Source organism: Lolium perenne, chromosome 6 (assembly GCF_019359855.2).
Source record: "Lolium perenne isolate Kyuss_39 chromosome 6, Kyuss_2.0, whole genome shotgun sequence".
NCBI lineage: Eukaryota > Viridiplantae > Streptophyta > Magnoliopsida > Poales > Poaceae > Lolium > Lolium perenne.
The window spans coordinates 269,810,752-269,882,840 of record NC_067249.2 but is presented as its reverse complement, the minus strand read 5'-3'; the positions used below and the strand labels follow the sequence as shown (position 1 = coordinate 269,882,840).

General features: G+C 44.6%; 3 protein-coding genes and 1 pseudogene across 3 annotated transcripts; all 4 read left to right on the top strand.

Moving 5' to 3' along the window:
- The first annotated feature begins 37,787 nt into the window (after positions 1 to 37,787).
- Positions 37,788 to 38,656, top strand: LOC127326702 (pathogenesis-related protein 1-like). The gene is made up of 2 exons (XM_051353497.2): positions 37,788 to 38,076; positions 38,164 to 38,656. Exons 1-2 carry the CDS (start codon positions 37,890 to 37,892, stop codon positions 38,433 to 38,435), a joined length of 459 nt encoding a protein of 152 aa, XP_051209457.1. The 5' UTR covers positions 37,788 to 37,889; the 3' UTR covers positions 38,436 to 38,656.
- A 7,328-nt stretch (positions 38,657 to 45,984) lies between these two features.
- Positions 45,985 to 46,485, top strand: LOC127326706 (pathogenesis-related protein 1-like). Its single transcript, XM_071822589.1, has 2 exons — positions 45,985 to 46,095; positions 46,183 to 46,485. The coding sequence occupies exons 1-2, from the start codon at positions 45,985 to 45,987 to the stop codon at positions 46,483 to 46,485; spliced, it is 414 nt and encodes a 137-aa protein (XP_071678690.1).
- Positions 46,486 to 46,763: 278 nt separating this feature from the next.
- On the top strand, positions 46,764 to 50,315 carry LOC139832749 (uncharacterized; annotated as a pseudogene).
- Positions 50,316 to 63,107: 12,792 nt separating this feature from the next.
- Positions 63,108 to 63,728, top strand: LOC139832748 (uncharacterized). The gene has a single exon (XM_071822588.1). It carries the CDS (start codon positions 63,108 to 63,110, stop codon positions 63,726 to 63,728), a length of 621 nt encoding a protein of 206 aa, XP_071678689.1.
- The last annotated feature ends 8,361 nt before the right edge of the window (positions 63,729 to 72,089 follow it).

Below are 72,089 nucleotides of genomic sequence, written 5' to 3'. Positions count from 1 at the left end.
AATTAATGTTTATTCACATATAATAACGCATATACACACACGTGTTGGTATAAACTATGCCCACATAGGCTGCGCCTAGGCCGCTTAAGCATCGCCTAGGCACTAGGCGAATGGCAATCGCCTCGCTTACGCCTAGCGCTTTTTCCAACCTTGGGGGGTACCCAGCCTGAAAGCCTGATGTTTTTCTTATCCCAAAGAATGATGTCACCCAGTACGTCTCCGAGTGTATCTCGACCTTCACCTCCCGGGATTTCAAGCTGCAATGACTCAAACATCGGTACAATTGAATCCACCCCGACACGAGCATAGCCAGCTGGAATCTCATTGCCACGCCATAGTGCGGGCTCACCTTCAGGTCCTAATGCAGGTAAAATATAGCCGACCGCCACCTTAAGAGATAGGTTCCTGAACACCTCATGGAGATCACAAGGGGTCTGCTCCTTGATTCCATCCGCGGGGTAGCCAGGACCACCATCTATCGTCCGTGTACATTCAGGCGGGGCCTCCGAGTCGGCCACGCTGCTTCCTCGCCGATGAGATATGCCGGCGGTATTATCTGGCTCACGCTGTCCTTTAAGTTCGTTAATCTCCCGCTGCTGCTGCTCAATCTCCCGCTGCTGCTGGTCAAGTCGGTGTTGGAACTCATTTAACCGGTCATTCTGCACCTCCTGCTGGCGTTGTTTTGCTCTCGCTCGGCTTCTATAAGTCCCCGTGTCGCTCAGAAACCCAATCTCCCACGAATAACTAGGGCCGATGCCTCTTGTTTGTCCTTCCTTTTCAGGATTACCGAGGACAAGCGTCAGCAAGTCCTTCTCTCTGTCGGGAACAAACTTTAATTTTCCCGATTTAATATATGCCGTCACTTGAAGCCATTTTTCCCTGGGTACCTTAACCTTGCTGTCACTTTGAACAAGGTTCCCTTCCCGCATGTCATACTCACAGCCATGTGCAAGGAACCAATTTCGAGCCCTCAAGTCCCAGTTTTCTCGGATGGGTTCTGGAGTGATCCCATTCCGCTGCATCTCAGCCTCTTGTTCATCCCACTTAGGCATGGCTTTTTGGTAGCCCCCTCGCCCCGTATGATGGTGATATTCCTTTTCACTTGCATTCTTCTTATTTTTCTTCAACAATGCCTCAGCATCCTCTGAGGTCTTGTACTTCACAAATGCATCCCAGTTATGCTCCTGCTTCGATATATAGCCTTTTAATTTTGGAGGCTTGTTCTCCTCCTTATAAGTAGCCCATAACCGCTTCTTCCATGCCCGGAATAGTTCCCCCATCTTCTGAAGAGCCCACTTCTTCACTAGCGCCTTCTGCTTGTCCATCTCAATCTGCGATTCTAATTCTGGCAAGGTGAAATGTGTCATGAGGTCGTCAAAAAGCTTGCCTTTGAAACTATCGGCAACATCACTTTTGGGCACCTTCTTGCACTTGTTCCATTCTCTAACAATGATCGGGATGCGATGCCTAACCATAACTCCGCACTGATTTTTAAATACCGTTGCGGCAGTTGCGGGTTCCACCAGTTGGCCTTTAGGTGATATCCGTGTAATTGTGAAGTGGTCATTTTTTCCAAACTTCTTTGCCGGGCCTCGTTTGTCCAACTTATCTTGGGAGGCCTAAGAGAATAAAAATTAATTAATTTATACAGATGTACATATAGAATTCCATTAATGGATCTAGTAATGTACCTCGCCATCACCAGAGCACTCGGCTTCTCCATCACCGGAGCCGTCGGCTTCTCCATCACAGGAGCCGTCGGGTTTTCCATCAACGAAGAATTCGGCTTCTCCATCACCGGAGCCGTCGGCTTCTCGGCCGCCTTCTAGATCGGCTGCGCGGATGATGTCCTCGACTATGTCTTCCTATTCGAAGTCTCGATGGAATAATGGATCCATTGTTTCTGCAAAATATTAAATCGATAAGTACATGTTCTAACCCTAACCAAACCCTAACCCTAACCAAACCGGTTGCGTCAGTGTCGGTGTGTACTCGGTTGCGTCCGCGCACGGATGGGGTAGGCTCAAGGAGGGGAAGGCGGCATGGAGCAGGGAGAAGAGGGCGCAGCGTGAGGGAGAGAAGAGGGGAGTTGCGGCGTTGGGTGTTCGCGAGAGGGAGAGGGAGCACGGGACGAGGGCGACTGCGCGGGTTTTGCGGGGGGCGGGGGGGGGGGGGTGAGGAGTTGCAGGTCGTGCCTCTAATGCTTTTTACAAGATTTTCTCTTTTTTACATAGACCACAAAAAAAATTAAACTAACTAAAACTAAATACTAAAATTTTTAAACTAATTAAATACTAAAATTTTTAAACTAACTAAAATCCTAACTAAATACTAACAAAAATCCTAACTAAATACTTACTAAATACTAAATAAATACTAACTAAATACTAACTAAAATTTTAAACTAACTAAATCCTAACTAAAAACTAACTAAAAACCTAACTAAAATACTAACTAAAAACAAACAACCTAAAAAACCTAACTAAAAAACCAAACTAATTAAAAACCTAACTAAAATAGTAACTAAAGCGGCCGGGGGCACCGGCGCCGGTGAGCTACCTGCTGCGGCCGAGGCGGCGGCTGCCCGAGGCGGCGGCGGCCCGCGGCAGAGAGGGCGGTCGCGGCCCACGGCAGAAGTTGGCTGCGGCCCAAGGTGGTGGCGCCCCGAGGCAGCGGCGTAGAGAGGAGGGCGCGAGGCAGAGGGCGGCGGCGGCGGCGGAGAATTTCAGCAGCCTGGTGGCGCAGCGCTAGGGTTTGGCCTCCAGGTCGTCGCGGGTCGTGGCTCGCCCCGCTACGCGCGGGGCCTTTTATAGGCTGAACCCTTTTGTCGCGGGTGGTGGCACAACCCGCGACATAAGGGGGGGCCTGATCCGTGGCCTTTCCATCCAACGGCTCTGGCCATTTTAATCCAACGGCCTGGAGCCGTTGGATGAAAAGGCCACGGATCAGCCCCATGCCAGGTGTCGCCGCCGCTTCCACGTGCCTCGCCCCGCTGCCGCCACCGTGCGACGTGTAGCCGCCGATTCCACGTGCCATGCCCCGCCGCCGCCGCTTCCATGTGCCATGCCCTGCCGCTTCCACGTGCCACGTGTCGCCAAACTTGCCGCGTCGCTTCACGCGCGCGCTATAAAGCATCGCGCGCGCGCAACCAAACAGCGCTGCCGCCTCCGCTCATTCGTCTCCGGGATGCCGCCGCGCCGCCGTGGGTCGTCCGGTTTCCGTGGCGTCCGAGCGCGTCCGAATGGTAGGTTCTACGCCGAGATGCGCGCCGGTGGCTTCCGCCTCACCCTCGGCACGTACAACACGCCGGAGCTGGCGGCGCGCGCTTACGATGTGGCCGCGTGGCGATTTCAGCGGCCACGGTGCGACATGAACTTCCCGGACGTCGAATCGCTAGAGGAGGCGGAGTTCCTCGCGCCTGCACCGTGCCTCGTCGAAGACGAGGACCGTCGCCACCACCGCCAGGTGCAGCGCCGGATCGCCATCACCGAGCTCGATGAGGAGTTGATGCGCCAGTGGAGGGCGCAGTGCCCCAGCGATGTCGACAACACCGATGCGTTCTTCGCTGACCTCAGGGCACAGCGCAGGTCCGACAAGCGCCACCGCCGGGCCGTTGCCGAGTTCGAGCTCGACAACCTGAATACAACTTGGGCCGACAACGACCCTCGATGGGACGACATTTGGACCGAGACAACCTCCGACGACGAGTAGACTAGACTAGTCGTTTATCTATTTTAATTGTATTTTCAATGTTTTTTAGACTATGTTCGATCTTCTATGTTCTACAAAAATGTGTAACCTTTTCTGTCGGTGGGATAAGGACGCATGTGTAACGCAGGACTAAAGATGTCGCTCAGGTTTTCTATGTGAAGGACATAAGTAGAAAACCGAGGAAAAAGGAAAGATAAGAAAACAAGTACATCATGTGATGATCCAAAGGCCTAGGAGTACATCTTGGAATGTTGGAGTGATTTAGTCATACTCCTGCCTAGGCCTATAATATGCATACTCGTAGTCTTCGTAGTCGCCGCCGTTGTACTGGTAGTCGTCGCCTTCTAAGTTGCCGCCGTCATCGTCGCTGCCGGTGCTGTCGTCGGGCGGCGCTCATGGCTCGAACCTCGACTGGTACTGAGGGTAGCACAGGCGGGGGATATCACCGTCCGTGATTGATGGGTTCGTTGCATGGAAAATAAAAAATTTCTACCGCGAATAAGAACAAATCCAATATCCAATCTAGGAGAAGGCAAGATCTAATCTATGAAGATCGAAGCAACGAGAAGAGCATGAGACTAACCCTCGAAGATTCCAAAGCTTACGAGATTAGATCTCGTTGTTGATGTAGTCGATCGTCTGTGCTGCAATCCGGCAGCACTTCCGCACTCGGTCGTGCGTACGGTGTCGATGAAGCCCGTCCTCTCCCCGTTCCAGCGGGCAGCGGAGGTGTGGTAGATCTCCTCGGAATCCCAGCAGCACGACGGCGTGGTGGTGGTGGAGGAGAATTCCTGCAGGGCTTCGCCTAAGCCGGAGCAGAATTGTGGTGGAGGAGAGAGGGGGGCAGCCAGGGTTTGGGAAAAGGGTATGGTGGCCGGCCACCCCCTCCCCTCTTTATATAGGTGGAGGGGTCGGCCTAGGGTTTCCCCTAGGGCCCACCCTCCCCTTGGCCGGCGCATGAAGGGGGGAGAACTTCTCCCCCAAGCATTTCCCTTTTTCTCTAAATTAAACTCTTTTAATTTTAGAGATAGATTCTATCACTAGATTTAAACCATTTAAATTAGAGATAGATCTTATCTCTAGGGGTGGGCCGGCCTGGGCCTACATGTCATAGTGGGCAGGACCCACCATGCCCTCTAGTACATTCTAGAACCTTCTAGAAGTTCCGGTCAAAACACCAGAACTTTCTTGAACCCCAGAAAGTGACTTCCCATATATGAATCTTATTCTCCGGACCATTCCGGACCTCCTCGTGATGTCCTGGATCCCATCCGAGACTCCGAACAAACTTCGGACTCCATCTCATATTCTGAATCTAGTTATGCGACATCGAACCTTAAGCGCGTCACCCTACGGTTCCGCAGCTAACAAGTCCAACCCCTTCGCCAAAAAGAGTGCCGGGGGATACCACACCTTCCTCGGAACTCCGACGGTCAGGGCCAACAAATCAGCCCTCCGGATCCTGAACGCCATGCTTCTGGCTGTGCCACAGTACGTCAAGTGGTTGGAAAACCCGTGCACCTTCGACAGGACGGATCACCCTACTGTCATCCCCAAAGAGTGCTATGCTTTGGTTGTGAGTCCCCGCATCGACGGGTTTGACTTCTCCAAGTGCCTCATGGACGGTGGAGCTAGCCTGAATATCATGTACCTGGAGACTCTGGAGAAGATGAACCTTACGAAGGAACAGCTCAAGCACAGCACCACTAAATTTCATGGTGTGGTTCCGGGTAAAAAGGCAAACTCTCTTGGCAGCATCAAACTTCCCGTGGCCTTCGGCGATGTTAACAATTTCCGCGAAGAGATGATCACGTTTGAGGTTGTGCCCTTCAAGAGCTCCTACCATGTCATTTTCGGCAGGCCCACCTACCACAAGTTCCACGCAAGGGCGTGCTACATCTACAATAAGCTCAAGATTCCGGGTCCTAACGGTATGATCACCGTATCCGGAGATTACAAGAAAGCTCGAGAATGCGAGGTGGGAGAAGCCGCCTTTGCAGAATCTGTAATATCTGAAGAGGAGCTGCAAGGCTACAGGGCCGAGGTGGATCCGAATGAGATGCATACCACCAAGAAGCAGGTTTCCGAACAGAAGACTTCGTTCAAGCCCGCGATAGACACCAAGAAGGTCGATCTCAAGGTAGTTGACAGTTCCAAGCAAGTGTCTGCCCGAGCTGGCTGATACGTCCAAAACGTATCTACTTTCCCGAACACTTCTGCTATTGTTTTGCCTCTAATTTGTGTATTTTGGATACAACTAACACGGATTAAGGCTGTTTTCAGCAGAATTGCCCTGGTGTCTTATTTTTGTGCAGAAAATCAACTTTCAGGAAAATCCCCGGAAATAATTGCAATGGGCCTATTTTCACAGAAGACCTACGGAGCCAGAAGACGAGACGGGAGGGGGGCCACGAGGGGCGCACACCACATGGCGGCGCGGTGGGCCCCTGGGCCACGCCGCCCTATGGTGGCGTCGCCTCGGCCAGCCCCCGACACTCCCCTTTGGACTACTTAAAGCCCTTGACCTAAAAACGCACGGGGGGTTCGACCAATTTTCCAGAAGACATCCAGAACTCCGCCGCCATCGCGAAACTCTGTCTCGGGATCAGAAACTCCGTTCTGGCACCCTGCCGGGATGGGGAATTGGAGGAGATCATCGCCATCATCGCCACCGACGCCTCTCCATCAACCATCCATGTTTCCCCCATCCATGTGTGAGTAATTCCCCCACTGTAGGCTGAAGGGGATGGTAGGGATTGGATGAGATTGTTCATGTAATAGCATAAGATTGTTAGGGCATAGTGCCTAGTATCCGTTGTTGGTACTTTTATGATATTGTTGCAACTTGTTATGCTTAATGCTTGTCACTAGGGCCCGAGTGCCATGATTTCAGATCTAAACATGTTATTGATTCATGATGATATTCATTGTTTTATGATCTTACCTGCAAGTTGTATACACATATTGCTGTCCGGAACCCGAGGCCCCAAAGTGACAGAAATTGGGACAACCGGAGGGGAAGGCTGTGATAAGAGGATCACATGTGTTCATGGAGTGTTAATGCTTTGCTCCGGTGCTCTATTAAAAGGAGTACCTTAATTACCAGTAGATTCCCTAGAGGCCCGGCTGCCACCGGCTGGTAGGACAATAGATGTTGTGCAAGTTTCTCATAGCGAGCACGTACGACTATATATGGAACACATGCCTATGGTTATTTAGTACTTGGATACTGTTTTATTACTATCTGCAAATGCCCTACCTTGATTGTTACATGAGTTCTCTTATCCATGCAGCGCCCGTTCATTCATCCCTGTGCCTACAGTATCTTAATCCTGCTGTTTACTATAATCACTACTGCTGTCTTTATTACACTGCTGCTTATATTTCACTCACTCTTGCTATAAAACTGTTGCTATCGATAAACTCTTGCGAGCAAGTCTGTTTCAGTGTGCAGCTGAATTGACAACTCATTTGTTAAGGCTTACAAATATTCTTTGGCTCCCCTTGTGTCGAATCAATAAATTGGGTTTTACTTCCCTCGAAGACTGTTGCGATCCCCTATACTTGTGGGTCATCAAGACTATTTTCTGGCGCCGTTGCCGGGGAGCATAGCTTTATTTGCAAGTTCACCTGAATTGATATTGTTCGCTGGAAATCCTCCATCATGGGTAAACCTCGCGATGCTAAAGTTGCCATATTACCATCCACTACAAGAAAAGGTACAACTCTGAGTACCTCTGCTGCTCTTGATTCACCATCTGTGATAAGTCAACTTGTTTCACCACCACAAGCTTCACATGCTGGTACTTCTGCTGAATCTGAAAATTCATCTTATAATTTTAATGATGCTTCTACTGTGCTTGATGATAATGGTTCATTAGGTCCTTTTCTAGATGCTACAATTGCTAGGTCTAGACAAATTGAAAATACTGAAATTCCTAATGAAAATACTGTTACACCTGTTAATTCACCTGAGTCTGTTGAACACTCTAGTGATGATTTTGATGAAGATTATGTGGAACTTGATGATGATTTTATTGATAAATGTAATGCTACTACTAGTGTAAGTAACATTAAAAAGCTTCTTGCACAACGTGCTGTTAGATATAAACTGTCTCCTGATCCTAAATTTGCCACATCTCCTATAAACATTAAGGATACGGATTATGATTTTTCTCTTGATTTATCTCATATATCTATTGTTGAGAAAACACCTTTTTGTGGTACTGAAAAAAAAAGTGCTGTAGAGTACATGAATGAGCTTTCTACTTTGAGTAGCTTGTTTTCTGATGATATCAAGAAGCGTACTTATTTTGTTGCTAAAATTTTTCCTTTCTCATTAAAGGATGATGCTAAAACTTGGTATAATAGTTTGCCTCCTGATTCTATTGATAGTCCAAGTGGTTTGCTTGATGTTTTCTTTCGGAAGTATTTTCCTGCTATTGCTCAACATATTGCTTTGCAGAAAATTTATAGTTTTGACCAGGAAGATGGAGAGAAATTGCCTGAAGCTTGGGCAAGGTTTTGCTCTCTTCTTAGAGCTCGGCCTGGACATGATTTGGAAAAGCATGACTTACTTGATATATTTTATAGTGGACTAACCATTGAGTCTAGGGCATACCTGGATAGTTGTGCTGGTTGTGTTTTCAGGAAAAGAACTCCAGACGAAGCTGAAGAATTAATGGCTAGAATAAGCCAAAATCATGATGATTGGACTACACCTGAACCAACCCCAACACCAATAGTGAAGAAGAGGGGTATGATTAAATTAAGTGATGAAGATATGAGAGAAGCCAAGAAATCTCTTAAAGAGAAAGGTATTAAATCCGAAGATGTGAAGAATTTACCTCCCATAGAAGATTTATGTAAGATAACTCCCCCTTTATCCACAATTGAGGTACATTCTCTTCAACGCTTTGATAAAGAAGATATTCCTTACTCAAAACCTCCTGATCAATGTTTAGATGAATTTGATAATTATGTTGTTAAGCAAGATAACTTTAATATGAGAGTAGAGAATCATTTAATGGAAAATTCTCAAGCTATTAGTAAATTGCATGATATTGTGGAGAGAACCTCCAATGATGTTAAGGTGCTTGTTAAACATTTTCATATGGTTCAAACTCAAATTGATCAACTCACTAAAGTGCAAATGACTTGTTAAGAAATACTTCTAAAGAAAAACATGCTTATGAAGTAACAACTAGAGGTGGTGTTTCTACTCAGGATCCTCTATATCCTGAGGGGCATCCCAAAAGAGTTGAATAAGATTCTCAACGAACTAAAGAAATTAGTGCTCCTTCTAAGAAAAAGAAGAAGAAACATAAAACTGTTGTAGAATCCTCTGAGCCTATTAATGATCCTAATAGTATTTCTATTTCTGATGCTGAAACTGAAAGTGGTAATGAACATGATAAAGATAATGATAAGAATGATGCTTCTGATAAAGAAGAGGTTGAAGATGAACCTGAAAAGCATGCTAAAAATAAAAAGTATACTAAAGAAGATTTTATTGCTAAGAAACATGGTAATGAAAGAGAACCTTGGGTTCAAAAGCAAATGCCTTTTCCTGTTAAGAAACTAAAATCAAAGGAGGAAGAACACTATAATAAATTTTGTGATTGGATGAAACCTTTGTTCCTGCAAATCCCTTTGACTGATGCTATTAAATTGCCTCCTTATTCAAAGTATATGAAAGATATTGTCTCTAACAAAAGGAAAATTCCTAATGAGGAGATTTCCACTATGCTTGCTAATTACTCTTTCAATGGCAAGGTTCCAAAGAAGCTGGGAGACCCAGGTATACCGACTATCCCTTGTTCCATCAAGAATAATTATGTTAGAACTGCTCTATGTGATTTGGGAGCAGGAGTTAGTGTTATGCCTTTTTCTCTTTACAAGACTTTATTTAGATAAGTTGATACCAACTGATATATCTTTGCAAATGGCTGATAAATCTACTGCTGTTCCTGTTGGTATAGGTGTGGATGTTCCTGTTCAAGTTACTAATAATTGCTTAATATTAACTGATTTTGTTGTGTTGGAAATGCCTGAAGATGATAATATGTCTATTATTCTTGGAAGACCTTTTCTTAACACTGCAGGGGCTGTTATTGATTGCAATAAAGGAAAAGTTACTTTTAATGTTGATGACAAGGAGCATACTGTTTATTTTCCCAAGAGGATTGATAAAGTATATGGAGTTAATACAATTTTTAATTTGAGAACTATCAAAGTGGGAGTTATTGATTGTCCTATATATGAGCCTATACAAGGATATCAAAGCATTATGATTGGATCCATATCAATACAATATAAGGTAACATGATTTATTTCTTCTTATGTCATGTAAAATTTATTTGGTGGCAAGACTTGATCAACCTTGTTAACAAGTATATTTTATATGCATAGAAGAGCTAAACAACATTTCTTTCTTTCTCCCCACTTGTTTGCTTACTGTAGTACTACTTGTTTTGCAAGATGCTTTAGTTGTTTAGAAGTTTGAAGATCTTTTTCTGCCCTGTAATAGTTACTTTAACACCCAGAAATGTGCATTTTTCGAAGTTTTCAAAAATTTACAAAAATTATACCGCTGGTCCTATTTTTCAAAATGCAACCTGGGAGTGCCTGGGGCTGACCAGTGGGGCACCCCAGGGCTGCACCCCACCTGGCGGCGCGGCCAGCAAGGGGGGCACGCCACCCTGTGGTGAGGGCCCCTCCTGGCCCCACTTAGTCATCCCTTCCACTCATTCCACTCTCTCTCCCGAAAAAATTCGAACCAGTTCGTTCTCACTCGTGTTTTTGCTTGAGAGCTCAGGATTTCTCGATCTCCTTACTCAGCCCAGATTTCTGTCTGAAATTTGGCACATTTGTTCTCCGGTATGTGACTCCTCCGATTATCCAAATGGAATTTTGTTTGGTTGAGTATATCTTGAGTATTTTGCTGCTGTAGGTGACATGTTAAGTGAGTTTGCATACTTGTTCTAAGTTGTAAAAATTAGTTTTGATGCATGTTTAGTACTCTACCAAGTTCCTATAGTAGTTTCCCTCATTTATATGTCTCAAAATCAACTTTTATAATGATTGTTGAAAAATTTCAGAAAAGAAAAATGCATAACCACACCTTTGGAGAAGTGTTCGAGAGGGATACGACAAGAGCGGCAAGGCCCTCAAGGGAAGCCACTCGAGTTAGGCGATCCTATGATGAGGATGTCATTGCACCTAGCTTTGAAGCTGAAGAGGATAATGGGGTTCCTAATGCTTCATCCTTTCCATGCTTTGACTTTTTGCGTAATGCAGGGCTACTTGATGACTTCTTGTTTCTCATCAATAGAGTGGGCTTATCTACCTATATGGAAGATGAGAGTGATCAATTTTACAGGCTAACTAAAATCTTTGTTGAAAGCTTTAAATTCAGCAACTCAGCCTTCTCACCATCAGTTAAATTTAGGATTTATGACATGCCTATTACTATGAAGTTGAAGGATTTCTATGCTACATTGGATATTACTCCTATAGGTACAGCGAAGAAGATCGAGAACCGCCCCAAAGCTTTGACGGAACTCTATCGAGAAGTTACCAACGATGATAGCCGCACCATTCAGCGCGGCAAGATAAGGAACATTCAACTCCCTGCCATTAGATATTTCGCTTACTATCTTGCTACTAGCATTCTTGGTAGGGAGAACACTAGCAACATTTCTAGTTATCATCTTGCTTTCCTGGTTGCTGCACTTACTGGAAGTACACCTTATCATCTTGGTGCTCTTATTGCTCGTCGCTTAGCTAGTAAGGGACCTATTTATGGAGGAATTATTGCCTCACGTATTGCTACATATCTAGATCTTTCTATTGATCCTAGCGATGAGAAATTAGCTCCCATTAAGCTTGATATTGCTGCTATGAAGAGTCACCAATTTGTCACAACTGACTCTAGTTTAGAAAATATTGTCTATAGAATGTTGTTTATTGACGGGGATGAGAGGGAAATCCCTTTGCCGCAGGCCAATTTGTTCAGTGTTCGCAGGAGACCGTGGTCGCGCTCCAAGGAGGAGGTGGATGAGCAACTGAGGATATGTGGTTTCCACCAGCAGCACGACTCTGAGGACGCCGAGCCCTCCGACGGGTACACCGTCACGTATCCTGGTGAATCTTCCAGCATGTACCAAGGATAGGATCCTTCTTCATCTTACTACGGAGGTGCCACCTCATGGGCACCGTGGGGTTGATTTCCACTTAGGCCAAAAGCCTAAGCTTGGGGGGAGGTATGCCGGCATCACTCATTCATTGCATATTACAATTGCCGGTCATTTGTATATACTTGTTTCGCTTCTTTTGGTTGTTTCTCTTTCGGTTATTTTTATTTCAGTAGGCTCTTATTTTAGTTTTTGAAGGTTGTTACTACTGTAGTAACCTTTACTTTTACCTTTTTATTTCATTTGTGTGCCGATAGTTGCCTCTAATATGAGGAAGATGATATTTGGGGAAGTGCTATCTAAAAAATAGATTCTGGACTGATACTAAAAAAAATTCTTAAAAATAGCCAGAACGTTATTTTGAGCAGCCAATTTTTGTACATGTTCCCCAGGTTATCATCTAACTTTCATTAGTTGAGCACTTTTCGCGATGAACAGCGGAAGATTTTCGTAAAAAATGATTACTGTACCGCTGTCAAGTTTGACGGATTTCTGCCACTTTGTGTTTATGTGACTCTTTTAGTTTTCATTCTCTTGTTTTTGCTTTGTTTCTTTCCTAAAACACAAAAACACCAAAAATATTTATTGTCCTTCTTTGGTTTTGTAAAGTTCACTATGGAGTTCAGCGGTCTTCGGTGGTTGGAGCTTGGTTTTCATTCCATCTTATTCAAGCCACACAAGTGAAAGGCAATAATGACGATCTACGACAACTCGACTGTGGTGAGAGGCTGGTATGAACTCTATTTGTTTTCATTTTTGTACATATACTCATCCATGTGAGCATGCTTAGTTGGTTCATGTGAGGTATATGTCATTTAATGAAAGTCTAGTAGTTCATGATCTCTCATGTTTAGTTCCAATTTATTAATATGAGTAGCATGTCATGAATATTTGCTTGCATTGTTTTATTCATAGATAGGTATGACATTGTGGTATCCTCCTCTGAATAATTCATTTGAATCGACTTGGCACATGCTCACGCATGCATATGACTGAAACAAGGTCAATTAAGCCTCGGTGATTTACTTTGCTTCAGAGTTCTTGTATCACTTTTATGCCTCCGTTAATTTTATTTTGTCGCAAGCATGATTATGACAGTTGTTGCTCTCTTGATTGTCGCTTCCCAGTCTATTGCTAGCCTTCACTTGTACTGAGCGGGAATGCTGCTCGTGCTTCCAAATCCCTGAAAACCAAGTTATTCCAAAGTGTCCACCATAAATACCTATGCATGGCATTTCAAACCATTCCAAGTAAATTTTCATGTGCTACCTTTAAAACCTTCAAAGTACTTCTCAATTTGTGTCAATGTTTTATAGCTCATGAGGAAGTATGTGGTGTTTTATCTTTCAACCTTGTCATTTACTCCTGATAGACTTTCACCAATGGATTAGTGGCACAACCGCTTATCCAATAATTTTGCAAAAAGAGCTGGCAACAGGGTGCCCAGCCCCAATTAATTAACTTTCATTAATAATTCTCTTCACATGTTTTGCCCTAATTTATCAGTAAGCAACTTAATTTGCAAATAGACACTCCTCCATAGTATGTGAATGTTGGAAGGCACCCGAGGATTCGGTTAGCCATGGCTTGTGTAAGCAAAGGTTCGGGGGAGTGTCATCCATAATGAAACTAAAATACATGTGTAAACAAAAGAGAAGAGGGATGATTTACCTTGCTGGTAGAGATAACGTCCTTCATGGGAGCCGCTCTTGAAAGTCTGGTTGACGAGGTAGTTAGAGTGCCCACTACCATTCGTTGACAACAACAAACACCTCTCAAAACAATTTTACTCCTGTTTTTAAAATAAAAAGCTCTAGCACATGTTAATCCCTGCTTCCCTCTGCGAAGGGTCAATCTTTTACTTTTATGATTGAGTCACCATCCTTTCCTTGAGCACCTTCTTGAGAGCATAATTGTCATTCTTAGTGTAATATGCTTGTCCCAGAATATGGTTAACTGTGGTATAACTTTGATGCTTTTATCTTTGATAATCTTTACTTCTAGTCTTTCCATGAAATTCAGAGGTGCCTGGGCATTTATGTTTTGCTGTACAAATACGGGCAAGCGAGATACCACTTTATCATATCTTTTTATGAACATTGCAATCATGCTGATAGATATGATTCATGATGCTTATTATTAGTTTGTTGGTATCTTTTTCATGATTGACATAACTATTAGATGACTTTATTTGCATTTATCTTATTATGAATTGCCTAAGTACTCGTCCATATAATGAGAATATTTACATCATATGAGCAAATGTGTTCGTGAAAGTTCTTTTATCGCAATCAGTTGTTAACTGAATTGCTAGAGGACAAGCAATAAGCTAAGCTTGGGGGGAGTTGATACGTCCAAAACGTATCTACTTTCCCGAACACTTTTGCTATTATTTTGCCTCTAATTTGTGTATTTTGGATACAACTAACACGGATTAACGCTGTTTTCAGCAGAATTGCCCTGGTGTCTTATTTTTGTGCAGAAAATCAACTTTCAGGAAAATCCCCGGAAATAATTGCAATGGGCCTATTTTCACAGAAGACCTACGGAGCCAGAAGACGAGACGGAGGGGGGCCACGAGGGGCGCACACCACATGGCGGCACGGTGGGCCCCTGGGCCGCGCCGCCCTATGGTGGCGTCGCCTCGGCCAGCCCCCGACGCTCCCCTTTGGACTACTTAAAGCCCTTGACCTAAAAACGCACGGGGGGTTCGACCAATTTTCCAGAAGACATCCAGAACTCCGCCGCCATCGCGAAACTCCATCTCGGGATCAGAAACTCCGTTCTGGCACGCTGCCAGGACGGGGAATTGGAGGAGATCATCGCCATCATCGCCACCGACGCCTCTCCATCAACCATCCATGTTTCCCCCATCCATGTGTGAGTAATTCCCCCGCTGTAGGCTGAAGGGGATGGTAGGGATTGGATGAGATTGTTCATGTAATAGCATAAGATTGTTAGGGCATAGTGCCTAGTATCCGTTGTTGGTACTTTTATGATATTGTTGCAACTTGTTATGCTTAATGCCTGTCACTAGGGCCCGAGTGCCATGATTTCAGATCTCAACATGTTATTGATTCATGATGATATTCATTGTTTTATGATCTTACCTGCAAGTTGTATACACATATTGCTGTCCGGAACCCGAGGCCCCAAAGTGACAGAAATTGGGACAACCGGAGGGGAAGGCTGTGATATGAGGATCACATGTGTTCACGGAGTGTTAATGCTTTGCTCCGGTGCTCTATTAAAAGGAGTACCTTAATTACCAGTAGATTCCCTAGAGGCCCGGCTGCCACCGGCTGGTAGGACAATAGATGTTGTGCAAGTTTCTCATTGCGAGCACGTACGACTATATACGGAACACATGCCTATGGTTATTTAGTACTTGGATACTGTTTTATTACTATCTGCAAATGCCCTGCCTTGATTGTTACATGAGTTCTCTTATCCATGCAGCGCCCGTTCATCCATCCCTGTGCCTACAGTATCTTAATCCTGCTGTTTACTATAATCACTACTGCTGTCTTTATTACACTGCTGCTTATATTTCACTACTGCTACTGCTATAAAACTGTTGCTACTGATAAACTCTTGCGAGCAAGTGATACGTCCAATTTGCATCACTATTTTATATCATAATTTGCTGTTATTCATTGATATATTTCATATTGGGACACAATACTTATGTTATTTCATCTATTTTGCATGTTTCATCATTATTGGAGGATCGAACACCGGAGCCAGGATTCTGCTGGAAAAAGCACCGTCAGAACGCAATATTTCGGAAGATCAACTCTGGAAGGAAATTATACCAAAAATCCTATTTTTCAAGATGACGAAGGAAGCCAGAAGGAGGAGCCAGGAGCAGCCAGGGTGGGCCCACACCCTAGGGCGGCGCGGCCCAGGCCCTGGCCGCGCCGGCCTATGGTGCAGGGGCCCACGACCCTTTTCGCCTCCTTTTCTTCGCCAAACCCTTCGTCCCGAAGACCTAAGCCACAGAGGGTACCTCGCGAAGAGTTACTGACCGCCTCTGCGGGGGAGAACACCGAGAGAGAAAGAGCTCTCCGGCGGGCAGGAATCCGCCGGGGAAATTCCCTCCGGGAGGGGGAAATCGACGCCATCGACACCGTCATCGAGCTGGACATCATCGCCATCACCATCATCATCATCTCCACCATCATCACCGCCGTCATCACCGCTGGACACCGCCACCGCCGTAGCAATTTGGGTTTGATCTTGATTGTTTGATAGGGGAAACTCTCCCGGTATCGATTCCTACTTGTTGTTGATGCTATTGAGTGAAACCATTGAACCAAGTTTATGTTCAGATTGTTATTCATCATCATATCACCTCTGATCATGTTCCGTATGATGTCTTGTGAGTAGTTCGTTTAGTTCTTGAGGACATGGGTGAAGTCTAAATGTTAGTAGTGAACTATGGTTGAGTAATATTCAATGGTGTGATATTTAAGTTGTGGTGTTATTCTTCTAGTGGTGTCATGTGAACGTCGACTACATGACACTTCACCATTTATGGGCCTAGGGGAATGCATCTTGTACTCGTTTGCCAATTGCGGGGTTGCCGGAGTGACAGAAACCTAAACCCCCGTTGGTATATCGATGCAGGAGGGATCGCGAGGATCTCGAGTTTAAGGCTGTGGTTAGATTTAATTCTTAATTACTTTCTTGTAGTTGCGGATGCTTGCAAGGGGTATAATCACAAGTATGTATTAGTCCTAGGAAGGGCGGTACATTAGCATAGGTTCACCCACACAACACTTATCACAACAATGAAGATTATTTAGCCGTATGTAGCGAAAGCACTAGACTAAAATCCCGTGTGTCCTCGAGAACGTTTGGTCATTATAAGTAAACAAACCGGCTTGTCCTTTGTGCTAAAAAGGATTGGGCCACTCGCTGCAATTATTACTCTCGCACTTTACATACTCGTACTTTATTCAACTGTTACATCAAACCCCTGAATACTTGTGCTGTGAGCATTTACGGTGAATCCTTCATCGAAACTGCTTGTCAACACCTTGCTCCTCGTTGGGATCGACATTCTTACTTATCGAAGATACTACGATACACCCCTATACTTGTGGGTCATCAAGACTATTTTCTGGCGCCATTGCCGGGGAGTGAAGCGCTATTGGTAAGTGGAATTGGTAAGGAAAACCTTTCTTTGTTGTGCTGATTTTATTTCTGCTTTGCTATAAGTCATTATGGAGAGATCTTCTCTTCAATTTCTATTTGGGAAATCTACTACTACTGCAACGGTAGTGGATGAGGCGCCAGGTGAGGAAGTGATACCATATAAAATACCTATGAAAATTATTGAACGTGTTATGGATAACCGCTATGAAGGGGATGGAACTGTCCATCCTGGTGATCATTTACTGTTTTTGCATGAATTATGCGGGTTATTCAAATGTGCAGGTATTGCTATGGATGAAGTGAGGAAGAAACTATTCTCTTTGTCGCTGTCCGGTAAGGCGGCGCATTGGTATAAATTACTGGATAATGGGGATTCTCTTGAATGGAATGATATTGTGCCCGGTTTTATTCTAAGTTCTATCCTCCAAGTGAAATTCATAAGGATCGGAATCGCATATATAATTTTTGGCCTCATGATGGAGAGAGTATTGCCCAAGCTTGGGGGAGATTGAAGTCTTTAATGCTCAAATGCCCCATTCATGAGCTTCCTGGTAATGTTATTATTGATAATTTCTATGCAAGACTTTCTTTTCAAGACAAGACCTTGCTTTGGATACTTCTTGTTCTGGATCATTTACACGCAACAAAGAAGAGTTTAAAAGGGACCTTCTTGATCGGATCCAAGAAAATACTGAAGGATGGGAGAACGACAAGGATAGAGAATCAGGTATAATTTATGATTATAAATGCATTGAAGCTTTTATGGATACTGATAAATTTCGTAATATGAGTGCTATATATGGTCTTGACTCTCAAGTTGCTGTAAATCTTTATAAAGCTTTTGCCTCTCATTATGAATTGCCAAAGAAGAATTTTGATAAGTATCATGAACCGTATAAAGATAAAATTGATTCATCTATTAATAAATGCGTTGTAGTTGAAGCTCATTGATCGTGTTATTCCTGAAGCTTATATTGAAAAAACTCCTTTCCCTGCTAAAATGAAAGAGTACTCTGTTATAAATAGTGCGGTTCATAAAAGTGAAAAGAAACCTGTAGAACCTGAAGAACAAATAAAAGTTGAACCTGCTGTTGCAATAGTTAAAGATCTTGTGACTGAAAATGTGGAGGATGGTCATATTATTTTCTGTGAAGATGCTTCTAATATTGTTTCACATCCTAATAAACCCAAACAAGCTAGTGTTCCTATGATATCTGTTAAAATTGGTGATCATTGTTATTATGGATTATGTGATATTGGTGCAAGTGTTAGTGCTATTCCGTATGAGCTTTACACGGAGATTATGCACGAAATTGATTCTTGTGAACTTGAAGATATTGATGTGGTTATTCAGCTGGCTAATAGAGAAACTATTTCTCCAATTGGTATTGTTCGAGATGTGGAAGTTTTATGCGGTAAGATTAAATATCCTGCTGACTTTTTGGTACTTGGTTCTCTGCTTGCTAGTGATTATTGTCCTATTATTTTTGGTAGACCTTTTCTAAATACTTGTGGAGCTATTATAGATTGCAAGAAAGAGAAAATTTTGACTAAATTCGCTGGTGAATCTTATGAGTTTAACTTCTCTAAATTTACTAAAACTCCTTATAAAGCTGATTTGCCTAGTAATGATTTTAAAATGGAGCAATGTGCATCTATTGTTCTTGTTCCTAATAATCCTTTGCAGCAACATTTGGAGGATAGCGAGAGCGAAATTTTTAGGAAAGAAAGAGATGAGCTTGAGGAAATTTTTCTTCGCCAACCTATTCTCAAGCATGATTTACCGGTGGAAGATTTGGGTACAACACCGCCACCAAAGGAAGATCCTGTTTTTGATTTAAAGCCTTTACGATAATCTTAAATATGCTCATATTGATGATAAGAAAATATATCCTGTTATTATTAGTTCTAAGCTTTCAGAGATTGAGGAAGAAAGGTTATTGGAAATATTGAAGAAGCATCGAGGCGCTATTGGCTACACTCTTGATGATTTGAAGGGGATTTCTCCGTCTATATGCCAACATGCTATTAATATGGAAGATGATGCAAAGCCTGTTGTTGAACCTCAGCGTCGTCTAATTCCGAAGATGAAGGAAGTGGTAAGGAATGAGGTATTACGACTTCTTGAAGCTGGTATTATATATCCTATTGCTGATAGTAGATGGGTTAGTCCTGTGCATTGCGTTCCCAAGAAAGGAGGTTTGACTGTTGTGCCTAATGATAATGATGAGCTCATTCCTCAAAGAGTAGTTGTAGGGTATAGAATGTGCATTGATTTTCGAAAAGTTAATAAAGTTACTAAGAAAGATCATTACCCTTTACCATTTATTGATCAAATGCTAGAAAGATTGTCTAAAAATACTCATTTTTGCTTTCTTGATGGTTATTCTGGGTTTTCATAAATTGCTGTTAAAGCTAAAGATCAAGAGAAAACCACTTTTACCTGTCCCTATGGAACTTATGCTTATAGACGCATGCCTTTTGGTTTATGTAATGCTCCTGCTACTTTTCAAAGATGCATGTCTGCTATTTTTCATGGTTTTTGTGAAAGTATTGTAGAGGTATTCATGGATGATTTTTCCTTCTATGGGAATTCTTTTGATAGTTGCTTGCGAAACCTTGATAAAGTTTTGCAGAGATGTGAAGAAACTAACCTTGTTCTTAATTGGGAGAAATGCCACTTTATGGTTAATGAAGGAATTGTATTGGGACATAAAATTTCTGAGAGAGGTATTGAAGTTGATAGAGCTAAAGTTTAAGCAATTGAGAAGATGCCCTATCCGAGGGATGTTAAAGGTATTCGTAGTGTTCTTGGTCATGCTGGGTTTTATAGGAGATTTATTAAAGATTTCTCCAAGATTTCAAAGCCTCTTACTAATCTTCTTCAAAAAGATGTACCATTTGTTTTTGATGATGATTGTAAGGAAGCGTTTGAAACTCTTAAGAAAGCCTTAACAACTGCTCCTATAGTTGAACCTCCTGATTGGAACTTACCCTTTGAAATTATGTGTGATGCTAGTGATTTTGCTGTAGGCGCTGTTCTTGGACAGTGAGTAGATAAAAAACTGAATGTTATTCATTATGCTAGTAAAACTCTTGATGCTGCTCAAAGAAATTATGCTACAACTGAAAAAGAATTATTAGCTGTAGTCTTTGCTTGTAATAAATTTAGATCTTATATTGTTGATTCAAAAGTTACTATTCATACTGATCATGCTGCAATTAGATACCTAATGACAAAGAAAGATGCTAAGCCGAGGCTTATTAGATGGGTACTTCTTTTGCAAGAATTTGATCTACATATTGTAGATAGGAAAGGTGCTGATAATCCTGTTGCTGATAATTTGTCTAGATTGGAAAATATTGCTTATGATCCTGTTCCTGTTAATGATAGTTTTCCAAATGAACAATTGGCTGTAATAAAGGTGAGCTCGCGAGACAGTCCTTGGTATGCTGATTATGCTAACTTTATTGTTTCCAAGTACTTGCCTCCAACCTTTTCAGCTCAGCAAAGGAGGAAATTCTTTTATGACTTGAGGCATTATTTCTGGGATGACCCACACTTATATAAAGAAGGAGTGGATGGTATTATGCGAAGATGTGTTCCTGAATATGAACAACAGGAGATATTGAGTAAATGTCATGGTAGTGCTTATGGAGGACATCACTGGGAGAAAGAACCGCGCAAAAGGTTCTACAATCAGGTTTTTATTGGCCAACTCTCTTCAAAGATGCGAGAAAGTTTATTTTATCTTGCGATGAATGCCAAAGGGTTGGTAATATCTCCAGACGCAATGAAATGCCAATGAATTATACTCTTGTTATTGAACCGTTTGATTGTTGGGGATTTGACTTCATGGGACCTTTTCCGTCTTCAGAAGGTAACACTCACATACTTGTTGCTGTTGATTATGTTACTAAATGGGTGGAAGCTATACCTACAAAGAGTGCTGATGGTGAGACCTCTTTAAGAATGCTTTTAGATATTATTTTTCCTAGATTTGGAGTACCTAGATATATTATGACTGATGGAGGTTCTCATTTTATTCATGGAGGTTTTAGAAAAACTCTTGCTAGGTATGTATTAATCATAGAATTGCTTCCGCTTATCATCCTCAAACTAGTGGTCAAGTAGAATTATCAAATAGAGAGATTAAATCTATTTTGGGAAAGACCGTTAATAAAACCAGAAAGAATTGGGCTAGTAAATTGAAGGATGCATTATGGGCTTATAGAACTGCTTATAAAAATCCCATGGGAATGTCACCTTATAAAATGGTTTATGGGAAAGCTTGTCATTTACCTTTAGAACTAGAGCACAAAGCTTATTGGGCTGTTAGAGAATTAAATAAAGATCCAAAACTTGCCGGTGATAAGAGGTTGTTGCAATTAAGTTCTCTAGATGAATGGAGAAGTGAAGCTTATGAAAATGCTAAACTCTTTAAGGAGAAAGTTAAAAAATGGCATGATAGAAGGATTATCAAAAGAGAATTTAATATTGGGGATAAAGTCCTATTGTATCGGTCTCGTCTCAGATTCTTTGCAGGGAAATTACTCTCGAAATGGGAAGGACCATATGTTGTCGAGGAGGTGTATCGTTCAGGAGCAATCAAAATTAGCTCTCTCCAAGGCAATGCTACGCAAGTGGTGAATGGACAAAGACTCAAGCATTATATCTCAGGTGATTCCTATAATGTTGATGTTGATATTATTCAAGTGGAAACACCGGAAGCTTTCATCAAAGGACAAATTGACAGTCCGCCAGAACTCGACTTTGAATAGTAACAGTACTGGTAATGAAAAGTACGCAATTTACTTTCCGAACTATATTTTTGCTGTTTTTGGAAAATATGAGAAATTACGAGTTCGAAACGGAGTGGAAAGGACGCACGAGGGGGTGCCACCATAGGGCGGCGCGGCCTGACCTGGGCCCGCACCGGCCTATGGTTTGGCCGCCCCGTCGCCCCTTTCCGACTCTGGTTCGATCTGGTACTTTCCGTTTGTCGTGAAAATTTTTGCTATATAATCCCCCGGACCCCTGGAGGTCCGTATATCGTTTTCTCGACGTGTTTTGTTTCGAGCTGTTTCTGCCAGGATCTGTTTTTGGTTTAGAAGCACCATGGTCTCCAAGAACAAGGGCAAGGAGTTTCCGGATGAAGATGATCGAGATCTCGGGTGGAAAGAGGAAGACAAGGACGTCAAGGAAGAAGATGAAGAAGAGGTGGAGGAAGACTCGCGCGCACGCCCGCATGCTACCATCGCAAGCATCAAGGTGGTGGACAACCCTTTTTGTGCAAACAAGAGCGCAAGAATTCGCACTGGAGGAGCAGTCCCACGTCATTACCTAGCTCCGAAAACATCTCCATCAGGCACTCATCACCCCTTCCACAATCTAATTTTCAATAATCAAATTGAAGGGACTCCCAAGGCAGCATTGCCTAGCCAATGGGATATAGATCGCTCTAACACTGCAGGAGAGAAGGAGCCTGAGGCTGAAGAGTGGGGAAATAACTCCAAGAGCTGGGACTCGCCATCAGACAGACTCTTTAACCGCGTCGAGCACAATTCAGAGATGATTCGCAATCTCATATACAGGATTGACGAGCTTCAGGAGCTTATTGAGAAGCTTGTCAGGAATTCATCACCACCATCACCGAAGGAGTAATTCATCATCGGTATTGGCATCCCCTTGGTTTGTTCCAAGCTTGGGGGAGTGCCGCGGTATCACATTATCACTACCTTTTACTTTTATTGTCAAGTAGTATCATATCATGAGTAGGGAAGTTATCATATAAGATGGGTTGCGTTTGGAAGTATCTCTCCTTTAGTTGGTTATCTATGTATCCCTTGGTGTGAGTTATCGTTATGGAATATTAATGAGAAGTCTTATCATTTACATATTGCACATCTTATTTTAGTTTGCAATCTCTACTATATGATTCACCTTGTTGTTAGTATTGGTATCACTTTGGGAGCATTGAATAAATCTATTTGGTTTTGGCAAACTTAGCATTGGTCAATAGCAACAACACTTTGAGGTTTAAATAGAAAAGAGAAATACATGTAGATGTTTCATTGTCTTTCTTGTTAGCTCATAGCTTATTATTCTGAAGTTAAAATTGTTTGTACTTACAAGGAAGATGCATGATTGTTTCTATCACATGTATATTTGTTTGTTTCCCTCGACTCTTATGCTTGCTAATTAACCTTGCTAGCCAAAGACCTGTACTGAGAGGGAATACTTCTCGTGCATCCAAACCTTAACCCAAACCTATGCCATTTGTGTCCACCATACCTACCTACTACATGGTATTTTCTGCCATTCCAAGTAAATACTTCATGTGCTACCTTTAAACAATTCAAAACTTAGTATCTCTTATTTGTGTCAATGTTTCATAGCTCATGAGGAAGTATGTGGTGTTTTATCTTTCAATCTTGTTGGGCAACTTCCACCAATGGACTAGTGGCTTCACCCGCTTATCCAATAATTTTGCAAAAAGAGCTGGCAATGGGATTCCCAGTCCCAAATTGATTAAACTAAATAGACACTCCTCCATGGTATGTGATTGATGGACGGCACCCGAAGGATTCGGTTAGCCATGGCTTGTGTAAGCAAAGGTTGGGGGGAGTGTCATCATCATAATAAAGCTAAAATAAAAAGGCACTCCTTCATGGTATGTGATTGATGGACGGCACCCGAAGGATTCGGTTAGCCATGGTTTGTGAAAGAAAGGTTGGAAGGAGTGCCACACAAAATGAAAATAATATGGGAGCCGCTCTTAGGAGGTTGTCTGGCAAGGGGGTTAGAGTACCCGCTACCGATCGTTGACAACAACAAACACCTCTCAAAATGTTACTTTTATTCTCTTTATATGATTGCAAAAATTGAAAAAGCTCTAGCACATGATTTAATCCCTGCTTCCCTCTGCGAAGGGCCTGTCTTTTACTTTATGTTGAGTCAGTAAACCTATTTCCCTCCATCTCAAGCAAGCATTTGAGTAGTTGTGATCAAACCATTATATTGTGATTTGCTACATCATGTCTTTTATTCTTCTTTGTTTAGTACAAGTTTTATTTGAATGAATATAGCTTTGCAAGTTATCAATGATTATCAGTAGACCATTACGATTGAGTATGCAAGTTGTGCCTTATAAACTCTAACATGAGAGCGCTGCTCAATGAGATAAATATAATCTGTTAATTGTTCTCTGACCAAGAACGAAGTTTGCCATCACCAATCATGATTTCTCATGCACCTTTACTTGTGATTACCTTATACTTGTTTCAATATGAGTTATAAGAGGTTGTTTACTATAATGTCCTGTGTGAATGAATATGATGCTTCTTGTCCGTATTTTATTTATCGACTCTTCACTCCATAAACATGTGGTCATGTCTATCGAGCTCAGTTTCGCTTGGGGACAAGCGAAGTCTAAGCTTGGGGGGAGTTGATACGTCCAATTTGCATCACTATTTTATATCATAATTTGCTGTTATTCATTGATATATTTCATATTGGGACACAATACTTATGTTATTTCATCTATTTTGCATGTTTCATCATTATTGGAGGATCGAACACCGGAGCCAGGATTCTGCTGGAAAAAGCACCGTCAGAACGCAATATTTCGGAAGATCAACTCTGGAAGGAAATTATACCAAAAATCCTATTTTTCAAGATGACGAAGGAAGCCAGAAGGAGGAGCCAGGAGCAGCCAGGGTGGGCCCACACCCTAGGGCGGCGCGGCCCAGGCCCGGGCCGCGCCGGCCTATGGTCTGGGGGGCCCACGACCCTTTTCGCCTCCTTTTCTTCGCCAAACCCTTCGTCCCGACGACCTAAGCCACAGAGGGTACCTCGCGAAGAGTTACAGCCGCCTCGGGGCGGAGGACACCAGAGAGAAAAGAGCTCTCCGGCGGGCAGGAATCCGCCAGGGAAATTCCCTCCGGGAGGGGGAAATCGACGCCATCGACACCGTCATCGAGCTGGACATCATCGCCATCACCATCATCATCATCTCCACCATCATCACCGCCGTCATCACCGCTGGACACCGCCACCGCCGTAGCAATTTGGGTTTGATCTTGATTGTTTGATAGGGGAAACTCTCCCGGTATCGATTCCTACTTGTTGTTGATGCTATTGAGTGAAACCATTGAACCAAGTTTATGTTCAGATTGTTATTCATCATCATATCACCTCTGATCATGTTCCGTATGATGTCTTGTGAGTAGTTCGTTTAGTTCTTGAGGACATGGGTGAAGTCTAAATGTTAGTAGTGAACTATGGTTGAGTAATATTCAATGGTGTGATATTTAAGTTGTGGTGTTATTCTTCTAGTGGTGTCATGTGAACGTCGACTACATGACACTTCACCATTTATGGGCCTAGGGGAATGCATCTTGTACTCGTTTGCCAATTGCGGGGTTGCCGGAGTGACAGAAACCTAAACCCCCGTTGGTATATCGATGCAGGAGGGATCGCAGGATCTCAGAGTTTAAGGCTGTGGTTAGATTTAATTCTTAATTACTTTCTTGTAGTTGCGGATGCTTGCAAGGGGTATAATCACAAGTATGTATTAGTCCTAGGAAGGGCGGTACATTAGCATAGGTTCACCCACACAACACTTATCACAACAATGAAGATTATTTAGCCGTATGTAGCGAAAGCACTAGACTAAAATCCCGTGTGTCCTCGAGAACGTTTGGTCATTATAAGTAAACAAACCGGCTTGTCCTTTGTGCTAAAAAGGATTGGGCCACTCACTGCAATTATTACTCTCGCACTTTACATACTCGTACTTTATTCAACTGTTACATCAAACCCCCCTGAATACTTGTCTGTGAGCATTTACAGTGAATCCTTCATCGAAACTGCTTGTCAACACCTTCTGCTCCTCGTTGGGATCGACATTCTTACTTATCGAAGATACTACGATACACCCCCTATACTTGTGGGTCATCAGCAAGTCTGTTTCCAGGTGCAGCTGAATTGACAACTCCGCTGTTAAGGCTTACAAATATTCTTTGGCTCCCCTTGTGTCGAATCAATAAATTGGGTTTTACTTCCCTCGAAGACTGTTGCGATCCCCTATACTTGTGGGTCATCACTGGCCTGGACCCCAAATAGGAAGACGCGCTCGTCGAGTTCCTCCACGCGCGCTAACATGGATAACTTCGCATATCAACCTTCTGACAGGTCCGGAGTACCAAGGGAACTCACTGAGCACTACCTCAACATAAATCTGGGTGCAAAACCGGTAAAGCAAGCTATACGATGCTTTGGAGACAAGAAGCACCGCGCCATAGGGATGGAATTAGCAAAGTTACTAGCGGCAGGATTTGTAGTAGAAGTTATCCATACTGAGTGGGTCGCAAACCCTGTCCTTGTAGCCAAAAAGAATTCTGAAATACTAAGAATGTGCATCGATTACTCCGGCTTGAATAAGCATTGTTCGAAGGATCCGTTCCCCTTGCCGCGCATTGACCAAGTCATTGATTCGATGGCAGGGGCGGAACTTCTGTGTTTTCTTGACGCATATTCCGGGTATCACCAGATCCGGATGAAGAAGTCCGACCAAAAGGCGACCTCGTTCATCACACCCTTTGGCACTTACTGCTATGTCACCATGCCTTTTGGTTTGAAAAATGCAGGTGCCACTTACCAGCGTACGATGCAGCGATGCCTGAAGGACCAAATTGGCCGAAACGTGCACGCTTACATCGACGACATCGCGGTCATGACCCGGAAAGGATCCGACTTGATCAGCGATCTCACGGAAACCTTTGAAAATCTCCGACGGTACAAGATGATGTTGAATCCGCTGAAGTGCGTCTTTGGCGTACCAGCCGGAAAAACTCTTTGGCTTCATTTTGTCTCACAGAGGCATTGAAGTAAACCCGGAAAAAATCAAGGCTATTCTGTGTATCAAGAGGCCAACTTGTCTCAAAGATGTGCATCGACTAACTGGTTGCGTTGCTACAATCAGTAGGTTTGTTAGCCGCCTTGCCGAGAAGGCACTACCTTTGTACAAACTACTGAAGAAAACAGACAAATTTGTCTGGGACGACGCAGTAGATGCAGCACTTCAGGGGTTGAAGGACATACTCTCTTCCCCGCCTATCTTGGCAGCTCCGGAAGAGTCAGAGCCTATGCTCCTCTACCTGGCAGCCTCCAACAAGGTCATCAGTCTCGTTATTGTGGTGGAGCAAAAGGAAGAAGGTCACGAGCATGGAGTCCAAAGGCCAGTCTATTACATCAGCGAGGTACTGACGGAATCCAAACAAACATACCCTCACTTTCAGAAGCTAGCCTATGGCATGTTCCTAGGTAGCCGGAAGCTGAGACACTACTTCCAAGAGCATCCTATGACAGTTGTGAACAAAGCTCCACTGTCAACCATCATCAACAACTCCGACGCAACAGGGCGCATAGCAAAGTGGGGCATAGAACTCTCTGCCTTCGACATCAACTACAAAGCCAGAACCTCGATCAAGTCCCAAATATTGGCGGATTTCGTCGCCGGTTGGACCGAGGCTCCTGATGGCGCCCCTATGCCGGAACCTGAAACTTGGGTTATGTATTTTGACGGATCCAAGCAGCATCAAGGCTCGGGGGCTGGAGTTACCCTGAAGTCACCAACCGAAGAAGAACTGCAGTACGTTCTGCAGATTCACTTCGAAGCTACAAACAATATGGCAGAATACGAGGCTCTACTACACGGTCTATGCATCGCTAAGGAAATTGGGATCAAGCACATCATATGCTGCGGAGATTCCGACCTGGTGGCACAACAAGTAGCCGGAACCTGGAACGCCAGAAACTCCGTTATGGCGGCTTACATAGATAAAGTTGACGAGATCACCAAGTGCTTCCTCGGATATGAAGTCAAGTACGTCAGGAGAGATGATAACACAGCGACAGATATGCTGTCCAAGCTCGGATCCGGCAGGAAACCTCTTCCGCCTAGCATTTTCCTTGAGCATCTACGGATACCCTCGGTGAAGGGCGCTAACCCGGAAAACCCAGATGTGGCGGTGTCTCCGGCTAAGGAGGTGATGGCAACCACTCCGGCTTGGACCTAACCTTTCCTGGACTACCTCATCGACTAGAAGAAGTTACCGGAGGACTAAGTCCTCGCATGACGGTCAGACGAGCAAGATCCTACAGAATATTTGATGGACAGCTCTATAAACGAAGTGCAAACGAGGTATTTCTAAAATGCATCTCAAATCAAGATGGCTTCGAAATCCTCAGAGAGATCCACGCAGGTGATTGCGGGCATCATGCCGCTCCCAGATCCCTCGTTGCAAAAGCTTTTCGGCAAGGTTTTTACTGGCTAACAGCTAAAGAAGATGCTGAGAAGATAGTGAAAACTTGCCGAGGTTGCCAGTACTATGCTACTCAACCAAATGCTCCGGCTCAGGAGCTGAAGACCATCCCAATCACTTGGCCGTTTGCGGTCTGGGGGCTTGACATGGTTGGAAAGTTAAAGAAATCATCTCCTGGCGGTTTTGAGTACCTTTTGGTCGCTATTGACAAGTTCAGTAAATGGATCGAGGCAAAGCCAGTGAGAAAAGCCGATGGTGCTACGGCACTGAAATTCGTTTGCAGCCTCGTAGTGAGATACGGCATCCCACATAGCATAATCACAGACAATGGCACGAACTTCGCACAGGGAGAACTAAAGGATTTTTGCAATGATGTAGGGATCCGGCTTGACCTTGCTTCTGTGGCTCACCCACAATCCAATGGGCAGGTCGAGCGAGCCAATGGCCTCATACTAGCTGGAGTCAAGCCTCGCCTTGAGGAACCACTGCGGCGAGCAGCTGGAGATTGGGCCGAGGAGTTGGATTCTGTTATGTGGAGTTTACGAACTACCCCTAACAGGTCGACTGGTTTTACCCCCTTTTCCTAGTATACGGATCAGAAGCTGTGCTCCCCTCCGACATCATCCACGATTCCCCGCGAGTTTCCGCCTACAATGATGAAACTGCTGACGAGGCTTGACAACTATCTGTGGACCTGCTTGAAGAAGCTCGGAATCTAGCTGACCAACGTTCCACCATTTACCAGCAGAAACTCCGATGCTATCATAGTCGTCGAGTTCGGAACCGCTCGTTTAAGGAAGGTGACTTGGTCCTCCGCCTTCGGCAGGTGAAAGAACATAAGCTGCAATCTCCCTGGTAAGGACCTTTTGTTGTCAGCAAAGTGCTAAATAACGGATCTTACTACCTTGTTGATTTCCGCGAGCTAAAGGATAGACCTGACAATTGGTACCGGAAACGCAAGAGGGAGGATCCGGGTGACATATACGATGAAACAGACCGTCCCTGGAATATAGCACAGTTACGTCCTTTCCACACTTAGCAATTTTTGCATTACATATTTTGTAATAGTTATGATACATGATCAATGAAATAAAGCATATGGTTCACTCTTTGAGTCTTTTACCTCCTTTACTTGTTCATTTTTGGATCGTGTATGTTTTCCGACTAAAACCGCAGAGCTGGATGTTTCCGCCTAGGCGTGTATAAAAGTTGTGATTTTCAAAATCGTCCTTTAGGACGTAAGCTTAAGTTTTCTGGTGGATGAGTTTTTTGTTGCGAACTTATGGATTCTTGGTAGCGATTTCCGGCACCTCGGCTGGGGGCTTTTTTCCGCGGTTATTGATGGATCGCCATTGGGCTTCGTCGCCGTCGGCGAGCATTTTCCGGCTAAAGGTCCTCCGGCTCGTGGAAGGTCAAATAAGCAAGCCGGAAAACTTAGAAACTAGCACTTGCTTTCAACAAACGAAACATGCATATATTATAAAATGGATAGCAGGATAAGTTTTTTCCGCCCATGCACTTGTTTCGTCCTAGCTACTTAAAAATATTTAAGTTATATTACAAACCCTCGATGGGGCCAAAATGATGCAATGTTTCAATTTCCCGGAGGAACAAGTTTTTCACTTCTCCTTGGCCGGAGAAGAACGACCTTCATCATCAGCTCGTGCCTCGCTCTTTTCCGCTTCCTTAACCGGAGAAGATGCGTCGTCATCATCGTTCTTAGGCTCATTCTTCTCAGCTTCCATGGAGCTGGTCCAGGTGAATTGGCTCCCGTCTTCGGATCCGGCTGGCCTTGTCTCCACTTCACCTATCTTCTCAAGCTCTGCTTCGAGAGGTTCGTCAGCTGGAAGCACGAGCTTGTCGTAGAATTCGTCATGACGAATCCGTCGTGCGATCCGGGTGTCGTAGCCGCTGCAAGCATCCAAAAGTGAATTTGAATCTGCATCCGGAGGAATACCAGTAGTGGCCAGATCTATATCAAGGTTCGGAGCATTAGCAAGGCACATTGCCAAGGACATTTGAGCGGCGCCTCTGGCTGAAGAAGCTTGGAGATCGACGACAAGCTCCGGCAGGACATCCATTCTCTGGATAAGCCTGCAGACATCGCAGGTGCGGCTCTCTTTGATCGCCAAGTTGTGGCAGATCTTGCGGCAAGCGGAGATTAGGTCCATGCAGTCATCTCCGGCCAGCTTGATCAAATCATCACGCGGAAACTATTAGCGTCGGGCCTCGTCGTATCCAAGTGGCTCTATAAAATAAAAAGTTGATCAGAGTTAGACGTCATTCAGGGTTACGGAGAAATGATTTGGTTTTGAGTTCCGGATACTTACCCATGATGTCGGAGTTGAGCAGGTCCCAACCTTGATCTGCCGTCCTCATGTAGGTCTAGAGGTGTTGGACGTTTTCTTGGAGGCTCTTAAGAGTAGCACTGTCCTTCCTCCGCTTCTCCACCAGATCAGCCATTTCCCGGATAAACTCGGCATTCTTCTCAGCCAGTTGATTCTCTGCAAGCTCCCGCTTTTCTTCCGCCTCCTTCAGCTTAGACTCCAGGTCCTTATGAGCGGAGCGCAGGTTTTCAAGCTCGGAGGATGCAGTGGCTAGAGAGGTAGATGCACCTGTTCAAATAAAACAAAGTAAGTTCAAAGTCGGAAATTTGGAATAATAACAGTTTGGTCGGAGATATACCTTGGGCTTCCGCCAGCAATTTTTCCAGCTCCGCAATTTTCTCCTTGGCATCGTGAATCTGATCCGTCTGCCCAAGGGTAATGCGGTGCTGCAGCGAGATGTTCTTGTGGAGCTCATAATGCAGCGCTTGTTGTTCCTACGGCAGTGAAAGCTAAGGATAAGTTCCGATTGCGTATAATTAAGTGTAGATATTTTCGAAGCATCATTGCCGGAAATTTTCCGCCATGACGCTTGGGGGCTACCATGACACTTTAAAATTTCTCAGGTTAGTTTACTCAAAGTATCAAGGTGCAAACTATTATTAATTTTCCGCCTAGATACTTGGGGGCTACTGGAAATATTGGTTTACCTTGCGTTTAACGACGATTTGGTCGAAGAACTCGCCGATCTCCCTTTTGTGATTTTGAATCTCGGAAGATTCAAGATCAGCTTTACCCCATGCGTTGTTTAGCATGGAGTTCAGTAGATCTTGTTCGAGCTCCCACTTCTCCTCCTCCGTAAGTTTGTTAAAGAACTTATGGGAGTACGCCTTGGGCGTGGCATAAAGATCAGCAGGATCACCAAAATTGGCCGGAAAATCGACATCATCCTTAGCCGAAGCTTCAGCCTTATCCGCGGAGGTGACTTCTGTCTCCTCTAGACCTTTTTCTTGAGCTTCTTCCGGAGCAGCTCGCTTTGTGGCGGAGCAGCTTCCGCCTCTTTTCCCACTGCTCACTGGAATTATTTCCACATGAGTTTCAGCGGCGGGATCAGGGGTGGGGTGAGCCTCAGGCGGAGTAGGTTGGGGAGCTGGGTTGGAGGTACTTGACGGAGCTGGAGTGGTGGGGCCAACGGCCAGAGACGTCTTGAGGAAACTGGTGATGTGCTTCTGGGAGCTAACCTGTGAAGCGGTGATCTTCTGGCTCCTGCACCAAGTAAAGAAAGGACATAAGCAATAAAGTTTTAACATCGCAACTAGGGGTTTGTATTTCGGAACACTTACGTGGCTCCGGGAAGTTGCGGGCGTGACCTTCTTCCGGCTGTGGCCAGAAGCTTGATGCGGTCACGCTCTGCCTTCTTAGAGTCGAGGCGTGGAGGAGCTTTGGTCCTTGCCTTCTTGGCGGAGGCCTCGCCGCTGGTTCCGGTGTCAGTGCCGAAAACCTTTGCGCGGGGACGTTTTGGAGCGCGAGGAGCAGCTTTCTTTTTGGGAGCTTGCTCTTCCTCCTCGTCTTCGTCCTTCAGATCCTCCTCCGCCCTTCCGGCGTCAGCGGGTAGACGGAATACATCTCTGAAACCATCCTCCGCCAAAGAATTGAGCTGATAGAGGAAGCGTTGAAGAAGTTAGAACATTTCAAATATAAGAAGCAAAATGACTAAGTGAGAAAATGCACCGGAGGGCACTTGTTATTGATGTACATGTCCTTGTTGATTTCCGGGACCTCCTGGCCCCGGGTAATCTTCACGAGTGTCCGGATCCTCTTGTTCAGAGAATCAGTCGGCAGGTTATCCCTGGTCACCCGCAGCTGATCGTCGACTCCAGAGTATTCACAGATCAGCCGCTTATTGTACTTGAGCGGCTGAATCCGACGAGTAAACTAGCTCAAGGTCAGGTCCATTCCGGTTAAACCGTTATGGACCAGCCAAGAGATCCTCCGACCCATTTTCTCCAGCTCCGGATACTGAGCGAGGGCGTGGATGAGGCTCCAGCTGGCGAGCTCTTCCGGAGGCTTGTTGGCGAATAAGGGGAGACCATCGTGGACGCCCGGAACTAAGATATTCTTCACGTAGAACCATCTGGCGTTCCAGTACCGGACGAACTCTTGGGAAGAAAGAGCCAGAAAAACCTCCTGGTGCGGAGGATGAAAGTCATGCTTCCGCAGTTCACCATGGCCTTATCCTTGGTCTCCTTTTTGACTCTATAAAAGAACTGCCAAAGGCGGATATCTGGACGGACTCTGAGATAACCCTCGCAGAGAGTTGCGAAGTTGGAGAGGAGGAGAAAGGAATTTGGACATATGTTGTGTGGTTGGAGGCCATAAGTGCTAAGCACAGACAGGAAGAATTCGGAAGGAGGAAGAGAGAGACCGCATTCCACCAAAGCTTTGGTGAAAACTCGTTCGTCAGGTTCAGGGGTCGGAATGCTGGAGTCCTTGTTGAAACTCCAAGTATCCGGAGCAATGAGTCCTTCCTTTACGAAGGCTCTAAGCTCCGACTTCGTAACTTCGTTGGGCCACCATTGACCCTTCTCCCCCTCACGGTTCCGGGCCTTCGAACCCTTCTTCTGCTCCACCTCCAGAACTTAGCAGCCATTCTAGCCTGCCCTTCTAGTTCCGCTTGGATTTCTTCAGCTGTTGGGATCCGACCAAGGATGTTGCTGGAAGACGCGGAATAAGGTTGAGCTAACCTAATATCGGAAATATTGGGCAGAAGGAATGCTAAAGGCTCAACGAAAGTTGGTTTCTATTGAGTTTGGTGGTGGACTCTTCGGAGAGCTATCAGTGAACTTAGGTGAGCTAGTGGACATGTTTCCGGGTGCATGCATATGGTAAAAAACTTAAGAAGCCGGATCCCCACTAAGTCTATCTTCTACAAGTCCGGTGGACTTACCGTCAATGGCGTGGCGGTTCCCCGTGATGCCGGCGAGGGAGAAAGTCTCGGACTTGACGCGCAGGCCTTCGACTAGACCACGAATCGGCGGCGGAGGCGAAATCCCGATCAAACGCGAGCAGCTTGGGTCGAGGAAGACCTTGGAGCGGTGGCGCTTGAAGCTTTCCGGGAAGGAGCTCGCCGGAGGTGAGATCTAACGGGCGGCGCTGGCGCGAGGAAGAAGATGAAGTGGTGAGGGCGGTGAAAAAGTGAAAATGACCGCGCGAAAGGCGTATTATATAGGCCTCGCGCGGAGATTCATGAGTCGGATCCTACGGTGGGAATGGAACGGTCGCACCGTTGGATGATCGCCACATGTCTTAGGTCAAAAGCGGTGAAATGGACGCAGTGGTGACCTAACTGCACGCCTCCGAGATTTCCGGCAAAAATATCGCATATCCGAAAATTTAGCGCGGGAAAAGGGGAAGTTGTGCGCGACATGGGCAAGAAATCTGCTAAGTTACTGTTACAAAAGAACGAATGATTTCCGGTTGAATGAAGTCGGAGACGATGAAGTTTTGGAAGCTCTTCGAGATTCTATTCGAATCCGGACAGAGATAGGCGGAGGAATGATGAAGCTTGAAGAACTTCGGGGGCTACTGTTGTGGGTATACTTTATGGGTATATCAACGACGTGGTCTAGATCCGGCAAGCCCGGGTGGCCCACAGATGGTGATGGTGGCATATGGCCCATCGGGCAGCCCAGGAACAGGAGCCGGATCTCAACCGACCTATGCAGGTAGTCGGATCCGTGAAGGCCCATAAAGTATCCGGATCCAATACGGCGTATAAGGAAAGGTGGATCCTTGACGTGCACGGCAATGTAATATTCTGTAGTTAGGCATCTTGTATTCTGGCTAGGACTCTCCATGTAAACCCTAGATCCAGACTACGCATCCATGCACGTACCCATGCTTTGCAGTGACCACGAATTCCGTTCCGTTGAGTACGAACCTTTCAACGCTGATTGGTTTTCACCGGCAGACACATCCTCCCCACTTGTTACTAGAACTAGATGTGGAATTGCGAGATTACCACAAGCAGCCGCAAACCGCCCACTAAAGAGGAGAACACCACTCCGATGGTGGTAAAACTTTCCAATTAGTCACCCATTCTCAAATGGATCATTTTAAATCTAACTCCACATAATTTTATGTCAAATTAAATTCATGGTAAAACCTCCCAATTAGTCATCCATCCTCGCACTACTCTAGCCCTAGCACCCTTAACTTCTCCGTTCCTTCGGTGGAGCTTCCATTAAAAAAGGCGAAACCTTGTTGATGATAGTACCATATCAATCCTATTAACCATTAACCTTGTTGATATCAAAACTATTTATTATTTTGAATCCAAACAATTATTTGAGTAAACAACCATGAATAAGATAAGTAATAATAAATCTTGAAACTATAAAATAAATTTAATTTTATTTTTAATTACTTTTTAGCCTGAAACTAAAAGCTGAAAATACTCATGTCTCCATTTTGAATTTGATGAATCCAAAAATGGTCTAAACGACCATCGGTGCTTGAAATCGGATAGGAAAGTTTGTGTAGATACATTTTCATATAAAATAACATTTTCATCGGAGGTCGTATGCAACCAGAAAACTCGTTTTACCGATACATGACACAATTTTGCAAAAAAAACGTCGAATTTTCTTTTGTTAATTTTCCTTAAAACCATTAACATAATACTCATCAGGAAGGATTTTACTTTTTGTACTTTCTATGTTTTTCTTTTTTTTCAAAACTGAAAAGGCGATATCGATCCACAGGGGTGGTGGAGGAAGAAAATAAATCTTTGCACCGACGGACACGGCCTTTTTCTGTGCCGAAGGTGGCCGTCGACACAAACTTTTCTATGCCGACGGCCTTCTTCGCGGCCTTCCCTGTGTCGACGACCCTAATAAAAAGCCGTCGGCACAAGCTGGTCGTTGGCACCTTGACGTTTTCATGTAGTGCATGTAGGATGGCGCCATCTAGTGCCTGCAAGTTGAAAGCTTTCTCTGAGGCGCTCATGGCCGCGCAATGGCGGCAAATAGCAAGCACGCATGCATCCAATTGCTAGACATGAATCAATAGATGCACATGCCAGGGCTTATCCTACTTCTCGAAGAGAAAACATGTGACTATCTCTATCCTAATCGTATTGGCTGCATGCTTAGACATCACGTGATTAAAAAATTTGCTACTTCCTCTGATCTATATTACTTGATGCTAAAATGGATGTATCTACAATTAAAATATGTCTACATACATCTATATATTGATATCAAATAATATGAGTTGGAGGGAGTACCTATATTCGCATTGGACCATCCTTATAATCCCTATTTTTTTATCTAGACGTTCATTCCTCCCTTTTCATTAACTATTTGGATTGGCCGCGCAATTTACATGGCTATAGCTGATATATTCATGTATTGTCGCTTTCATGTGTTTCTCTCGTATGATAATTAGTCTTTTGGCTAAATCCTACTCAGTTTAGTTCTCTCTGCACACTAGATGTTAGCAGAGATAAATAAAATTGTATAGAAAATTTATCGTATCAAACGTTGTTGAGAAAGCGTACCATTTTTCTGTTAGAAAACAATCTATTTAGCTCATTTTTTCTGTCTTAGAAGCTTGGTGTGACAATAGATGACCGTGACATCCATGTAAATGGACTCTTGTGGAAAATGATAGGATTTCATATTAATGTTTGATTTTTACCTTTTCCACGCTTGCTCAACCCATGTTGTCTATGCTTATGACCTGAAAGGTTAATTTCTTGTATCTACCTTTTATGCTCATCTCTTGTTCTATATCAGTTCACGAGAGATTTTTGTTATGATTTTTTTTACCAGGGGTTACAATATCAGACCTTTTTTTTATTTCTACTCCTCACTCATCTTGTCCTTATTATAGTTATTTGGTCAAAAGGCAGATGATTATTAATTGTCTCTACTTATATGAAAACTACTTATGTTTTGTTTAATCTCATGATAATCACATGATATACCCGTGGTTCATATATCTGACAATATTACCACAAGATGTGGCGAAAGGAGAGATAAAATAACTATTTTTTCGCACAAATATTCCATTAAAGCTGCTGAAACGATTCAAATATTCCCTATCTCCTTCTTTTGAAATATTGTTTACACCGGGACCTTGTGAATAACATCCTACCGGCCAATAGTCACAATTCACTCTGGATAAAGGTTTGTATGCGCTTGCATATATGAAGACACCCTCAATTGATATGGCACAAATTTAATCGAAAGTTCTTATGTAACTGGTCGCCAAATTGAAAATAACAACAACTTATATATTTTATATGTATAAAATACGTAAACCTTTAAACGTTATGACTGATATGCCCCTTCTTTTATTTTCTTTAGTTCTCCGCGGCTTTTGACAACCGCAAATTATTTGCTTTTCTCAACTTTGCATATGAATAGCAAGTCTCATTGTCGTGTGTACATGCCTTTTGAAGCATCATGTTCTTTTTTGAACGTAACAAATATTCGTCTCATCATCGTATTAGAAAATTATTATGAAAATAATAAGGTACAGAGTGGTGATAACACATAGGAAAATACTTATATTGACTCTCATACTCTTCTTGCTATTGAAAATAATTATGATGAGATATATATTTCATGAAGTAGTAAATCAATACTTATTGAATTGAGTATGTTTATCTGACATGCATATCTATCTTGCACGCGTGCTGACTAGCGCTACGTCTCATGAAGATATGCAGCACTACAGATTGGTCGTGTAAAAAAAAGGCAATACGCATTGTATCCATCCTTACACATCACACAAATAGGAAAGTGTGCTACCTATATTCGGTTTGGATGCATCCTTTACTCATATTGTGCTTTTTATATAGACACTCCATTCTTCTTTTTTCCTTAACTTCTTGATAAATTTTCCAATGCACCCTTCGCTTCCACTACGCAATGAGAAAGTGCAAAGCTTTCTAGTGCACGGTTTCTGACCAATCGAGTGGCCAATGGTGCCCTCCATTTTTTCAAAAAACTCGTTGGGCCTAGCTCCACTAGCCCATGGTTCGTCTATTTAAAGCATCCATTTCCACTCTCCAGGCAACCTTCAAACATCACATCTCCCCAGCGTACGATAGTCTCAGCTCACACCATCTCCACCTAGCTAGTTGTAGGTTATAATCACAAGAATGGCTTCCACCAACAGCTGGACCCTCGAGTTGGAGTCGCGGGTGTCCGCACCACGCAAGTTCCGGGCCACCGTTATGGACTGGCACACTCTGGCACCCAAGCTCGCCCCACACATTGTCGACAGCGCCCACCACGTTGAAGGAGATGGCGGGATCGGCAGCGTCAGGCACTACAACTGCTCCTCAGGTATGCATACCACACATATGACATACATTCATGTAATCTACTTTCTGGCACAAATGTTCAAATCGTAACACACTGTTGATCGTGCAGCCATGCCCTTCAATGTCATGAAGAAGAAGGTTGAGTACCTGGATGTGGACAATTGTGAGTGCAAATACACCCTAGAGTGTGATGGCGTTGAGACGTCCACATGGCACATTAAGATTAGGCCGACGACCAACGGTGGGAGTGTGGCCAAGGTGGAATGCACATCCAAGGGCACAGAGGGGAAGGACATGATGCTCAAGGCCAAGGAATCTGCCACCGAAATGTTCAAGACTGTTGAGGCCTATCTCATCGCTAACCCGGATGCCTACAACTAAGTAAGCAAAGAGGGATCATCCATAATAATGGTGCTTTCTCCCCGATCGAATAAAACTGCTCCAACCTCCGTGGTATGCTAGAGCAAGCTGGGTGTGGACTCATGAAGTTAAATAAAAGGTAGCTGGGTATGGCCTTGAGTGTGTTTGTTTGAAGGTTGTGTTGATTGCTTATGTATCTTCCTCGTGGATCTAAATAAGAATAAAAACAAGTATGTGAAATACATGACACTCTTATTCAAAATTAGTAGGTTCTTTCCCGCAAAAAAATTAACGAAATTCTGAAACACAGTCTATCGGAAATATACATTCAGTAATATGTAGAAAATGCAACACTGATGGCATGGAGCCCCGTTGGTGCGACGGCTCTTGATTCAGACGTTAAGTGAACAACAACTCTGTAAAAAAGGATAATGACAAAGAGTAGTATCTAAACAATACATGCAAAAATGATAAACAATAGACAAGGCCTATATAAACAACAACACAAAATCATCACCTAGGCACAAAAGGATTTAATTGCTAAATATATGTTAAGGCATATAAATTCACTATTTTGCCTTGCATTAAATTATATCAGGTCCAAGCGTACCACAATCTAAGGGCATCAAATTGAAAGTACTTTTGCATAGGCATGCTCAGCAGATTCCAATGAAGAAAATTATACTAGTCGAGATCATCCAATGCAAAGAACCTATGCTTTGTTAGGTGCTCGCATGATTAAACAAAGCCTACTTCTCCGGCTCCCTCCCTCGTCACAAAACTGTCCTCCAATCCTGCACTTGCATGACATAACGGTTTCTATATTACGGGGGGCATCTCGCAAAGGCTGAGCACAGGGTCACCGGTATGGAGGACCACAGTTGGCGCGGCGCAACGCACGGCCATGTACCATGTAAAATATTTGTTGACGTCATTATCGTCTCTCTCACCCTTTGCATCTCGACGAAATGGACAAAATCACACAATCCCACCAGTTTGTCGTCCCCTCTTTCGCACAAATCACTAGTTGAATGTACTTTTTGCATATTTCATCAGTTGTTGATCTAAACTACTGTAACTTTCAGCAGTTGGTCATTTAATCAACGGTTAGCCTGATTAGCAGCAAAACTGGTAGGTGGGATGCGAGTCTCAGTGATCTAAGTATAGTCAAAGATTGTAGAATGCTTAGAAGTTAGTTGAAAAACAATCCCTGCTCCAAAATCTGCAGATAAATTAAGGATGCACTCTAGGTTGTAATCCACCATGTTTACCAATAAATTAAGGATGCCTAAGGATGCACTCTAGCAGGTGGGTAGCGGCGCTAGAGTTGGGGATTCAGGAGGTGGCTAGGGTTGTGTGATAGGGTGGATGCGCAAAGGACCCAATTTATATGCCAGAGACAGCCGAGCGGGCGGTGTTGCACATTAATGCCGCACATATGGCAAGGCCTAGGGAGCCTGCATCATTGCCGTTGGGAGCCATTTATTTCGTGTGCAGAACGCAGAAGCGATGCCGCCCCACCATACTGCCACGCTGCGCAGAATACGTAGCGAACTGGGTCGCACCAGGTGGCTCCGATGAAGACTATAGCGGTCACGCGGTCACTAGTAGGAAACTAGCTATAGGTGAAATGCATTTTTATGGCGCACCAAATAACCATGCGCCACAGGGCGCACCCAGGCACGTGCCACTAAATAATGTCATTTATGTTGCACACCAACTCTTCATGTGTCATAGAATTTGGCATCTCTCTGTTGCACCAACTCTTCATGCGCCACAGAAATCTAGTTGGACCCGCAGTCAATTATTTGAGTTGACGCATGTCGCCTTTATGTGGTGCATGTGGCCAAATGCGTCAAAAAAGAAGCATTTATGTGGCACATGTAGCTACCACACTCCCCATGGATCGCCTTTTTAGTTTTAAAAAAAACATAGAAAATTATGAAAACTTCAAAAAAAATCCTTTGAACTGTATTTATATTAAGTCGTATACTTGTAGGGGAAATTAACAAATTTCAATTTCGAGTTTTTTGCAAACAAAGTGGGAAAAATGGTAAAACGGCTTTTCTGGTACATACGAAGTCGGAAAAATACGCACAATATATAAAATGACCGCGAGAAAATTCTACAAACACGCATGTCTTTGCAAAAATTATGGACCGCGACAGAGATGAAGAACAATAAGAGTATATGAGGAATCTCATAGCCGGTGAAGACGATATCACCTCACAGCATCTGAACGACTCCGGTGAGGGATCTGAATGAACTGGGAGACGCCATTAAAGCATCGTTCTATGGCGAAAGGAAAACATCGTGATTCCATATTGGGAACAAGGCAGAATCCACTGCCTCCGCCGCCTCAGCCGTCTCCGGTGCGTCAGCCGTCTCCACCCCCTCAACAATCTCCGCCCCCTTAGCCTTTTCTGGCGCGTCAGCCGTCTCCGATGCCTCAGCCGTCTCCTGCACATCATCACACTCCACCGCCTCAGCAGACTCGACAAAATCGAAAGGGCGCCGCTCCGGCATCTAGTACCACAGCTGCAACAAAATCCAAAGTTGCGACGAAATCCTCTGCTGTGAAGAAGGCTGAGGACTTGTTACCATATGAGAGGACTGGTGAGGATAACGCCCTTATCATGGCTAAGGATTTGAAACGCCAACTTGCACCGAAATGGCCCCCACCAAAGCAGTATATAGCATCGGGAACAGTGAAGCGATTTGACGAGACGCGTGCAAAGCTAGCTGATTTGGCATCAGAGTATGAACGCTCTCTTTTTTGGTCAAAAGGGAAAACAATTGCTCAGCTTGGAGAACAGATAAACCAATCGTTACCCCCCTTGATCGTGCACTCCTATGATGATCCGAGGATGGCAGAAATAGTCTCACGATGCGCTGTAAATCTTGGTATGACTGTTCAATACCAATGCTACTTTCCCATGGCTGATTTGGCATACAAATACACATACGGGAAGCTTCTCGTCAAACATGACCAGCTCCCGCATCTAAGGATGGGAGCATCATGCTCATAGTGGGAGTTAGAGACGAGCATTACTTCCGTGGAAACGAGAATATATACATTGAATTTGAAGAACTATTTCAGTTCTTCAATCAAGACGTTGTGGACAAATCTCTCATGAGTTTCTATTTTCTATAAGTGATTTATTTCTGTAATTAAGTCTAGAGCTCAACTCGTTGATTGCATGAATAATTACCCTCATTATATTCTATTATACGTTATATATTATGCAGAATGAAGATTATCGAATGCAAAAGAGGACAAATATATGACATTGGGTTCATTGACCCAAATACTGTTCATGAAGTTACGGTACAACAATACCCCAATGACACAGAGGATAACTTGGTAAGATTTGTAGTAAAATAATAAACCAAAACGGAAATATTATTTTCGTACAACTTTAGGTGAGTGTTACTGTCTTGTACACATTCGATTTCGCTTACTCGATGTTAAGTCTAATTAATCCCCCGAGTTATGAGTGCACAACTTCCACATTATTCTGCTAGTCATTCAGCTTGACAAAGGAGTGGTACTCATCATAGACTCGAAACGTAAAGAGCATGCGCAATGGCCGAACCTGAAAGCAATTCTCCAGAGATAATTTCAATTATTATCGCCCTATATCGGCATCTTCCGTTAATTCCCGATATCAAGTAATTAGTAACTCCTTTACTCAATTTTTCTTTGCCGGGCAGGGTTTGGAAATAGTTCATCAAGACTATTAGGGGTGAATGGAAACATGAACTTACATTTCAAGATCGTGATGTAAGTAGTACTATAGCTAGGTCTGTGCATCTCTTTGATTCTTGTTTCAATACCATGCATTATCATGTTTGATTATTAGTTTGATCAAACTCTATTCTCGTAAAGTGTTTGAAGCAGTTAGACGGGAATAATTTATGTGGATATTACATCTGCGAGTTCATTCGCGAGATGACTTGTCATCGAGGGGGGAGGGGGAATTCTACAAGAACTTCATGTACGTAAACAATATTCACAATCTTATTTTATTACCATCAATTGTGCTGAGTTTCATTCATATATATTGATCTCCTTTTTTAAATTAGATAGAAAGCGTGCGGAACAATCTCCTATAAATGGATCACGTACGAGCAATTCAAGAGGAATTGGCAGAATTTTTAGTTAGGAAGGTCATAGATCGAAATGGAGAATACCATCTATCGGCACTATATATTTAGACATTAGGGATAGATAATAGGGATCGTCAGAGGACTTAGATTGTAATATGCATTACTTGTACTGTATTCATGACGATGTCTCTATTAATGACAATGTTGTGTAATGGTTCCTTAATTGATGTATTTAGGAGCGTCGAGTTGAATGGAAAACATACAACCTTAAACCTCTGCCGCGGAAAAGAAACAGCTCTTTGCTCTGCTGCGGCAGAGAAATGGCCGTGCCCGTGCGCATGACGCGTGGATGACTTTAGTCCCGTTTGTACTACGAACCGGGACTAAAGCCCCTTCACCCTGAGCGCCCTTACCGCACCACGTGAAGGCCCTTTAGTCCGGGTTCTCCTCACAACCGGGACTAAAGGGGGGCCTTTAATCCCGATTGCGCAGTTCCAGTTGCACAACCAGGACTAAAGGCACGTACAAACCGAGACTAAATCCCCTGTTTCTACTAGTCTACGGAAAACTTGGTATGCATAGTAATTCCGATACAGAATCTAGACTCATCCAAAATGGGCTCACCATTTCCTTAAATGGAAATTAAGCTATACCACCTACTACTCATCACTCAACAGCAACATAGTCTTATCACGAGAGACGAGACTCGGGGTACGAAAATTAAAGATGCCTGTCGTCCTACGACCGCACAACTACTTGGCTAGATATGTGCAGCACGAAGCGATATTCGTATTATATGCATCCTTAGGCATCACGCGACTACAAAAGTATGGTGCATTTATCATCCTCACGAATCTTTTGCTTTTTATCAAGACGCCCTTCTCTTTTCATTAACCACTAGTTCTCGATGGCCCATGACAAATAACGCGGCCAGAGCTACTATTGCTACGTACTATCATATTTCATATCATATTTCATGTGTTTCTCACGTAATGTAAATCAGTCTCGTGGCTAACTCTTACTCTATTTAATTTGTTCGCGCTCGGAGACAAGTAGAAGTGTACTGAAGATAAATTGTATGAAACGTGTATGTATCAAGGAAGCGTAACGCATTTTCTTTTAGGTAAGGAAACACTCCATGTAGCTTATTTTACTGGGGTGCATAGAAACTTGGCATGACAACATAGGACGGTGGCATCCACGAGCCAAATTGACACCAACGCGATAAGATATTTTAACAAAGCAGGATGGCCAAAAGGCCGATAATTGTGAGGATGCTTGTCCAGATAGCCCTTATTCCTGTAGCTGGCTGTTGGCCCACATGGATCGATCGAGATCACTCTACAAAATTAGCTCAGCTAAAATGAGGGGCATCTCCGTAAATCGAAATTAGCTACACCACCTGCTAGCCTACTCGTTACTGAACACCGGCATGGCCGAGACTCCAGGCAGGAAAAATAGCATGTCGTCATCCTGCAAGTTACAAGCGCTCTCTCTACCCAATTTAGATTGGATTCCTCCTTACGCCACTTCAAAAGTGTGTTACCTATATTTGCATTGGATGCATTCTTGGGAATCTTTTGCTTTTTATCTAGACGTCCCATTCTTCTATTTTCATTAAGACCCGCTCAATTTGCGCAGCTAGAGGGAATATTGCTATGCATGTGCTGTCACATGTGTTTCTCTCGTACTATAATTTAGCGTTCTCGCTTATGGAAATTCAATTTGGCTCCCGGGTGCATATGCTCCCTCTACCAAAAAAAAATCATATTTTTAAAATTTAGAATTTTTTTTAAAAAAATTCTACATGTACATGTCCATAATATATTTGTTTTCGTCAAGTTTCACGAAAAATTAATATTTTTATGGTCTATTCAAAAAGGAGAAAATTTATCTTGTGAAAAGCATTATTTTTACCACTGAATCTTATTATTTTACACACGCCACATGAAAAGTCAATTTTTCAAGAAACGACTTTGTGAGTGTGTAACACGTGAAGACGTGCATGCAGATTTTTTGTTCCTATTTTTTGAAATTTTAAAAATATGTGTAAGATGCATTTTAAAATGAAGGGAGCGTAAGCTCCCATGTTTCAAAACACCACCCTCGCTCGCTTACTCCTACATAGTTTAGTTCTCTTCTCAAAAAAAAAACTTCGTTTAGTTCTTGATACACATTAGATGCATGTTTGTGCACGGAGCAAACAAGATTTTGGTATATCTGCCCACATGGAGCATCTGCAATATAGGTTGATAATCGCATGATACACCGGTGTCCAAAAACTGCAAATCTTCGCTCAAGTGATGGAGAAAGTTGATAGGAGAGAGAAAGCCACTTTTTTTTTTATCCGCACAAGTATTCCGTGAAATCTGTTGAAATGATACAATTTTTTCATATCTTCTGCTTTAGAAATACTATTTAAATCTAGACCTTGTAAATGATGCCCCAAACGCCACAATTTACTTTGGACAAAACTGTGAATACACTTGCATATATAAAAATGCACCCTCAAATAGTGTGCCCAAACATTAGTGAATATTTGTAGCGGCCTCACCAAATCAAAATAAGAGAAAACATATTTTAAATGTAGAGAATACTCACCCGGGAGCCGAGTTTCCGAATACTTAAGTTCTTAAAAATCTGAATGATAATCTCCTGTTTTTATTTTGTTCAGGGTTGCCCTGTCTCTTTAGAGCCTAAAATTATTTTCTTTGCTCAACTGACGCTCTTGCATATGAATAGAAGGTTGCATAGCCATCTGTACTAAAGCTTTGAAGTAGCGTATTCTTCTTTCAATTAAAAAAACATTCGACTCAACCTTGCATTAGAAAATTATGATAAGAAATCGGGTACACATGGAAAAACTCTGTTTGACTCCCATACTCTTCTTGGTATAATTGCTTTCGAAAAGAGTTATTGTGAGATGTGTATTTCATGGAGTAGTAAATGAATACTTATTGAATGGAGTAAGTTTGTGTGACATGCGAATATAACTTGTACTCGTGCTGCCTAGCATAAACTCATGAAGCTAGAAAGAACTACCACTTGACCGTGTAAATAACACAATATACATTGGATGCACCCTTACACATCACACAACTAGGAAAGTGTGCTACCTATATTCTGCATTAGGTGCATCCTTACTCATATTTTGCTTTTCATGTAGACCACCCATTCATCGTTTCTCCTTAATTTCTTGATAAATTAGCCCATGCTCTCGTCCCTTTAACTAAACAATAACAAAGCGCAAAACTTTCTAGCGTGTCCTTTCAGACCGATCGAGTGGCCGACGGTGCCATCAGATTTGAGAAAAAAATCGATGGGCCAAACTTCACCAGTCCATGTTTCATCTATTTAAAGCATTCGTTCCCTCTCCCAAGGCAACCTTCAAACACCACATCTCCTCTAGGTACAATAGCGGCTCACACCATCTGCACCCATTTGTAGTTGATACATAACAATGGCCTCCACGAACAGCTGGACCCTCGAGTTGGAGTTAAAGGTGTCCGCTCCACGCATGTTGAGGGAGATGGCGGCGTCGGCAGCGTCCGACACTACAATTGTGGCTCAGGTATACATACCGCACATGTTGTCCGGCCGAAATGTTCAATCTTAACACATAGTTTATCATGCAGCCATTCCATTCAACGTCATGAAGAAGAAGGTTGAGTTCCTTGATGTGGACAAATGCGAGTGCAGATACACCCTAGAGTGTGACGGTGTTGAGACATCCACATGGAGCATCAAGATGAAGCCAACGGCCAATGGTGGGAGTGTGGCGAAGGTGGAATGCACGTCCAAGGGCGTGCAGGATAATGACATGATGTTCAAGGCCAAGGACTCTGCTGCCGAAATGTTAAAGAATGTTGAGGCCTATCTCATCGCCAACCCTGACGCCTACAACACTAGTAGACAACAGACCTTTTGTCCAGCACCCCTGGGAGCAATAGTCCCGGTTTAAAAGCAAACCGGGACCAATGGGGGGCATTGGTCCCGGTTCGTTCGGCGCGGGGTGACCCCACCCTTTGGTCCCGGTTCGTTTGGGGTCTTTGGTCGCGGTTTGTAATACAAACCGGGACTAAAGGGGGCATGTCAGACCGTGTCAAGCCTCTTAACCCTTTGGTCCCAGTTTGCAACCGGGACCAAGTGCCCATCTGCCTACATATACCTTGCCCTGCCCAAGTATGAGCCACACTTAGCCATTTTTCCAATTCTTATCACAAGAGGGGTGTATGTTGCTTTGCCCTCTTCATATGCACAAGAGGTGTTTGATGAAATGCCTAAGAGGTTTTGCCACTTGAGTTCACACAAAACAAGCCACACTTAACTATCTTTTTTCTTCTCCATCGAGGTTAACAACTTTATCCATCTTTCTGTCATTGATAAAATGCACGTGTATATATATATACATTGTTTCACTAATCATGATGTTCTGTAATGGTTTTTGATAAGCTTAATTATATCATGCAGATGAATCGGCAATGGATGTACATTTACCGACGCTTCGACGAGTTCACTTCAGGCATGAGTAATTTTATCGCCCTGGCTGAGGCAAACAAACATGGTGGCTTTATGTATTGTCCCTGTGTTGACTGTAAGAATGTCGTAAATTACTCTTCCTCGAGTACCATTCACAGCCACCTGCTGCGATACGGTTTCATGCCCCAGTACAATTGTTGGACCAAGCACGGAGAAAGAGGAGTTATGATGGAAGACAATGAAGAAGAGGAGGATGATGACAGCTATCCCATGTTCCCTGAATACGGTGATACTGCAGAGGGGGGTTGTTTTCCATTAGAAGGCAATGAAGACAATGAAGCAGAAGATCAAGAGGCACTAGATGAGCCTGCTAATGATGATCTTGGTCGGGCCATTGCTGATGCTAGGAGAGAATGTGAAACTAAAAAGGAAAGGTTGGCATTCGACCAGATGTTAGAGGATCACAACAAATTGTTATACCCAACTTGCGAAGATGGCCATAAAAAGCTAGGTAGCACACTGGAATTGTTGCAATGGAAGGCGGAGAACGGTGTCACTGACTCAGGATTTGAAAAGTTGCTGAAAATAATTAAGAAGAAGCTTCCAAGGGGTAACGAATTGCCCGCCAGTACATACGAAGCGAAGAAGGTTGTCTGCCCTATAGGATTAGATGTGCAAAAGATACATGCATGCATTAATGACTGCATCCTCTACCGCGGTGAGTACGAGAATTTGGATGCATGCCCGGTGTGCACTGCATTACGGTATAAGATCAGACGAGATGACCCGGGTGATGTTGAGGGCGAGCGCACCAGGAAGAGGGTTCCTGCCAAGATTATGTGGTATGCTCCTATAATACCACGGCTGAAACACTTGTTCAGAAATAAAGAGCACGCTAGGTTGTTGCGATGGCACAAAGAAGACCGTAAGAAAGACGAGATGTTGAGACACCCTGCTGATGTGTCTCCGTGGAGAAAAATCGATAGAGAGTTCCCGTACTTTGAAGAGGATGCAAGGACCTTAAGGTTTGGTCTAAGTACAGATGGCATGAATCCTTTTGAAAAGCAGAGCTACAGCCATAGCACCTGGCCCATGACTCTTTGTATCTATAACCTTCCTCCTTGGTTGTGCATGAAGCGCAAGTTCATTATGATGCCAGTGCTCATACAAGGCCCGAAGCAACCCGGCAATCACATTGATGTGTACCTGAAGCCATTAGTCGAAGAACTTCTACAGCTGTGGTCCATAGCAGGTGTACCTGTGTGGGACGAGCACAAGCAGGAGGAATTTGACCTACCAGCGCTGCTTTTCGTAACCATCAATGATTGGCCTGCTCTTGGTAACATTTTAGGACAATCAAACAAGGGATACAATTCATGCACGCACTGTTTAGATGAGCTCGAAGGTGAATATTTAGATAAATGTAAGAAGGTCATGTACCTGGGGCATCGTCAATTTCTTAGGCATACCCATCCCGTAAGAAAGAAAGGCAAGCATTACAACGGTGAGGCAGATCTCCGGAAGAAGCCTGCCACCGTAATGGTGCTGATATATTTGGTATGGTCAAGGATCTAGAAGTAATATTTGGAAAGGGTACTAGCGGACGGTCTGTTCTGAATGACGCTGCCGGACACGCGGCCATGTGGAAGAAAAAAATCTATATTTTGGGATCTACCCTATTGGAAAGTCTTAGAGGTCCGCTCTTCAATCGATGTGATGCACGTGACGAAAAATCTTTGCGTGAACCTGCTAGGCTTCCTGGGTGTGTACGGGAAGACAAAAGATACACCAGAAGCACGGGAGGACCAGCAACGTATGAAAGACCCCAAAAAACTGCATGAGACAGATAAAGGTCGTCATTACTCCAGCTACGCTCTTACAAAAGAAGAGAAGGAAATCTTTTTTGAATGCCTGAGCAGTATCAAGGTCCCTTCTGGCTTCTCCTCCAATATAAAGGGAATAATAAATATGGCAGAGAAAAAATTCCAGAACCGGAAGTCTCATGACTGCCACGTGATAATGACGCGGTTGCTTCCGATTGCATTGAGGGGGCTTCTAACGGAAAATGTTCGACTGCCCATTGTGAAGCTATCTGCATTTCTCAATGCAATTTGTCAGAAGGTAATCAATCCAGAAATTCTACCGAGGTTGCAGAATGATGTGGTCCAATGTCTTGTTAGTTTTGAGCTGGTGTTCCCACCATCCTTCTTCAATATTATGACGCATCTCCTCGTTCACCTGGTCGATGAGATTTCCATTCTCGGTCCTATGTTTCTACACAATATGTTTCCCTTCGAGAGGTTCATGGGAGTCTTAAAGAAATATGTTCATAACCGTGCTAGGCCATAAGGAAGCATCTCCAAGGGCTATGGAACAGAGAAGGTCATTGAGTTCTGTGTTGACTTTATTCCTGACCTTAAGCCGATTGGTGTTCCTGAATCGCGGTATGAGGGGAGACTAAGTGGAAAAGGCACGCTAGGAAGGAAATAAATGATATGTAGGGACGAGATTTCTTTCACTCAAGCACACTACACAGTTCTACAAAGTTCCACCTTGGTGGCTCCGTATATCAATGTACACAAGAATTTTGTACGCTCCCAGAACCCGGGGCAATCGGACGATTGGATTACACGTGAACACATGTCGACTTTCGGCGGTTGGTTGCAAAAACATCTCATGAATGACACCACTATTGGAGATCAGCTGTACTTGTTGACCCAGACACCATCTTCGACTGTATTGACTTTCCAAGGGTACGAGATAAATAGGAATACATTTTACACGATCGCCCAAGATAAAAAGAGCGCCAACCAAAACAGTGGTGTCCGCTTTGATGCAATAAACAACAAAGGCTCAAATGACACATATTATGGTTACATAGAGGAGATATGGGAACTTGACTATGGACCTTCTTTTAAGGTCCCTTTGTTTAGGTGCAAATGGGTCAAGAAAACAGGAGGCGGGGTTCAGGTAGACAAGTTGTATGGAATGACAACAGTGGATCTCAACAATCTTGGGTATAGAGACGAACCATTCGTCCTAGCCAAGGATGTGGCCCAGGTTTTTTATGTGAAGGACATGTCTACCAAACCAAGGAAAAGGAGACATAAGGAAACGAATACATCATACGATGAGCCAAAGTGCCACATAGTTCTTTCTAGAAAAAAAATCGTGGGAGTGGAGGACAAGACAGACATGTCAGAAGATTATAATAAGTTTGATAAAATTCCACCCTTCACAGTGGACATTGACCCAAGCATCAAGTTAAATGATGAAGATGCTCCATGGTTATGGCCGAAGAAGGTTCAATGATGAAGATGCTCCATGATCAAGTTAATTGAAGAATGTTCATGGCACAAATGAGTATCTCAACATGGCAATCAATTTCCCATTTATTTTGTGTAATCATGTAACTGTATATAAGATATTAAAAGTGGAGATGGTTGGCTTTTTGTACCATATATATAGGGAGATTCCCCAACACTGATAGAGGAGATGTAGTCATTCACGGGCTTGCAGGAAAATTTTCCGAGGTGGAGCTTCCGAAGATGCGGTAGGGCGTGTGCACCAACGATATCTTCAAAAAGCTCCGCCACGGGAGATTTCCCAACCCTTTCCCCAACACTATTAGAGGAGATGTAGTCGTTCAAGGGCTTGCAGGAAAATTTTCCGAGGCGGAGCTTCCGAAGATGCTGTAGGGCGTGTGCACCAACGATATCTTCGAGAAGCTCCGCCACGAGAGATTTACCAACCCTTTCCCCAACACTGTTAGAGGAGATGGAGTCTTTCACGGGCTTGTAGGAAATTTTTTCCGAGGCGAAACTTCCGAAGATGCCGTAGGGCGTGTGCACCAACGACATCTTCGAGAAGTTCCGCCACGGGAGATTTCCCAACCCTTTCCTCCATCTATGGGGATGAAACTCTCCCTACCTGCTAGGTTGGCTTGTTGATCTGCTTGCCAAGGCGTATCGATGCTCCTTTTATAGGCACGATGCCGCTTCTACTTTATCTTGTTCCTTCGACAGGGCGTCGTGCGCTACATGCTTTATCTCATCGAGCAGTGCGTCCACCCACGCGTCCTTATCCTGCCGACAGCTTTAGTCCCGGTTGCACCCACCAACCGGGACTAAAGGTTACCCACACGTCCTTATCCCACCGACAGTTTTGTTAGAAGACACAAAAACCATCTTTCATCCCGGTTGTACCCACCAGCCGGGACTAATGGTTGCCCGCACGTCCTTATCCCGCCGACAGTTTGGTACATGCATGGCTTCTAAAACCACCTTAGTCCCGGTTGCACCCACCAGCCGGGACTAAAGGTTACCCACATGTCCTTATCCCACCGACAGTTTTGTTAGATGACACAAAACCCATCTTTAGTCTCGGTTGTACCCACCAGCCGGGACTAATGGTTGCCCGCACGTCCTTATCCCGCCGATAGTTTGGTACATGGCTTCTAAAACCACCTTAGTCCCGGTTGCACCCACCAGCCGGGACTAAAGGTTAGATGGTCCAGCTCTGGCTTCCTCTTCTTCCTCCTCCTCATCATCAGCGTCAGCCACGATGAAGCCACCAGCTCTGGGTTCCTCTTCTTCCTCCTCCAGATTAAGCCCCCCATCTTTTAACCCGGTTTGAGCCCCCACCCGGGATAAAAGGGGTATATAAACTAAATTTAAACTAAAACAACCGACAACGACTTTATTGAAATTTAACTAGATACGTTAACTAAATTTAAACCAAAGTAATGACTATGACTTTATTGGAATTTAACTAGATACGTTAACTAAATTTAAACTAAAATAAAGACTTCGACTAGTTTTTCCGTGCATCCACTGCTGCCCTCCTGGCTGCCGCCTCCTACCGCAGCAGCTGCTGCAGCTTCTCCTCACGACGACGCTTATGCATCTCCTCACTATCCAGATCTGCCACACACTGCCGCTTATGCAGCTCCTGGAGACTCTGCCTCTCAAATGCTTCTATGGTAGCCGCTAGCGCCGCCTCCTCCCACTCCTCTATCTCCGCGAGCTATGGGTCCACCTCATCCGCTGCTGCCCTCTTGGCTGCCGCCTCCTGCCGCAGCAGCTGCTGAAGCTCCTCCCACTCCTCTATCTCGGCGAGCTACGGGTCCACCTCCACCGGTGGCGGGTGCGGCTTTGGGGGCATTATGAAATGGGCTTGAGTTCGATGAGTGAAGTGGCAGACGGGGACGTAGGAGCTATTTATAGAGGTGTCGTGGTGGGAAACTTTCCCTCGTGGCGTCGTGGCGGGAAACTTTCCCGCGCGGCGTCTTGGCAGGAAACTTACCCACCATATGTTATTTTTTGATTTGAAATAAGGCGGGAAACGAAATTATTTGAAAAAGTCACTTCATATCCAAATTCATATTCATAAGTTATTCAAATTCATATTCATAAGGAATGTAAATATTTAAATGTTCATAATGAATAAATTATACTTTTATTACATAGAGATTTCTTTTCTGAACATTTTGATATATCATATGTTATTTTCTGATTTGAAATAAGGCGGGAAACGAAAATTATTTGAAAGGGCACATCCAAATTGGCCTTTGGTCCCGGTTCGTGCCACGAACCGGGACCAAAGGGTAATTTTGCGCGGGCAGTGAACAGCCCGAAAATTGACATTTGGTCCCGGTTGGTCGCAGTGCGTGCCACCAACCGGGACCAAAGGGGTCTTACCTATAATTGTTCCCTTCGTATCCGCGCGGAGATCAATCGCGCGGAGGAAACTGTCGAGACGCCGCCAGGCTGCCGCTCCTCTCGGTCGCCGACACCGCCGTCGCCGTTCGCCGCCGCCCTCCGCGGGCGTCGCCGACCGCCCGCGCCGCCTCTCCTCCTTACATCTGCGCCTCCGTCCGTGCGCCGCCGCCGTCCGCCACATCGCCTCCACCGCGCGCGCCGCCCTCCTCCACGCCATCGACGCCCTCCTCCACGCGTCGCCGCCCTCCTCCACGCCGGCCGGTAAGCCCCCCTCTCCCTCTCCTCCGGCAGTCCGCCGGCAGGCATGCATGTGTGTATTTTTTTTTTTATTTTTTTGTTAGATTAATTAGTGTAGTGAAATTAGTAGTATTGCCAAATTAGTTAGAAATATTTTTTATGTTAGATTAGTGTAGTGAAATTAGTAGTAGTGAAAAATAGTTAGAAAAATAGTTAGTGCAGTGAAAATTATATGTTAGTGAAATTTATAAAAAATAGTGAAATTTATAAGTTAGTGAAATTTATAAAAAATTATATGTTAGTGAAATTTAAAAAGTAGTGAAATTTATATGTTAGAAATATTTGTATGTTAGAAAAAAGTAATATTTGTTAGATAAATTTTACTAGTTAGAAATATTTGTTAGTAAAAAAGTAGTGAAATTATATGTTACAAATATTTGTTAGATAAAAATATTATTAGTAATATTTAGTTACTAAATATTAGTAGTAGTATTAGTTAGAAATATTTACTTACTAAATATTAGTAGTATGTATATATAGTTATTTTATTTAGCACAATATTATGTTTTTTTATTTATGTTACTACATATATGATTCAGTTTTCGTAGCTACGATGCCACGTCGTGGAGGGTTCGTTCTGGACTGGGCTCCGCCGGGGTGGCACTGGGAGGTGTTATCTTCCGGGGCGCGCACCTTGGTGCGGAATCCGGGTCCCGTCGTCGACCCGGATCTTCTCTGGTGGAGGTCGCGTGGGCCACGGTCGTTTCAGAGGGAGCCGGCCCCGCAGGAGGTGGTAGCTCAGCGCATTAGAGAGGAGGACGAGCACGTTCACCGTTACATGTATGCGTTAGACACCATGCATAGGAGGTGATGGTCAGTTATGCAGGGATCTCACATTAGCTATGATCATTTTATTGTTCCGTGGCTTTGGGTGTTCAGCCGACGCGGCTCAGGACCCGGTCGGCGCCTTTGAGAGGCTCTAGTGATGTATTAGGGTTAAATAAAAATGGACCCGACCTATGTATGCATGTAACTGCACTATCTGCTTTCAGCACTACATTATCGATCCTTAATTAATAATTATATATGTAACTCCAATTTCAGTTTTTTGCATTATCCTTAATTAATATCTATGTATATGTGATCATACGATGGTTCCTATAACTTGGAAGTCGTTGCAGAAAGCATGGAGGTATACAGAGACGAAGACCAAGAAGAATTCATGGCTAAGCTCATAGCCAGTGGTACTCTGGATGATGGCGGTGACGGTATTCTGGATGATGGCGGTGACGATGTCACCGCAACTTTTTTGAATGATTCCGGTGAGGGAGCGGATAATATTGACCGAAGATAAGATGGCTCCAGTGAGGAAGAAGATCATAATGGCTCCGGTGATGGAACCATAGTTATCACCGAGGTATATAAATTAAGCCGCTGCTGACTAGATGCATTAACTAATTTGTATTGACGATGAATTATTTCTTTTTTAGCCCTCCGGATCGAGCAATTCTTCTGTAAAGTCGAAGCGAGGCCCGGCCAAAAAGTTGGCCGACGGTGTTAGGCGCTACATCACCGAAATCGATCAGAGTGGTAAACCGATTGCTCCCGAGAAGCATGCAAAATTATTTATAAGTCAATGCGGAGTGCTTGTTAGGGACTGCATCCTGATCACCGGTCGAGAATGGCACAAGCCGAAGGGAGAGTCTGATGAACCAGCTGGTCATTATATCGATGATGTAGCCAAACGCAGCCTTTTGACTAAGCTCATGGCACATTTCAACCTACCTCCAGAGGAGGATGCCGATAAAAAGGCAAAGATGGAGGAGGCAGTCAATGACTTTGCTTTGAAGAAGATGGCCGAACTATTCAAGCACCACAAGAAAAGATTGCGCAGCCTTATCAAGAAAAAGAAGACTCTAGACTTCAATGCAGGGTATGACAAGGTAAAAGATCACTGGGGTGAATTTGTGAAGTACACCACGGAGTCAAAAGAATTTAAGAAAAGGTCGGCAACAAATAAGGAAAATGCTGCGTTCAAGAAATATCACCAAATTACGGGTCCATGTGGCTACAAGGCTAACCGGCCTAAGTGGCAGGCAGCTGAGGCGGAACTGGTCAACAAAGGGATCCGAATAGGGATATTCGGTTGGACCGAATGGTCGAAGGAGTGGTTCTACGGGATTGGGGGAAGGTTGCACCCAGAAACAGGGAAGTGTATCTATAATAAATAACATCTTAAGCAGCCCATTCAAGCCCTTGAACAAGCACATAGGGACGTGCAGGAGGGGAGGTTCCACCCCGAAAGAGAGAACGACGGGCTGACACGCGCCCTTGGGAACAAAGAACACGGCGGACGAACACGAGGCACAAAAGGCTCCATTCTGTGGAAGTATGGCTTTCCTCCGGAAAGGAAGAGATTTCCTGATAAAAGCCATGCGAGGAGAAAGGCAAAGGAAACAGACCGCACAGCGTCCTTAGAGAATTCTATGAGCGCCCTTCAAGCCACCGTTGCCCAAGTAACCCAAGTACTTACCTCCCAGATGGCTCAGGTGCAGCATGTAGATACTGCATTGCTCGATGCTATCGTCCCGCTGCAATCTCAATACCGGAAAAGCAGTGTGGCTTCCACTCAGCAGGATACTGATGGTGAAAAGGTGATGGAGCCTCCTCGCTACCCCCCCCCCCCCCCGTGTATGATCTCACAGAGAGCCGTCCTTGTGAGCTGCATGTAAAATTTGCCAACCTATCCATGAAAGCGGCGGTCGGCAATCTCTTACCTTCAAGAACTTACCATTGCCGTCCGGTCCAAGATGACTATGCTGTTGTGATGGTGGATGAAGTGATGGCAGGATATGAGCCGTTGATCCTTGAGCAACCTGCAGGTGAAGATGGGGAAATCAAAGAACTGGGAGAAGCCCTTAGAACCACCGTTCAATGGCGGAAGGAGAACATTGTGTTTCCAGGTTCGAAGCCAAGCATGCGACCTCCAACTCGTTCTCCGCGTCCTCCACCGCCTCCGCCACCTGTGCAGTCTCCTCCGCGAGATGATTCTCCTCTGTGCGATGATGATTCTCCTCTGCGTGATGATTCTCCTCCGCGTGAGCGGTCTCCTCCGCCTCCGCCGTCTCCTCCGCGTGAGCGGTCTCCTCCGCGTGAGAATACTCCGCCGCCTCCTCCTCGTCAGGAGACTCCGCCAAGTATGCAACCACCTAAGCAAAAGAGGAAGCCAAGTACCGCGGCACCTCTTAAAGCTCCGAAGAGATCATCAGCTCCGAAGAGGTCCAAGACTCCAGATTTGTTACCATATGAGAAGACTGATGAGCAAACCAACGCAGTCGCAGCCGCCGAGTTGAAGGTGTTTCTTGCGCCGAAGAAGCCTCCGCCAAAGCTGTTTATAGCACCGAATACAATGAAGCACTTTGTCGAGACGAGACAAAAGAAAGCTGAGTTGGCATGTGATTATGACCTCTCTCGGACAGTCCTCTAGAGTGAGAAAAGCGACAAAAACTTCCCAGCTTGGACAACAGGAAAATCAGTCGCTACCGCCCTTCGTCATGCACTCCTATGATGACCTAGAGACGGCATCGCTGATCGAATGGGCGGCTAGAGATCATGGAGGGGATGTTCAGTACGAAGATTACTATCCAATGGCTGAAGTCGTAAACAAGTATCAATACGGACATGATCTCGTCAAACCTGGCGAGCTCGCGCGTCTAGGGACTCAGATGCGAAGGTTGCATGAATGGTACCTGTAAGCCTGTCGAAACTGTGATCGCTACCTCACGGTGGCAGTTAGACATGAGCACTACTTCCGGGGGAAGGAGGAGATAAACCTAGAGTTTGAAGAACTATTTCAGTTATTCAATCAAGACGCCCTCGACAAATCTATCATTGGTTTCTACTGCCTGTAAGTGATTTATTTATGTCATTAAGTCTGTAGCTTAGCTCATTCATTTGCACTAACAATTATCCTCACTATATTCTTTTTGTACGCTATATATTATGCAGAATGAAGATGTTCGAATGCAAAAAAGGCAAGCTCCATGACATTGGGTTCATTGACCCAAACACCGTTCATGAAGTTACGGTTTGACGGTACACCAAGGACATAGAGGACAACATTCTAATGTTTTTACTGAAGCAAGCAAACAAAGAGGAAATATTCTTTCCTTATAACTTCAAGTGAGTGTTATAACTGTCTTACATACATTCGATTTTCGCTTACTCGATGTGAAGTCTAAATAATCCGGCGAGTTATGCGTGTGCAGCTTTCACTATATTCTCCTAATCATTAAGCTTAACAAAGGAGTAGTACTTGTCATGGACTCGAAACGTAAAGAACATGAGGAATGGGCGAACATGGCTGCCCTGCTCCAGAGGTAATTTCAATCAATATCGTATCGATGCATCTTCATATGTTCTCATTCGATGATATCATCAACTAATCAAATAACTCATTTAACTCATTTTTTCTTTGCCGGGCAGGGCTTGGAAATGGTTCATCAATACTGTTCTGGGTAAATGGAAACTGGAGCTTACATTTAAAGATCACCCTGTAAGTAGTACTATATATATAGCTATGTCCGCGAATCTCTTTGATATTTTGTTTCAATACCATGCTTGATTATTAGTTTGATCAAACTATTTTTTTCGTGAAGTGTTTGAAGCAGGAACCCGAGAATAACTTATGTGGATTCTAAGTCTGCGAGTTCATTCGCGAGATGACCTGTCACAGGGAACCGGAGGAGGCTATACAAGCCATTTGTGTACGTGAACAATATTTCACAATCTTATTTTATTACCATCAATTGTATTGAGTTCCATTCATATATATTGATTTCCTTTTTTTAATTTAGATGGAACGCCTACGGGACTCTCTCCTAACGGAGGATCGCATACGAGCAATTCAAGAGGAACTTGTGGGATTCTTTCTTAGCGAAGTCATAGCTCGAAATGGAGAATACCATCGGGAGTTCGTACTTATATGTTAGGGATATGAATAGATATGATACCTTTGGTCCCGGCTTTATATATTGTAAACATGCATTACTTGTACTGTATTTCATGATGATGTCTATATATACATGATGACGTTTGTGGTTTCTTGAATGATGTATGCATTGTAGAATTGAATGAATAATATAAAAACCTGAAACTCTGCCGCGGCAGAGAAACGCTGCTCCACCCTCAACCTCTACCGCGGCAGAGAAATGGCCATTTTTTCTGCCGCGGCAGAGACCCTCCAGTCCCGGTCCGTCTCACGAACCGGGACCAAAGGTCCTCCACCACGAGCCCCCTGGCCGCACCACGTGGCGGGGCCTTTGGTCCCGGTGCACATTTGAACCGGAAGTAAAGGGTTGAGGCTTTAGTCCCGACTGGTTGGTCCCGGTTGAAAAACCGGGACTGAAGGTCCAAATGGACCGGGACTGTAGGCCCTTTTTCTACTAGTGCAACTAAGTGACCAAAGAGGGATCATCCAAAATAACGCTGCATCTCCGTGATCAAATAAAACTGCTCCAACCTTAGTGGTATGCTAGAGCAAGCTGAGTGTGGACTAAACAAGTTAAATAAAATAAAGCTGGGTGTGAACTTAAGATGTTAAATAAAAGAAAGCTGGGTGTGAACCTAAGCGTGTTTGTTTGAAGTTGTTTGTCACGGCACAGGCCGGTACCACCAACAAGATGGGCCACCAGATGCTTCCCGACAAGGCCCAGCCAAAGACACCCAAGACGTGAGCCCGAAGTCAAGCTCTCGGTAAAAGGAGGACGACCCCAGGACGGGAGAACTGAACAGATTAGACTAAGTCTCGTTCCCTTTTCTCTCTGTGTAACCCCAATTCGGGGCAGATCTCGTATGAATCATGTAATTGGAGATGAATTCGTGAGGTTGAATCGCTAGGAACCTTACATCTGGTATCAGAGCCACAAATCCACCACCAGATTTTTTCTTCCGTGCGTAATTCCGAAGCGGTGGGGAGGCGGGTCTCGATATGCATCTCCATTTTGCGACGGTTGACCGGAGAATCGGAGCTTCACCCTGGCACCGAAGCAACCCACGGCGGCGGAGAGGAAGATGGCGGAGACCGTCATGGCCGCTACGGAGGCTACCAACACCAAGCTGGATGCGCTCACGGAGCAGCTCGCTGGGCTCGCCGCCTGGACGAAGAATATGGATGCAGCGGTGGCGGATCTCGCGTCTACGATGACCACGCTCAAGCTCCAAGTCGAGGACGCCGCCACGCGGTTGGGCATCATCGAGTCGCGACCGCCTCCGACGCCACCGGCGGTGGGCGCGGTAGCGCGACGGCCCGATGGGCACGGCTTCGACAACTCTGCACGGGGGAACATCCCTGAGGTCCACGGACCTCATCGATTACCCCCGAAAAACGGTACGATCGTTGCTCAACCCTATCTCCGAGGGCATGGGGAGGAGGAGTACTATGAGAGACCACCCACCCACCACTCGCGATTCACGCCTAAGATGGATTTTCCCCGTTTCGACGGAACCGATCCCTCCATTTGGAAGGACAACTGCGAAGTGTACTTCGAAATCTACGGCATCTCAGATTTGATGAAAGTCAAATTTGCCATGCTCAATTTCGTTGGCAACGCAGCCCTCTGGCTCAAAACCCTCCAATCCAAACAATATCTGATATACTGGGAAGACCTCTATAGCTGTCGAATCCTACTGGGGCAGGAACAAATTCAATTTGTTTATGTGTCAGATCCTCAATATCCGTCAAACAGACACAGTAGAGAATTACACTGAAAAATTCAACCATCTCTGCCACCAAATCCTCTTACATGATCCAAATACGAGTGAGGTGTTCTTTGTGGAGAGATATATAGCTGGCTTATCTGATGAAATTCGTTCTGTTGTTTTACTTCGAATGCCCGAAGATGTGGATACTGTGAGTATGCTTGCCTTGTTGCAGGAAACGGAGCAGGAGAATATTCGACAACACCACCACTCCTTCAAGTCGAGCTCCAAGTACAACTACAAGGCCGGCGGAGCAGCAGAGAAAGCTAAATTTCCAGTCCGTGCTGATGACACGAAGAGACCGGACAAGCCGCGCTGGGATGACAAGCTTGAATCTCTGCGCGCGTACCGCAAGTCCAAGGGCGAATGCTTCACTTGCGGCGAGAAATGGAGCCGCACCCACAAGTGCCCTGATAAGATTCCTCTCCACATCTTGGAGGAATTACTGGACGTACTGCCGCCAGGAGGAGAAGCCAGTGCGGAGAGCCCAGACGACATGAGCTCCGAGGATGAGCTCATGTGTGTCGATCTGGCGACTACTGAAGAAGCAGTGCCGACGCGCTGCCGCACAATTCGCCTGCATGGTCGCGTCGGCCAACAAGAGGTGCTCATCCTGGTAGATTCGGGGAGTGGAGCGTCATTTGTGGATGCAGCATTGGTGGAGAAGCTGCAAATGACTAAGGAGCAGTGTGCGCCGTCGCAGTTTGTGGTTGCCAATGGCGAGACCATGACGAGTGATCGCATGGTGCGGCAACTATCTTGGCAGTGTCAGGGGAACTCCTTCCAGCAGGACATGAAGATTCTTCCACTCAGCTGTTATGACATTATCCTGGGCGGCGACTGGTTAGAGGAATTCAGTCCCATGTGGGTACATTGGCGCCAACAGCGAATGCGATTCCGCCACAAGGGCAAGAAAATCACTCTGCTCGGTATTCAGGACAAGGGCGGCGTGGGCCAGCCTATCAATGCCCAGCAACTGCAAGGGCTTCCTCGCCGAGGGGCAGTGGCGCAGTGCATCCATGTCCAGCCGGTACATCAAGATGGCATTCACAGGATGGAGGTGCTACAGGGCAGTGACTCTCCCACAGAGTTGTCTGAAGTGCTGGCAGAATTCCAAGACTTGTTCACACCAACAGACACTCTGCCTCCTCGATGCAAGCACGATCACAAGATTCCACTGGTACCCGGGGCTCAACCAGTTAACTCCCGCCCTTACCGATACGCACCACACCAGAAGGATGAAATCGAGCGACAGATTCATCGGATGCTGAGGCAAGGGATAATTTGTCATAGCTCAAGCCCCTTTGCGTCACCTGTGCTGCTAGTGAGGAAGAAGGATGGTACCTGGCGCTTCTGCGTCGATTACAGACAGCTGAATGCCATCACCGTGAAACATAAACATCCAATGCCAGTGGTCGACGAGCTGCTCGATGAACTGGCAGGGGCCAGATGGTTTACTAAGTTGGACCTCTCTTCAGGGTACCATCAGCTCCGTGTGGCAGAAGGAGAAGAGTACAAGACAGCGTTTCGCACGCACCAGGGGTTGTATGAGTTCCTGGTAATGCCGTTCGGCCATACGAATGCGCCAGCAACCTTTCAGGGGGTCATGAACCATATTTTCGAAAAGATGCTGAGAAAAGGAGTTCTGGTATTCATGGACGACATCTTGATCTATTCGCCAACCCTGGAGGAGCATCAACAGCAAGTCCGTGAAGTATTCCAGATTCTCCGAGCCCATCAGTTACAGTTAAAACAGACGAAGTGCACTTTTTTCCAACAGAATTTGGAGTATCTAGGGCACGTCACAGCAGGAGTCGCCATTGACAGCTCCAAAATTGACATAGTGCAAGCATGGCCACGGCCCAGGACACTCAAGCAACTGCGAGGGTTCCTTGGCCTTACAGGGTACTACCGCAAGTTCATCAAGCACTATGGGATGATTAGTAGGCCACTCACACAGCTGCTATGCAAGGGGACTTTGTTCCAGTGGACACCAATCACAGAGGAAGCATTCGCTAACCTGAAGAGTGCGCTGGTTCACGCTCCAGTCCTAGCACTCCCTGACTTCGCGAAACCCTTTGTTGTGGAAACTGATGCATGCCAGTACGGTGTAGGGGCGGTTCTGATGCAGGAGGGGCACCCCATTGCATACCTCAGCAAAGCACTGAGTCCCAAGAACCAGGCGCTGTCGACATATGAAAAAGAATGTGTGGCGATTCTCATGGCAGTTGAGAAATGGCGCTCATACCTGCAGCATCAAGAGTTTGTCGTCAGAACTGATCAACGAAGCCTGCTGCACCTCACGGAGCAGCGACTAGGGACAGGTATACAGCATAAGGCATATGTGAAACTCATGGGGCTTCGATACACTATTCAGTACAAGAAAGTTATCACCAATGCAGCTGCTGATGCTATGTCCCGCCGTCCTCATCCATCAGAGTTCATGGCCATCTCATCTTCAGTGCCCACTTGGATCGACCAGTTGATTGCAGGATACAACGATGATGCAGCGACTAAACAACTCTGGACAGAGCTCAGTGTGTCGGGCAGCAATGCAGAGGGATTCACACTAGATAAGGGCATTATTCGTAAAAACGGTAAAGTCTGGGTGGGAGCAAACAAACTGGCGCAGCAGCATATAATCAAATCCCTCCATGACAGTGGAATTGGAGGACACTCCGGCGTCCTGGCGACATATCAGCGCATCCATAGGTTGTTTGCCTGGCCAGCCCTGAAGCAAACTGTACAGGAGTTTGTACAACAATGTGACACATGCCAGCGCGCCAAAGTGGAACACACAAAGCTCCCAGGCCTCCTCCAACCATTACCAGTACCGGAGCAAGCTTGGCATACAATAAGCCTCGATTTTGTCGAAGGACTGCCCAAATCCAATGGTCACGATGTCATTCTCGTTGTCATCGACAAAATGACCTAGTACGCTCACTTCCTGCCCTTGAAGCATCCTTTCAACGCGCTACAGGTGGCCACAACCTTTACTGATCAAGTGTACAAGTTGCACGGACTGCCGAAGTGCATTATCTCCGATCGTGACAAGATATTCACGAGCAAGCTGTGGCAAGAACTGTTCAAACTAACAGACACTCAGCTCATGATGAGCTCCTCCTATCATCCGCAAACGGATGGGCAAACAGAGCGTCTGAATCAGTGTTTGGAGAACTTCTTGCGCTGTACCGTTCATGCCTGTCCTACAAAATGGTTCCGCTGGCTGCCTCTCGCGGAATTCTTGTACAACACGACTTTTCACTCAGCCTTGGGACGCTCGCCCTTTGAAGCACTGTATGGGCATCCTCCTCGACATTTTGGCATCTCTGCTTCATCGGCTTGTGCAGTACCTGACCTGGAATTCTGGCTTCAAGAACGAGAGACGATGACGAGCCTTCTCCGACAGCAACTGATTCGAGCCCAGGAACGTATGAAGAAACAAGCAGATAAGCATCGCTCCGAGAGATCCTTTTCTGTGGGCGATTCGGTATTCCTCAAGCTGCAGCCATATGTTCAGACGTCCTTAGCAGCTCGCAGCAGTCAGAAACTGGCTTTTCGCTTCTTTGGACCTTACAAATTGCTCGCTCGAGTCGGAGAGGTGGCTTACAAACTGGATTTACCAGCTACGAGCAAGATACACAATGTGGTGCACGTCTCCCAGCTCAAGCTACGCCTCCCAGCTTCTCAGTCTGTAAGTGCTGATATCTCCCTCCTTTGTCTGGATGATTTTGCTATACTACAACTGCAACAGGTCCTGGCTCGCCGGCAAATCCAGCGCGGCGGCGTCATGGTGCCAAGAGCTCTAGTGCAATGGACTGGGTTACCACCCTCGGCAGTGACCTGGGAGGATGAACACTCTCTGCGGCGTCGATTTCCTGGAGTCCTGTCTTGGGGTCAAGACAGCTCTCAAGGGGGAGGGAATGTCACGGCACAGGCCGGTACCACCAACAAGATGGGCCACCAGATGCTTCCCGACAAGGCCCAGCCCAAAACACCCAAGACGTGAGCCCGAAGTCAAGCTCTCGGTAAAAGGAGGACGACCCCAGGACGGGAGAACTGAACAGATTAGACTAATTAAGTCTCGTTCCCTTTTCTCTCTGTGTAACCCCAATTCGGGGCAGATCTCGTATGAATCCTGTAATTGGAGATGAATTCGTGAGGTTGAATCGCTAGGAACCTTACATTGTTGTTGCTTTCTTATGGATCTTACTCATTGTTCTGCACAAGAATAAAAGGATGTATGTGAAATACATAACAACCTTCAACCTCGCTATGACATTACTTGTTATCGTTGAAAGGGGAACGTTGTAGGCGCATAATCGATCTACCGAGAGCCAAGCAATCATAGTCTAACGATGACACCGATATTTATTAACACAATTCAGCGAACTCGCCTACTTTACGGGGCATGACTACTGGCGTTTCTCCCCAATGATACCGCAACACCGGCCACCTTAGGCACCGCCACATGCTGCTGGGTCCTCTTGCACTCCTGCTGCTATTAAGCCGTCATGGGTTGCAGTGTGTGGTACCCCTCACATTATAAGGTGGCTGAGGCTACTAGAGTCTGACTTGAATACTACGGTAACCTGTACACCACCTATTACAACTCAGAGTTCAAATATAATCCATCTCGTGCATAATATTCGTAAAAATCTCAACAGAATTTTCTTAAATAATGCAATAAAGACGGTATTTATCATTTTGATACAGAGGCAGGAAACGTTCCCCTTTCAAAGATAAAGTAATATGTGCTGGTTCAAGTAAAAGATTGTTAGTTTCATCATTAACTTGGCCAATCCAACCGAGGACTGAATCTTAACAAATTAAAATAGACGGTTCGACATAGGGTGAAGATGGCCTAAAAAATCACCGTAAAATAGCCCGGTGTACTAGATGTACCAGTGCTCTACCTAAGCGTCCACGCGCCCGGGTTCACATGTGGGGCTACAAAATTTCTCTGACGTGCGACCGAGGGAATCAGTCAGCTCAACTGTCCAGCTCATCAGCCAAAAAAAGCATTTGTTTTCTTCAGTTTAGTGGACTATCCAGCTTTTGTCCGTGGCGTTTTCCCTTTAAGCGCTAGCTCGAAAATGGCATTGAAAACTAGCACGCCATTTCCTCAAATGGAAATTAAAGATGCACGAATCAATTAGAGATGTCTCCGGTCCTACGACTAGCTAGAGAGCATCCAAAGAGTGTAGCTTTCGGCATTGTGGCATGCAAGACTCATGCTCTTCTCTCAAATGTTCGTGGCCGCACAACTACTCGGTTAGATATGTCCAGCATGAAGCGATATCTCTCTATCCAATTCCTATTATATGCATCCTTACACATCACACGCGACTACAAAAGTATGCTACATATATCACTAGATATGCGCAACACGAAGCGATGTCTCTCTATCCTATCCCTATTATATGCATCCTTAAAGTATGCTACATAATATATCACTAGATATGCTACATATTATATGCATCCTTAAACATCACGACACTACAAAAGTATGCTACATAATATATCACTAGATATGCGCAACACGAAGAGATGTATCTCCATCCAATTTCTATTAGGGCTTTCTATTTTCATGCCCTCGGGTCCTTAGTTGTACTCAGTTTTCCTCAGCTCCTTAGTTTTTTCTCAGTTTTCCCCAAGCCCTTGTCTGAAACCCGCAGAAGGAGCTCAGACGGTAGGATTCCCGTTTAGTTGACCATTCCGTGCTGACGTGTGGGGCTGCGTCGTGTGGGGCCGCGTCGCGTGGGGCTGGTAGAAAGGGACCGCGTGGGACAGGACGAGACCGCGTTTGGTTGTACGTGAGCAGGAGCTGGGTTCTGTCTCTCTCGGCCCAAATTGGCATCCCTTTTTAAGAGCACCTTTTTCCCCTCTTTCTCTCTGTCTTTTTTCACCAAATTATTATCAAATCTAGAGAAGCTTTCATTTCTATCTTTCTTCAATTATTTGTGTCTTTTGGCCCTCGTTTTTTGCCCAATATGGCAGCAAATCTAGTACTCCCTCTGGTCCATATTAATGACCTCACCAATCTTGGTTCATATGTACTCCCTCCGTGCATGTATATAAGATCTTTTGGTTTTTTCTTTAATTCATCTACTTTAGTTTGCATCTAGTCTAGGTTTTAGTGTGTAGGTTTACTCTTTTTAGTTTGAATGCAGTCCACTCTAAAAACATCTAAACAATCAATTATAGTAGAATAGGGATAGATAATAGGTAGATAATAAGCTGCATACTGTAGCCAAAATAATAACAGGTTCTTAGGTTCTTCACAATACCAACATATTAACAACAACAAAATAAAAAGCTGCTTTGCAGCAGCAGCACACGTCCTGGACTCCGCCTACTCCATCTGGCTCCTCCTCCAGTTCTTGCTCCCCTATCCCTTGATCTTGGGCACCTTGGGCTTTATCGGAGGCATGCGCCCGGCGGCGATCTCCACCCGCTGGAAGTTGCGGAGGTGAATGCCGAGCGCCTTGTGCTTGGCGCGAAAGGAGTAGACATTCACCGTCGCGCCGACTTTGGGGAAGGTCCTTCCGATGTCCTCGGCATGCGTGAGGAGGCAGTTGAAGTCGGTGCCGCCGAGTCTCCTAGTGCAGAAGGGGCACTTGTAGACACCTTTGGCGAAGTAGGAGGCAAACTGGGCGACCTGCAGCCTCCGTAGCACCTGCCGAGCCTTGGTGTGCTGATCCTCCTCGTCGCTGCCGATGTCCGTGCTAGGCACCTGATCCATATCAAACGGAAAGTATAGGTGAATGAGTTGCAACATAACAAAGTTAGGAAAAACAGAGGCAGCCTCAGTTAGATTGAACACGATTATATATCTACAGGGACGGGGTTAGCGAACCAAAACTCATGCACAACAGATTTGTACACAGCAATGGTTCGCTGAACCCGCCTTGTACAAATTTGTGCCCAACGATTCATCATAGGCAAAGAAACAAATTCCAGATCTGAATAAATTAACCGAACGGCCGAACCCCAAATCTTAACCCCAAATCTTAACTGATTGAGATCACACGATTACTTGCATAAATTAACCGAACGGCCGAACCCCAAATCTTAACCCCAAATCTTAACTGATTGAGATCCCATGATTACTTGCATAAATCAAGAAGGGATCAAATCAAAATGGAATAAAATCGGCGCAAATATTAACCCAATACTCATCCTACCTACAGATCGGCACTAATAGTTACTAGGGAACCAGCAAAAATAGGGTTAAAAAAGGAAGAGAAGGGGAACAACAAGGGAGCAAACCGTAGTTACCTCGTTCCAAGGGTCTTCCATGCAGGTGTCGTAGGGGTTCGCCGGACAGTTGTACGGCACCTTCTCGTAGGGGTACCATTCCGGCGGGATCTGACCGCCACCGGCGGCAGCCTCCGATGCACCGGCGGGAGCCGCCAATGCACCTGCGGCGGCGACGGCCGTAGAGGGGACGGCGTCGAAGATGGAGGCGCCGTGCTTAGAGGGGACGGCGTCGAGGACAGAGGACTGATTCGCATTCTCCTTGTCCATTGCCGGCAGAGGAGAGGGAGAGGGTTTTTTGCTTTGGAGAAGATGATGGGACGTGAGAGGTGGCGTTGCGTGAGGGAGTGAGAGTGACAGTGAGATAGTGCAATGAGGCGAACAGGGAGAGGCATCTATAAAGGCAAGGGGTCCTAAATGTGACCCGCGTCCTACGCGTGCACGGTTGCACGTCTGCACGTCTTCGACTTCTGCACCGCGACACGCGTCCATGATTGCACGTCTTCAACTTCTGCACCGCGACCCGCATCCTACGCGTCAACAATTGCACATCTTCCACTTCTGCACCGCAACACGCATCCTCGAGTCTAACCCTCAAAATTTAGATATACTCAGGTATAACCTCGAGTCTTATACTAGCATTTTTTCTGTGCTCAGTTTTCTCCTTGAGTGCTAATACTGGCTAGTGCAATATACTCAGTTTTACCCTCAAGTGGCTAGTCAATAGAGAGTCAACAAATGGGATTAAGCTATCTAATTGAGTCATTTCATGTGCAACAAATTCCAAAAAAGATAAAACCATAGTGGTACTTACTCATGGAGTCTTCTTACGCGACCTGCCACGTTGGGAACCATAACAATCATAGATAAATCAAGTTTTACCATAAATTGCCACTTCTCAAATCACCTAGTAGCTATGAAGGTGCATGGCTTTTCACAATAAGCCCTTCCCAAAACAGCTTTCCCCAAAACATACTTTGTCTGAATGAGGCCACAATTTTCACACTCATGTATATTTGTATTGCAAATAGTTTGAGGTAGGCCAAGATGGGTTTCATTATATAAAACACGTATTTTCCATTTTTTTAAATCTCATATTTGAATCTCTTAGTCTGTTTACTACTCACGTGCCCTTAGTTTCTTGATACTACTCAGTTTTGCCCTCTCCCTTCACAAATTCTCATAGGGGACGCCCAACCTTGCCCTGATTGGTCTAGCCCTTGTCACGCGGATCGTGCCTGCCGACCGTTGATCGTATGATCTAACGGGCAGGATAACTCCTTTCTCTCTCTGATCGGGGCCACCACCCTCTTTCTCTATCGGCGGCTAGCTTCCATCCTCTATGTATGCTAAATACCTAGTTTGCCACCGGATTCACCAAGTTTGGTTTTCTGTATTATTTTTCACACGCTAAAAATTATAAACTCTTTTAGGCATTACTTTTCTTTTAGGGAATATAGTTTGGGATATAGTTTTGGTTATTTGAAACATCCCAAAAGTGGTATAATTTTGGTATAAACATGAGGCATACATATTTGTGGGATTTTGGTGAATGGATTATTTATCACCCCTCTAACAATTATCAACTTTCTTTAACATTCTTTTTCTTTTAGGGAATATAGTTTGGGATATTGTTTTAGTAATTTCAAACGTCCCAAAAGTGGTATAATTTTGGTATAAACATGAGGCATACATATTTGTGGGATTTCGGTGAATGGATTATTTATCACCCCTCTAACAATTATCAACTTTCTTTAGCATTCCTTTTCTTTTAGGGAATATAGATTGGGATATAGTATTGGTAATTTCAAACGTCCCGAAAGTGGTATAATTTTGGTATAAACATTAGGCATACATATTTGTGGGATTTTGGTGAATGCATTATTTGTCACCCCTCTATCAATTATCAATTATCTTTAGCATTCCTTTTCTTTTAGGGAATATAGTTTTGGTAATTTGAAACGGCCCAAAAGTGGTATAATTTTGGTATAAACATGAGGCATACATATTTGGCATATTTGTGGGATTTCGGTGAATGGATTATTTATCACCCCTCTAACAATTATCAACTTTCTTTAGCATTCCTTTTCTTTTAGGGAATAGAGTTTGGGATATAGTTTTGTTAATTTCAAACGTCCCAAAAGTGGTATAATTTTGGTATGGGAGCCCTTTTGGTATAAACATGAGGCATACATATTTGTGGGATTTCTGTGAAAGCATTATTTGTCACCCCTCTAACAATTATCAACTATCTTTAGCATCCCTTTTCTTTTAGGGAATATAGTTTTGGTTATTTGAAACGTCCCAAAAGTGGTATAATTTTGGTATAAACATGAGACATACATATTTGTGGGATTTCGGTGAATGCATTATTTGTCACCCCTCTAACAATTATCAACTTTATTTAGCATTCCTAGATTCCCTAACATGTATTTTTATTTTTTTTGGTAATTTCAGTGAATGCACACACTAACTTTGAAAACAACTACAAGTACATGTAACTGAATAATGGATTTGTAACAAGGGATCCCTTGTAACAACTTCTAGCGCCTGATGAGCAATGATAAGAATCCGATCGCAATTATACAACAAAAAAAAATAACCAGCCATCAGATTAGCTTGCTTCTTCAACTCGATCAGCTGCCTTAACTGCTTTGTTCATTTTCTTCAGTTCTCCCTTCACTTCTACCAGTTCTGCATTGGGAGCATTAGGCATAATCGGAATGGCTCATCTCTCCGCCGCATTCTCTACAGCAAGTCCCCCCCCCCCCTCCCAAATTGCTCTCCCCAATAGCGTCAATTGATTCCTGCAATTGAAGCCTTTGAACGTACACATCGATACACTCGAAATGCTTGCATTTCTTCAGGATCTGAAAACAACAACGTGAACCCTAAATCCCAAATGCGAGGGAATAACAAGAAAATCGAGAGAAAACAGAGCAATTGGAGCGAGATCTAACCTTATCCCCCTCTCTATATGGCAAGCTCTCGCATGCAAGGAACTCACGTCCACGGTTGCCATTGTCGTCCGTCTTACAGATCGACCGCTTCAGAGGCTCCTGGCGTGGGCAGTCAGGGCATCTTGTCAAACGCACGGGTCCATACTGCGGCCATGAAGAACGGGAGGTCGAAGAGAAACTAGACATCACCCGCCTACCGGAGAAGGGCTGCCGCTGGCGGAGAAGAAGAACAATGGGGCGCGGGGAAAGAAAGGGGAAGCAATGGCATGGGCACGGGCGCGGGGCTGGCTCAGGCTCCCATTTTGCAACGGTCACCTGGGTAAGCTGTGGGTCCGGCGGGCTAGCGTGGACAAGTTGTGGGTCCCACGATGATCTGGATAAGTGGAGACGTGTCCACAGCGGGGCACCAACAGCGGCCCCACTAACGGTCAACTTAAAGGGATTCCTCCCGTCCAAGCTCCTTGTGAGGGTTTCAGACAAGGGTTCGGGGAAAACTGAGGAAAAACTAAGCGGCTGGGGAAAACTGAGCACAACTAAGGACCCGAGGGCATGAAAATAGAAATCCCTTTCTATTATATGCATCCTTACACATCTCACGCGACTACAAAAGTAGGCTACATATATCACTAGATATGCGCATCACGAAGCGATATCTCTCTATCCAATACCTATTATATGCATCTTTACACTTCACGTGACTAGAAAAGTATGCTACATATATCATCCTCACGAATCTTTGCCTTTTTATCTATAGACATTCTTCTCTTTTCATTAAGTAGCTCGATGGCCCATGCAATTTGTGAGGCCAGAGCTACAACTATAACTATGATTATCATATTTCATGTGATTCTCGCATAGAGATTGTAATAAGTCTCGGGCTAACTCTTACCTAGTTTAATGGTCGGTCTGCATCTGATGTTACCGGAGAAAAAAAAGTACATAGAAAATAAACTGTATCAAACATGTACATTCTTCTCTTTTTGTTAGGAAACACTCCATGTAGCGTATTTTATTCGTGTGTAGAAGCATGGTATAACAATAGAGGACCGTGACATCCATCTAAATAGACTCTCTTTTAAAATCATAGGCTCTCATATTAATCATTAGTTTTTACCTTTTTCACGTTTTCTCTACCCATCTTGTCTATTTTTATGCAAATTGTAAATGCTCAAGGTATCTACTCTTATGCTCATCTCTTGTTCTATATCATTAGCCCACTTTTTTGTTATGATTCTTCTACCAAGAGTTAGAGTATTTATTTTAGCCGTAATCAAACTTTTTGTTTAATTTCTACTCTACCTTATCGTTAGCCTTATTATTGTTATCCATCAAAACACCGATGATTATTAATTGGCTCTGCTTATATCAAAATGTTCCCTATATCTCCTTCTTTTGAAATACTCTTTACATATGGATCCGTAAATGATGTCCTAGTGAACAATCGCCGGAGTTCACTCATGAAAAATGTGTTAATACGCTTCCATATATGAAGCGACCCTCAATTGAGGTGCCACAAATTTAATCGAAGTTTTTCTTGTGTGTTACCGCCATAGTGGTAAATGAATCCTTATTTCATGAAGGCACACATGATGACTAGCTACAAATCATGAAGATATGCAGGACTACAGATTGTTTATGTAAAAGAGAAAGACAATAAGCACGGGAATCATCCTTACACATTACACACAAGAGAAGTGTGCTACTATATTCGCATTGGATGCATGCATATTTATATTTTGCTTTTTTATGTAGATCGCCCATTCTTCACCTTTCCTTAATTTCTTGATAAAATTTCCCATGCATACCGATCGAGTGGCCGAAGGTGCCATCCAATTTTTTAAAAAAAAAACTCATTGGGCCTAGCTTCATCTAATTAAAGAGTTTGTTTTCTCTCTCCAGGAAACCTTCAAACATCACATCCATAGTCCGGCTCAAACCATCTGCACCCAGTGTAGTTGATAATCACAACAATGGCCTCCACCAACAGCTGGACCCTCGAGCTCGATTCGTAGGTGTTCGCGCCACGCAAGTTCCGTGCCACCGTCATGGACTACCCTGGCACCTAAGCTCGCTCCACACATCATCGGCAGTGCCCACCACGTTGACGGAGATGGCGGCGCCGATATTGTTAGGCATTACAACTGCGGCTC

Bases quoted from the DNA above. Each gene is read 5' to 3' on its own strand.
- LOC139832748 (XM_071822588.1), top strand. From the start codon at position 63,108: ATGACGAGCCTTCTCCGACAGCAACTGATTCGAGCCCAGGAACGTATG.
- LOC127326702 (XM_051353497.2), top strand. From the start codon at position 37,890: ATGGCTTCCACCAACAGCTGGACCCTCGAGTTGGAGTCGCGGGTGTCC. The intron at 38,077-38,163 runs GTATGCATACCA...TTGATCGTGCAG, and splicing joins GCACTACAACTGCTCCTCAG to CCATGCCCTTCAATGTCATG.
- LOC127326706 (XM_071822589.1), top strand. From the start codon at position 45,985: ATGGCCTCCACGAACAGCTGGACCCTCGAGTTGGAGTTAAAGGTGTCC. The intron at 46,096-46,182 runs GTATACATACCG...AACGTCATGAAG, and splicing joins ACACTACAATTGTGGCTCAG to AAGAAGGTTGAGTTCCTTGA.